The following is a 60,004-nucleotide window of genomic DNA, read 5'->3' as shown; positions in this document are numbered from 1 at the left end:
CATCAGACAGCGATACTAGAAAAAATAAATGCTAACTGGAGATTTGGGAAAACAACATTTTGGTTGTCTGCCTGTGAAGCCAATAATTCCTCAGGGCTCCCTTAAATTTTAAACAAAATGTTCTGTGAAACACACAACGGCTTTTTTAGTGTGCGTCTTTGTAGCTCGATAACTCCTTTGACAGAAACCTTATTATCAAGGGACCTGGGTGCATAAGAATCAATAAAAAATACAGGATTGAAAACTATGACATTTTAATTAAACTATATTTGCATACTTTTCAGTCTTCAGCCTGATGACAAGTATGTGACCATGTTTTCATATGGTTTAAATTTTTGTTTTGTTCAGTTAGCATTAATTTGAACAGCTAATCACTGTGGTCTAGTCTCTCATATGAATTACTCATATGAGTAAAGGAACAGAGCTTTATTTTCATACAAGAATCAAACACAGTCACTTTCATCATAATCATATCACTTGCTGATGTAGTCTTGGGTGTCTATGAATACATGTCAGCCCTGCCATGTTGATGCATGGACTTCACTAGACCTCCGAAGGTCTGTCAGTCGTCCTGAAAGTTGTGAGGTGGTGCATCCACATTCCACAGATGCTGCATTAGACTGAGATCTGAAGAATTTTAAGTCAGGATGTGTTGTTGTGATCCTTAAACCTTTTTGGCAGGGCATGTTATTCTGCTGAAAGATGGCATAGAGATCAGGGAATACCATTAGGGGTGTGCTTGCTCAGGAGCATTGAGTAGTTTGGGGGTACGCGGCAAAGTAATGAAGGGAAGGGCATTCCAGTCCGGTTGCCATGGGTTCTCAACGTAAGTTACAGTCACATGATGTAACAGAAATTGTGATTTAACAGACCAGGCAACCTTCTTCCATTGTTCAATGATCCAATTCTGGCAGCCACATGCTCATTGAAGGTGCTTTTGAAGCAGGGCACCCTGGTCAGTCTGCAGTTACGCCGCCTCATACACAACAAATCTTCATGCACTGTATGTTTCTATCAGGAAAAAACATGAACTTTGTTTTTTTATCACGCTAGCCATCAGTGAGCACTGGCTTTAATGCTTAGACTTTTAAACAAGGCTTATGTTGTGCCTGGATTCCCATTTTATTCTAAGAAGAGTTATGACTAGACTTACAATAAACTGGTAGAAACATAAGGAAGATTATTTGAAAAAGCATTATATAAGGAAGCTATTGCTCAGGAGGGATATTAGTGTGCTCTGACAGCTTTTTATATGTAGGACAGATGATATATATAGATAAAATAACCCTGAACAAAACCCACAAGAAAATATGATGGGAATAATTCATATCTCCAAAAGGTAAGCTGTGCCCAATGAAGGCCAATTCCATATCATCCAGTTCATCAAACGTGCATACTTCATTTTCAAGGTCACCCAGTGGATCATATCACTGCAACAGAGTCAAAGCAACATTAATCCTGCACGGGGGGGAAAGGAGTAAAGAATGAATATCCAGTGTGATGGAAAATAAAATTAAATCCGCTCAGGTTGACTCGTTCATGTGAATCAGCTGTTTCCTCTCCACTCCCATTCATTTTGCTCCATTTATGCTGAAGTGCCAGGGTCACATTTAGAAGTCTTGTGTAAAGTGTGCATTTTGTTGTTTTGTTCTCCTCGCACCCCCTTTTCTTGTCTGCTGAAGTGATCTTTGGGAAGGATGCTAATGATCACGAAGGACCTCATTACCATGAATATGGGTGACTCTGCACATGCTCAGTAATGCCCTGGTGAGCCAGAAATAGTCCTATCATGCGTACAGCGAGAGAGGAAAAAAAGTACTGTACTCATCTGAAATTCAAATGGCTCACTGCAAGTTATTCCAGTCCAAATTCCCAATTAATTTCATTTTCAGCATATAATGTATGTGCAGCATGCTGCTCCCATCTACGTTGGCAAAAAAACAAGGAATATTGCGAATTGCCCCTGAGCTTATGGTGGCATTAGCATTTCAAATTGAGTTATATGGTTAAACAAGCAGCGTTTCCGCTCTTGCCTCTATTTGCTGCAGTGCAATGTTATTTGTCTTGCATGCCCAAGTACATTTGCAGGGTAAAATCAGCACAGACCCTAATGGTGTTTTGCAGCACAGAAAAAAAAGCATTTTAAACAATCTGTGATAGCTAGGAATGTGCTAAAAATGTGTCACAACTCTTATGTAAGGTATAGCAATTTTATACATATGGAGCTGCAATCCATCAGCGGCTCTTTACAATTTGCGTTGTTCATCAGTGGTTATTTCCTGATTACACAAGCACTGCTGACCAAATATGATTTAGAGCAGTGGTATTGACATCCACTCTGACTGTGAGCGTTTGTGCCACCATTTCAGCGCTACCAGCCTCAATGTTTTTCACTGAAACCTTTGACAGCCCCACCCACCCCTGTCATTGCCAAATAAGCTGTAAAGAGTTGTGGAATAAAGGTATGTTGTTGACAAGGATTTTTGATTTTGACTTTTAAACACAACATAATATCTGACAGTATGAGTGGGTGTGGCACCATCTGGTTAATATAGCATGAAGAGAAGTGAAGCCCAAAACATGGCATTTGTTAGCATTTAAACAGGGCAATCAGGGGATTTAACATTCAGCATGAGAGAACGAGTATGAAAAACATCCCTTCCAAATTTGTGGAGACAAAAACATAACCAAATTAAATGAATAAATGTGGCTACATACATTTCACATTTGTCACAGTCAGGGCCAACCTCAGGGTTCATATAAGACACTCTGGTTTTCAAGATATTTCAAGATAACTTCAATCTGAATTAAACAGTGACAAGCACATTAAGAAATTGAATTAACCACTTTAATTGCAGAATGGCGGGTCCATTGGTCATAAACATTAAGCCAACAAACCCTTGCTTTTGGCAACAATTGGTCTAGAGCCTTAGACTAAAAGAAGGTAGGTGTGTCTAACAAAGTGTATATACCCACACGATCAATTCAACTATGATGCCCCCCCCCCCCCTTTATTTGGTGATAAGACTTCATGTCTTCCAAGACTAATAACAGAGGCTGAAATGGCCTCATCCTACCTCTCCTTAATCGTTCCACAGCCTGTCACAACAGAGCCTGGCATCAAAGGTAGCACATGAACACCAACCCACTCCTTACTCTCAGCCACCACTGATGCAATTATTACTGATATTAGGTTGTAATTGCATCCGAGATATATTTGGTGGAAAGCAAAAGATTTAATAGAATTCTGTTTTAATTTTGGGAGCCATTATGTTAAAGAAACTGAAATGACTATGAGAGACTGAAATTCTCCTATTAGCTTATCTGTACACAGATGTGGATCCATGAAGAAAAAACAGACAAAATGTAAAGCTACACAATTACATCTCTCAAACACTGATGTGTATTTAATTATAATGTTTTTTAGAAATTTTCCAGAAGTCTCCACGCTGATTCAGAACACTTCGCAAGTACTTGTCTCTGGTTATTTGATTGAAGTAGGCATTAGACTGGTGGCCCTGGGGTTTGTGAATAGTGGGTAGGGGTTAATAAAATATTGTTCTAAAAACTGTCATCATTCATCTTTGACTGTTAGTGAATAAGTAAAACACCAAACCTATTCTAACTCTATTCTACCCCGTAATCAGAAGGTTGCCGGTTCAAATCCCGATCCACCAAGGTGCCACTGAGCAAAGCACCGTCCCCACACACTGCTCCCCGGGCACCTGTCATGGCTGCCCACTGTGTACTCAGGGTGATGGGTTAAATGCAGAGGACAAATTTCACTGTGTGCTGTGCTGCTGTGTATGTGACAATCACTTTTAAAAAAAACATGCTCACATGCTGTACATTATCCGTATGTTAACAGCACAGTTTACAGTATTTTACGTTTGTTGTGTGTATGTCTAAATTAGGTTTGCTTTTGAGAGGGAAATATTTCTTTAGCCTGAGGGGTCCGTGGCCAGAAAAAAAGTTTAAGAATGACTGCACTCCATTAATCTTTTCAGATTAAGACAGGTTTGTCTTCAGTGACTGTGGTAACTAAAAATATGGATCCAAACTGCCAAGTACCAAATTTTAACCACCTTGCCCAGACTCAGAACATTGATGTTCAGTTCTTGACATTCTGTGTGTAAACAGCACTTGCTCTTGCTTTGCGCCAGGTTAAATCTGGGAATCGTTCTTTGACTACAGGCTCTCTTGACTGCCTGGCTGTGCTTAAAGCTACTTACTTCAAAGCACCCTGGCAACATTCTTTTTGTCCAGGGAACAGGTTTCTAGGATGATTCGCCAGCAGGAAGAGTTCTGTGATCCACAGCCAGTCGAGTAGCAGTTGCAGGCCAGCAGTTGGAAGATGCAGACAAAATATGCGATAATTAGAAGCAGTATATACTGAATACTAAACTTTCTGTTTAGTGCTCAGCTCCTCTCTATCTAGACCTTGACATTATTCAACACGCTACACATCACACCACAGCATAGCACATGGCCATGGAGTTAAATAATTTGGCATAGCATACTGTAGAATACCAGACCAGACAACGTGCTGGTGCTCTGGTACCACGGCACTCCACCCACAACGTCTTCAGTAATTCTTCCCTTATGTTTGTGTGTATTTGTTGCCTTTGCCCCCAGCCCTTGCCTGTTCTCCTGCAAGATATACATCAATGATTAATTTACTTTTCATGTTGAGCCATCGTGTCACATGTAACATGGTCAGTTCTTGTGTCATTAAAAACCCACTTGCACAGGAATGTACAAGAACATCACAACCCCACATCCCTTCAGACCACAGGCTTGTTCTTTGAGAGTGAGTGATGAAACTTGTATTGATTGTTCAGAAGTGTTTCAGAAAATAAAACACATTCATTTAATACATCTACTATGCTTATGAGCAATTTATGATTCAATAATTTTTTGTTGCTCAACAACCCTAATATATGTATCGTCTGTATTCTGTGTTTGAGAGAATAGAGAAGATGATATCTCAGGAGTATATCTAAGACATAGGTAAAAAAAAAACTTAAATAAAAAAGATTTACAATCAAGTGCAAAATAAAGAAATGAGAAATGAGAGAACGCATGGAGAACGCGTGGAGCACTGTGAGGAGGTTGTTTCTCGTTCTTGAGTCTCAGGCACCTCCGAGGAGAGGCAACAAGATCTGAGACTCCCCATCCGCAACCCCTCCCCGCTTCAAAGCACTCTCTCTTTTCTTTTTCAAGATAAGCGTGGTATCCCTGGTCTCCCACCTCCTGAATCAATTCTGAGCATAGGCAGTGAGAGAGCAAATTCGACATGAAGAGAGTTCATTCACCGGCTTTTTGCGTAGGAGTGCAAACAGGGACGAGGTGTCAGGAACGCGTCTTTGCCGCACGTAGGTTCCGCATCTCCGTTCTGACAGATACGAGAGATGAGAGTCTGGCGAGCCTGTGTGTTTACTACTGGGGTGACACCCAGTTTGCAATGGAAAAACCACTGAGCCTCTGTAAGACGTTTAATAAGAAAAGAACACCGAGCAGCAGGAACAATATAAGTGGAGGGCTTACAGGGGTGGGGGAACAACCCCATTTGACCTCTTTGCTCTGAAAGCAGTGGCATGGCAGTTCTTGGGTTGATCTAAAAGCCCTGAATTTCAGAGATTGTTCTTAAAGTGGGAGATATCAGTCTTCTGGTGTATGCGGCCAGAAAATTATGACCTTATGGTACGACGTGCATCTACTATTTGGGAGCCATGATCAAAGACAATCATGACAATTGCGATATAAACCTCAAACTCACCACTTTCCCATGCATGATCCCTGGTGTGTGTATGAAGGTGAACCCCCCCCCCACGTCTCTTTCATTCTTTTTACTGCTGATGGCACCGCGGCTCTGGAAATGCACGCCGCTATTGGAATGTGTCCTCTTGCCCTCCCCTGTCAGTAGTAATGTGCGTCAGATGGCTGCGTGCCACCAGCGGGCGTGGCAGGGGCAGTGGCTTCCTCAGAAGTCTGCGTCCACATCGAAAAGACGCTCTCATTACGATGTGCTGTATTCGAGGTGAGGGGGCTGCTGGGTTGTAGCGGTTGAGAGACCACAGGGACCTAATGATGTGACACCTTTCTGAAGCGTAGGTCACCCTCCACCTCGGTCTCATTAGAGAGACACCAGCTTTCTTCACAAACACACAAACCCACACACACACGCTCATAGTAACAGGTGGCAGAAGAATATATTTTGGTCCTACTCACGGTTGCACTCACACACATTCTTTATACCAACAGACTGTCATGTAATTCTTATTCAGAAAACCGGGGGCTCGATGACAATGACCTTAACAAGGGCCTGTGTTGGTCACCAAAGCACGGAGGACAGAGACACACACCACATCAGACACACCGTGGGCTCCGCACCTGTCGTTTACCAGCTCTGCCTTTATTAACCCCAAAGGTGGGGTTATCTCACCTCACGTCGGACCATAACTTCTGGTACTTCCAGCCTGCTGCCAAACGCTGCACTTGATCCTGATTGCTTGATATGCTGCCCGTGCTGATACTTGCCAAAATAATTCAAACTGCCATTGCTGGCTAACATATCACAACACCTAGACTGAAAGGCCGCTGGCCACTCGAAACGCCCCTGTGCAGTGTCAAGTAGTGCAGGTCAAAGGGAAAAATGATCAGATTACAAAATACAGATTTAAAAAATATCTATTACAATCAATCAGAATAGTGTCGGAGACGTGCAACACTACTTCTTATGATTTATGTTGTTGTCAGGCGGGGGGTCAAGAATGTCAATCATGGACATAAAAGTTTTATGGGCAGGGCAGAATGGACACAATTGCAGGACTGTGAAGCACGGGATTTACTAAATTCAATAGACCAAGGCACAGAAACACAGGTACGGCGCAGTGCTAAAATACCAATGACCGGACAGCAGGATGCATTTACGCACACAGACACAGGTGAAAAACAATCAGGTAATCAGGGAGACATTAGGCAAGCACAAAACTTGGACCCGGAGCACCCCACAAAGTCAAGTTTGTGACAAAAACAACTGAATTTGTGGTCTTCGACCAATGGAAATTCCATAGGGCCAATCGGCCTGTGTGCTATAAGCGCCATGCGAGTTTGCTGTTTCCACTGAAGAAGCTGTGACGACACCAGAACCAGCAGCATTGCACGGGAGAAGGTGTAATAGGGAAGCAGAGATGTGGGCACTAAACTTCCTGTATGCAGTCTTTCTATATAGAGGAGGGCATTCGAACTGAAGAAACATGATGTTGCATGACTGAACCTCCAGCGCCCCCCGGTGTCCTGGAGGTAAAAAACTACTGGGGTATCGCTCATTTCTCACTGTCATTTTGGCAGCTTGAATCATTCAGTAGCACTGTGCCATTTTTTTTGCCCTTTTATTCTGCAGGATGACTTCAAAATGCATTGTGACAGTTTAGCCCCTGGACATGTCCATATATATAACATCTACTCTAATATCCTGCTTCGTTCATTTTTTTTCTGGGAACAGGCCGCTCAGCGAGAGTGACGTTATGCATACAAACAGTTTTCCATCCACCCCCCTCAGGATCCATTCCGTTCCTGGGTTGTGTGATGCATCCCGCAGCTGATGGAGAGCTCAGCATGAGACACAGAGACCCCCTGACACTCACCGAAAGGCCCAGCAGTGACTATTACAATATATTACTTATATAGCCAGTAATTTAAATGAAGTGTTTGCCTGTATTTATCTTCTGTATGTCAAATGTGCTAATTTCTTTCTACCTGTCTGTCTGTCTGCCTGCGTGCATATTGTGCTGTTGTCAACCTGTATAACCCGTAAATGGAGCATAAGCCTCAATACAGATTTGAGACCACTCATGAGATTGCGCTCATATGGTTCTCCCACAATTGCGCTGCAAAATCCATCATGCATTGTGACCTGTTGGCTCGTCAACAACTGATATTGTATGAAAATCTGTCCATCCATACTTGTCATTGACTCTCTGTCTGTCTGTTTGTCTTTGGCCATCTGTCTGCCATTTCCACTAATCACAAGCTGTCTGCCATCCTTCCAGGTTTTATATTTCTCTGTCTGTCTGAGATGACCTCTGTCCGCATGTCTCATTTTCCTGTCTGTCCTTATATTTGTCTGTATGCCTGTCTCATTCTGTTCCAATCCTGTCCTGCAGGTCGGTTGTGCCTGCGCACTGACTCTCTCACTCATTGCCTCTATTAATATCTGTCTGACCATGCCTGCCTTTGATAGTCTACCGGTCTGTCTGCCTGTTTCCTCTCCCTCCCTAACCTTCCACCTTCCTCATCTCCTTTCTTTCACTTCTTTCTTTAATAAGGTGCACAGCCTGTGTTAATCAGCCCATCTCCTGGCCTTTTGTGTATTCTTCCATGAAATTAAAGGCGCTTTTTAAGCCACGGGTTTTTTAATCAGTCGGAGGCTGCGGTTGGAAAGTGCTGGAGTGTCAGAAGGCGGGTAGGTGACGCTGGCGTTAAAAAAAGAGGGGAAGGAGCCATCCTCTGTGAAGGAGTGCAGGATCGGGAGAACGTTCGCTGGGTGCGATAATGGGTGGATGTTTTTTGGGGTGCACCGAGGCAGAAAGCATCTGTAATTGTGCAAACGAGGTGGTTTCATCATATCTTGATTAAAAGCCACAGGTGCTGAGCGTGGGGGGTTGGAGAAGAGGGTGGCGTCACTCGTTCACCAAGTGAGAGCTTGGCTTGTTTACATTGCAAGGCTGGATAAATAGGATCATCCTAAGGTAGTTAATTAAATCCACTGACATTGCAGCAGCATAATGCTTTAGGAGCCACTGGAAGTCTTTTCAGGGTGCTTTACTGTAGGCTTCAGCCATAACTCATTACGGGATTTAAATGATAATTATAAGCAGATTAGAAAGACTGATTACCGCTGGATATTGTAAGCAGAATCTAATCGTGTAGGCTGTAATAGCCGGGCATTACCAGCACCGGTGATGAATATAAGGATGTGACGAACCCATTATGCACTGCTAGGGAAGGATCCCCACCCCCCCACCCCACCTCTTTAGGATCTTTCAGATTGTGCTGCGTGCTCAGAAGTGTAATCCCTGATTGTGGTGAGGGTAAAAATCTCCATTACGGCGTTGGACATGGTATTTCTCCCTTATCACCTGACAGCAGACCTGGAAAGGAGTGGCCCCACGTTCAGCACAGAAAAATGGTGTCTATCGGATTTGAGAAACTGAGTTGGGGGTATGAGGTTTAAAAAAAGAAAAAAAAAAGCCTGAAATAAGTCTGAGATGAAATACAAAATGCCCTCCGTTACAAGCTCTCAGAGACTGAATCGGGTGTATTTTCATTCACCTCTGAGGCTCGGCTAGAAGGATTTACCAACCCCTGCATTGTTATTTTTATGCGGTGGGCTTGTGTGAGCAGGAGAGCTGCCTTTATCTTCTCTGAGTGCTGGCTGTGTGTGCTTTCTGACCTGTAGATGGTAGTGTAATGCTGGGGTTGGAGTAAGAGAGAGGAATACATCTCTGGCTCTTTCTCCACATACATCTGTTGCCCTCTTCTCTGTGCGTCCGCCGCTGTCCCCCTCTTTTCCTTTTTCTTGCTGCGTGTTGCTCATCAGTATGCTCCTACACGCTTGTCTGTCTTACTGAGGGCTAAAGCCAAAGTTGCGGGATGGGATTGCCGATTTCATTTATTTTTATTTTCTTGTAAGGGGCTTGCGGTAGGGAAGGAGATTAAGTTCCAGGTAGGAGAGAAAGACGGACTCCGGCGATGGGCCACGGACCCTCCTAGCCACATGCCAGGGGTCAGCCGGCCCATCTGTCAGGTTTATGGGGGCTTGGTTAAAACCAGGCCACCTGCCGCTACATAAAGAGAGGGGAGGGCTCCTGCTGAAGTAATGTCTCCCTCTCTCTCTTTCTCTCTCTCCTGCTCAGCTCTGAGTAAAGGGATAGATGAAGGGCCCGGAGCGGCTCCGGAAGAATGCCTTTGCAATAGCAGATCTGAAAGTTTCGATTTTTCGCTGAATACAGATGAGACCTGGAGGTGTAGTCATGGGAGACATGGGCTTGCCTCTAGTTCTAGTTTTAGTTACAAACACACACTCATAAACAGCACCATCACAGAAACCTATAACTCTATATTTATTTTATTTAGTTTTTTACTATATCAGATTCAGAAATGGTATCTGCACAAAAAGAAGGAATGTGTACAGCAATTGATCTTTTCTTACAGCATTTTCGAGATTTTTCATATTTGTATAATTATAATATAGCCAGGACGCACAGGATGCACTCAGATGCAGTGTTTAATGAGTACTTTATTTTAATCACATTTAATATAATTTAATATCATCAATGTTATTACAAATTTAAAATAGGAACTTGTTATTATTGTTATTATTATTATTACTATTATTGCCAGCTAATTTAGTGAAAGGTCTCCTGTTCTCGCGAGTCTAAACGGGATCGCGTTTCCATAGTAACTGTAAACACACGTCTGACGGGGTTCCCGGTTCCGCGAGTTAGCAGCCAGCCAGATCAATACAGCCAGATATCAGCTGTTGAATATTGAGGCAGAAAGCTGTCGCCTCGAGGTAAGTTATGAGCTTTTACAAGTTTTTGCAGCGGTAACTTTGTGAACAATATAAAGTAATTAAAGTTAAAATCTTTTTAAACGGCCCTTTGCTATATAGTTGCTACGCGCGGTTAGTACCGTTGTAGTTTTTTTTTGCGTTATTTACCTTTTTTTGCCCCAGAATTGGACTATTCTTTAATTTAAACCATGATGATGTAGTTTAGCCATAAGGCATACATTGTGTTAATACTTATTTATTTCCCCTCTTCAGGTAAAAAGGACCTCAAGCGCAGTCATGGATTTGAACAAATTTGTTTTCATCCCTAGTAAACCAAAGTCCTTAAAGCTGAATGGCAGGTTTGTTACACGGTTTTGCTCTTTCATAGCACACTATCTGCTCTGCTAGTGCGCCTCCCTTCGCTCCATCCGCTGCGCTGTGACTGTTGCTTATAGGCTGTGCATGTAGCTGTCACTGTGAGGAGCTTGCACGGTCGCTTATCTCACTCAGCCCTCGGCCATCAACTTCCCTCTTCACACGCCTCTCGCTCCCTCTCAGGGACGGTGGCACTCACTGCGGCGTACGGCTTTTCTGACTAACGCACAGGGACAGGTGGTAGTGGCAGGCGGCGTGGGACAGCTTGACACAGTCAACGCAACACTTTGATTAATGCGGGTGTGCTGCCCCCAGGAACCTGCGTGAGCTCCGGATGGAGACGGTTCAGCTGGCCGAGGAGAACATGGAGATGGAGGGCCGTCTGAAGCAGCTCCGGGAGGACATGGGTCGCCAGAAGGAGGAGCGAGCGTGAGTAACAAATGACAAGTGAGCGAGTGAGCACAGTGGTGAAGGAGCATGTAGGCCAAAGTGAGAATGGCCTTTTTGTTTTGGCCAGTGGGCATGTCCCCGCAGATTCCTCCAAAGGTAATGTGGAGTGATCTTTTCAGAGCTCGAGGGAGAGCTGTAATCCTCAGATTACTGCCACTGCGTCGGAGGAAATTGAGTCACCGTGGCCTGCCTCTGGTCCTTGACATTGCACAGCTGCCTTGTTCATGTGCATCTGTACATAATTATATATATAATCATAATTATATATAAAAACACAAAAACACACTCTGACCTGTCAAAAGTCAAAAAGTAGATGTTGAGATAGAGCAAATTTGAAGAATCCATTACAAGAACTAGTATTTAGTATTTGTTGTAGCAGGAGAAGTATGTTTGATAAATCATTTTTACCTCCATGACTGCTTTGGTCATTTTTGTCACCATCAGAAACCACAACATGTGTATAATTTCATAGTCCAGTGTCTTTACTTTTGTTCTATAATGTGAAGAATACAAGACTCATAAATGAATAGGTGCATCCAAACTCTTGACTCTTGCTAGTGTTTGTGTGTGTGTGATTTTATGACAGGAGGTAAATCAAGTATACCACCCAGGAATTTTATTGTTGCACATTTTACAATCATGTTGTTAAGATTTGAACTGCAGAAAAGCTATAGAGGAGCCTTCATGTTCTAGGGTCATATATCAATGTATAACAGATATTTCACTTCTGATGTGGACTGATGGTGTGTTGCTGCGGCAAAGCAGAAGCACACACAAAACACACACACACACACACGCAGGCACCTACAGATCCGTGCTTGGTAAACACACTCTGTCATTATAAGCGAGTGCTGAAACGCCCACAAGAAGGGAAATGAACTTGCAGGCCGCGCTCATGTCTCTGTGTGCCACATATGTTTACCACAGATTGTATCATATATCACTGATACAGGCCACTGAACATGGATAATTGGATGAAGATGTCCGTGTGAATTCTTCGCCTAGTAGATATAATTAAAGACCAGTGCTTCTACATCGGTTTGGTTGGCCTGCGATTACAATCGCGTAAACGAAACCGCAGCTTGGCAGGATCAGTGGAAGTATATTACATCATAGACGTGAGGGATTAAATGCTATACCATACTGTCTAGCATAACAATATTCATGTTGCATAAAATGTTGTAATAATTATTGTTGAAATGTTATTTTGTGTTTTCATATATATTTTCCTATATGCATGATATGTGTCATGTCACGAGGGTGGCCATAGGACAAAGACATATGACAAGAATGTTAGGATCCAAGTCCAGGTTGCTTTATTGCAGACATGACAATATAAAGAGGGACATGAATCAAACGAACAACATTCAGGGTCAGTACTCTGGGAATGGGGAGTTTGGACACGGGGAGTGGGAAAGGCTAATACGGTAACGGGGGCAAGACACAGGGGACCAGGCTGTGACACTGGAGGCACATGCAGACAAGGATGGAAAGATGACCAACCTGGAAGGGAAACAGACAACGGTTAACTGAGACAGGGAAACACAGACGAACGTCACAGACACACAGACACCCACGTCCGCTCCACAGTGTGTCCATGCAGCAGGAATATCACAGTGGAGCAGGACTGAGGAAACCATCACTAGACCTAGACTGCGGTCAGATGTGTCCCCGCCAGCAGGGACCATTGACTTTGAACAAGTTACACAATTCACAATACCGGACCCAGAACACTGGACCCACAACACAAAGCAGGTATGAGCGGAAACAAGTGAAGGGGTGTGGCCTGCTCTCAGTGCCCCCCGGACCAGAGATCGTGACTCGGGAAGACTGACATTACAAAAGGCCCCTGTTGTGCATGAGCTTGGATTACGTAGTTTCTGGAGCAGATAGTGTCAGATCTCATTGTTATATTTACATCTACATTTACAGTATTTATCAGACGCCCTTATCCAGAGCGACTTACAACCAGTAGTTACAGGGACAGTCTCCCTGGAGCAACTTAGGGTTAAGTGTCTTGCTCAGGGACACAATGGTAGTAAGTGGGATTTGAACCCGGGTCTTCTGGTTCAAAGGTGAGTGTGTTACCCACTAGGCTACTACCACCCTACCTCCCATTGTTGATGGGAGAAATTGATAAGGAGCTCAGAGATGGCGGAATGTGGCCTTTTTTTTTGTTCAGTGTACAGAGAATGAGTTTCTCGCTGTGCAACATGCTGTTTGAGGCAAATATTTTTTGTAGTTCATGGTATTAAATGTCAAGACTGAAGTGAGATGTTTGCATTTCTCCACATTGTGAGAAGTAATTTGGAATGTATTGCAGAATCGAACCTCACCCCCCTCATATGTTTACAAGCCGAACAGAGATTTGGGCCAAGACTGTGGTATCATATGTTGGGAGTGATAGGTAGCCGTGATACGAGAAGCTGTGTGACTAGACAAACTGACCCAAGGATGTGGTGGTGTATATTACCAAGACAAATGAGCCTTAGGGCAAAGTGAGCCTTGGCACAATATAAATATATTCACATATAAATATGGTAATTTCTTCAGTCACTCTCATTAACAAAAACATATAATAATGTTATTACCTTCATCCAGGCAAATCAGTAGAAACATCTACTACCTGATGCGGCCTACTTATACTGCTGATGAAATTTGCAAGGCTGCGTTAGTAATTGTCCATCCTCAGTCCTTAATATTAAAAATATTAAGGGTCTGCAGGTGAATTTTATTTTTCTTTATTTTCACACCAAGTCAAGTCGTGAAGCCAAAGGCTTATAATGTACAGGGTGGGCCATTTATATGGATACACCTTAATAAAATGGGAATGGTTGGTGATATAACGTTTGTGGCACATTAGTATATGTGAGGGGGCAAATTTTTCAAGATAGGTGGTGACCATAGTGGCCATTTTGAAGTCGGCTATCTTGGATCCAACTTTTGTTTTTTCAATAGGAAGAGGGTCATGTGATACATCACATTTATTGGTAATTTCACAAGAAATGCTTGGTTTTAACGTAACTTTATTCTTTCATGAGTTATTTACAAGTTTCTGACAACTTATAAAATGTGTTCAATGTGCTGCCCATTGTGTTGGATTGTCAAGGTGTATCCATATAAATGGCCCACCCTGTACTTTATTAAACAGGTGATGCCACAGTTATGCTATTATTGTTCTTTCCTGCGGCCTTCTTGACTTGACATGAAGCACCAGGCCACCGATATTGCTCACTTCTCAGTACAGTACAGTTTATACCTGGCCAGGTTTAAAAACTCATTCATGACCTTGACCTGACCTGACCACTCATTAAAGACTTTTACTACCACAAAAAGAGCCTCAACCTCCCCATTCTCCACCAAAAAATCTGACTTAATGATCAAGGTGCACAGATTTGGAAATGGCCCTTTTATCCGCAAGGTCACAACTGCTCGCCTGTCACTTTAATAAAAGGCCGATATTCACTGGCGGAGACAAAGTTTTTAAAGACTCCAGTACGTGTGTATATCTGAGAGCAGCGTGATGTGGAATGACTGTTTGGAGTACCGCTGCACAGCGCTAATCCGGCTCTGGTTAGCACAACTGCCACGTCGCTCCCTCGGTGCCTGCTGTCGGAGGTGACAGGCCGGGGCCAAGCGGCCTCTAATCCCCCCGCTCTCTCCTGAAGGCGGCTGAGGCCGGCGCTGATGACGGGCCTACTGATAACCAGCTCATTATTAGAGCAGGCGTGATGGAGTGGAAGAGGCTCTCCTGGCTGCCTGCCCTCGGGGTTCATCTGCTCTGTCTGGGCTGGACGGGTGGCTGGCTGTCTCTGTCTGCTGCACTGCGTGTGTTTGTGTGTGAGCTAGATGATTAAGTTTAAAGTGTGTCTATTGAGTTCATTGTTTTAACAGTAAAAGGAGTAACTTCTAACTTCTACAGTCCAGGCCAAAAGTTTGGACACAACTTCTCATTCAATGTGTTTTCTTTATTTTCATGACCATTTACGTTGGTAGATTCTCACTGAAGGCATCAAAACTATGAATGAACACATGTGGAGTTATGTACTTAACAAAAAAAGTGGAGACCTGGCCTCCACAGTCACCGGACCTGAACCCAGTCCAGATGGTTTGGGGTGAGCTGGACCGCAGAGTGAAGGCAAAGGGACCAACAAGATCTAAACATCTCTGGGAACTCCTTCAAGACTGTTGGAAAAGCATTTCAGGTAACGACTTCTTGAAACTCATGGAGAGAATGCCAAGAGTGTGCAAAGCAGTAATCAGAGCAAAGGGTGGATATTTTGAAGAAACTAGAATATAAAACATGTTTTCAGTTATTTCACCTTTTTTTGTTAAGTACATAACTCCACATGTGTTCATTCATTGTTTTGGTGCCTTCAGTGAGAATCTACCAACGTAAATGGTCATGAAAATAAAGAAAACACATTGAATGAGAAGGTGTGTCCCAACTTTTGCCCTGTACTGTATATAATGTTTTTGAGAAGATATGTTTACTGAGTCCATGGTGGGAAAATTACCTTGTTACAAGAGCCCAAAAAGAAAAAAATATGTATAGCAAATGGAAAAACTAGAATGACTGACCTATTTCAAACATTTTGAAACATTTTGAAATCGGCACAGTTTTATTTGTATAATAATTATTGTACATATGCAATGGTAAATAGTGCACAGAACATTCAGACCGCATAATGGTACAGGGCAGAAACCTTTTAGAAGCCTGTTTTGATGCATGCTCACCTCTGGTAGGATTTAATCAGATGGTGATGTCAGAGACGGACAGATGGGATGGATAGGAAAGGTGTGCATCATACAATTGCACACTCAACTATTACAGAAATGGCAGATCTTATAATAACAATAATAACAGTAACATTGTAGGAACATTGTGTTATAATTGATTCCAGTCATATTCAATGTTCTAACAGCAAAAGAAAACATAATGTGTTTCGGTTTGATGTTGTCAATATTATTTACTTATTTAATAGTAGTTTACATTTATTTCTTTTATTTCTTTATGTTTAATAGCTTTGAATAAATGATAGTAAAGTCTAAACGAATATGACTTCTTGTTCTAGATTTAGATTTATTTGAATGTATTTTGTGGTTTGTTTTATACAACAGCTTGTATAAAATTACCTCCATATGCTTAGATTTTTTTCTGCAACTTACATGGGAAGACATAATTTTTTCAGCCCACTAGCGCTATGCTCTGGATTAAAGTGTCTGGCAAATAAACGCAAATGACAATTCTATCCAGTGACTGAATATTATAAGCAAATTATAAGACATTATTGTTTCAAGGAATTAATTGCAGACATTTTACAACAGTTCTGTGCAGACTTTGTTAATTGAACATTATAGCATTGCACCATATTTATTATTTATTCAGGCTTGCTTGCACCGACCATGCTTGCGTGTCCCTTGTTCCTTAAAACAGAATAATTTTACAGCATTTTAACAACGGAACATTATCATAAAAAATAAAATGAATTTTAAGCTAAATTGGCCAGCGCTGGTATCTGGCAAGGCGACAGCTAAAACAGGCATCTGCAAAGAGGGCATGAATAATTTCCAACAGGAGCCCGCCATGTAAACAAATGAGCTCTGTAATTGAAGCAGTCTTGCGCCTCATTTTCCCGCTGAATGTAAATAACATTTGTGGCTCCACTGATGTTTACTTGGGTGGGATTGTTTAGCGTGGGGCTCAATACGCTGCAGCGTCCAGCCTTCTTATTGACTTCATCAGAAATGCTTAATAACATACTGTGTATACGGCAGTGTACTAATATACTGCTGCTGCCCGAGACCAGCAGAAAGGCCGCAGAATAATGACGCAGCGTGACATCCATCTTAACTGCGTCTGAGCACATTTAATAGCGATCTCTGATCGTGCCGGGTGGAATTTATCATTGGAATCAGTCATTACGGCCTTGCCTTTGTGCATCATAATGCCCTGTGGTTGTCTATACGAAACAGGAGATATGGGGGCTTGTGGTGGAAGTCTGGACAGGCTGGTGCTCTGACCTCACCTCCGCAGAATGGCAAGAGGAACGGGACGGGAAAGGTGAGTCTCACCCGGAGTGGATTACCTTTTCAGCCTGACAGCGTGGTATTTCTTTTCTGGACGCCGACAGTGAGATTTGTCATTTTCAGCATGCTGGCTCTGCTCTTATGGGATCTTTGGGATCTCTGGGATGCCTGCTTCACTTGTAAACAGCGGTTTGTTTGGGAAGATGCACTGTTTAAGCCGTGTCCAGCGGGTCCTGTTGCTGCATTATGAATACCAGAGTGTCATGTACTCTGCTCAGTTATGATGGGACAACAATGTAATACAGCTATAAACTGGTGATAGTGGACAAATATTGATAATATATTCTTTAAATGGGTGTAACATTTGTGTTTGATCATATTTGAACTTACTAATTATCTAATTATGAACCAAGTTTAAGGGAAGAAATATGATTTGTAACTCTTTGCATTCATAAATCATAGAGACTCAAACTCTGAATAAAAAGAGTCAAGGTTTTCCTGCTCCTGTATGTTGTCCTTGCTGATTCAGAAGAAAGCATTGATTGATATGAACTCTCCTGCAGCTCTCAGGAGGGAAGGTGAAGATCCGAGTCCTGAAAGATGAGCCGCCTGGAGTTAGGAGTCCAGCTAGAGGTCACGGTGCAGGTGAGTTCATGATTGGCCCCTGCCACCCTCTGAGCCCGGCGCACTGTGTTGATTGGTTCGCGGCGTTGACCTTGGTGCTGGCCAGAGCTCTGTTATTGTTTGCCCTTTACTTAACCTCGCTTAGTCTTGGACTGCTGCAAAAAACACCCCTGCAAAGTAAAGCGTTGTCAGGTCGGCAGCACTCTGCCTCTCGGCTCTTGGGGTGTGGGGGCAGCGCCCGGGCTGGCGCTGGATGTAGAGTCTGTCCTCTCAGCGTGTGTGAAACATCTCGCTTACTTTAGCAATGTGTGTGACTCACAGTAGAGTTTACAATTCGACGTGCGCGTATATATCGAGAGGTTAAAAAGTCTTAACACCGGGCCCGTCTGGGCATGCTAACGCCACGTCAACTTTAACAAATAATTATTAATTAGAATGCTATTTACACTACCAGTCACCTACCTGTTTTTTTTTTTTACCTTATGGAATAAAACTAAAGACACCGGACTACGAATGTGTGGAAATCTAACAGACAAGTGAAAAAAGAAGGCAAAAAGTTGAACGTTTATGGTTTTCACAAAGTTTGCTGCTTCCGTTTTTATTACAGGCCAACACTGAAAATATTGACTCGTTGCATAAACTTGATGTGATTGTCAGTAAAAGCCTTTTAAACTTATAAAAGGCTTGTAATTATACTTCGATACACCACAGAAACAACTGACTCAAAAGATAAAAAAACTTTGAAGCAGCAAACTTTGTGAAAACCACTATTTGTGTCATTCTTAAAACCTTTGGCCAGGGTTGGTGATTAACTGCTTAGGTAATTAGAAAACCTGTAATGAGTTGCATCAAGGCTGTTAAATCAAGGCAGTATACTAAACTCTGCTGTGGAACTCCCCTAATGTACTGATGTGCAGTGTATAATGGAGAAGTGTGTGTGTGTGTGTGTGTGTAGAAACACAGAAACCAGTGGATAGTGGTCCAGGTCCGCAAGCTGGTGATCAGTCATCTAACAGAACACCCAGACCCAGACTGAAGGGCAAAGTGTGTGGGCAGTGTGAAGCAAAGACAGCTGGCTTGGTGAGCTACTTGCACCACACACACCCACACACACATACATGCACACACATACAATTGCAATCTCTAATTGAGTGAATTGAGTAAGCAGCTGATGAGATGATTTGCACCATGGAGGCATGGTAATATTTGAAGGTATGGTGCTGGAATTTTACTGACATTTTTTTCCCTCCATATTAACATTTTCGGTATCTGTGCTTTGTCATTTCTGAACCTCACCATTTGAAGTCTGTGTTCCTCTATTTTAATCCTTTCTGTTCAGTATAATTGCTTCATAATGCTGTTGTTTCTTTTTTTTTTTTGCACGATGGTACTTATTGGATTCAGCTTAACCCGCATTTAAAGGCGTGATCACAGGCAAAAAGGTGGCTTTTCATGTGCAGTGTTTCTAAAAACATCTTAAAAGGTCTTTGTTACGTGATGCGTCTTTATTTCTGATTTCACGTCAAATCCCCCCAAGTCTGTGACAGCATAAGGGACACTGAGTTTTGATCTGCCAGCGAGAAGGGAGGGGGGCCGCTGATATGTGGCCAGTGTCACTGCTTATACTTCACTGTTCTAAAAACTTCAGGGAGTGGCAGAGAGATAGCAGATGCTCTGTGAATGGGGGGTTTTTGAGAGCGAGAGAGAGCAAGAGACAGGCAGAGCCGACAAATCTCCCTCCGGCATTTGCCTTTGTCTCCCTCTGCTCCCTCCGTTGTTTCCAGCTCTCCAGCCTGCGTTGATCTCTGCTTAAAATCCGCCTCCTATCAGCGGGAATCTTGGTGCAGCAGAGATGCCGTTTGATAAACATGGCTTCAATGGCTACGATGGGGAGGGGTGCGGCGTTAGAGAAACAGTGAGAGACACAGACGGGGGGATTGCTCAGATGGATCCTAATTTGTCCCCGGTAGGGTGAGGTTTACTGAGCAACCTACCTTTTTTTTTTTCTGTGCGTGATCGTTTAAAAGCAGTTCATCTTCTTCTAGGTATGTAATGTACAGAGTCGGAACGGGGCATGTGAGGGTTGCCAAGGGGGATGTCCAGAGACCAGTGTGGCTTCTGGGACGCAGTTCAGCTGGGTGGTGGTGTCTGCTGGATGAATGCTCTGTGTGTCGAGATGGCTCTGTTCTCTTTGAGGGATAAAGAGCAGAAGGATTGGCAGGCGGACATGGACACGGCAGAGGAGAAGTGTGTGTGTGTGTGTTCGTTTATTGCAGACAACAACCATGACAGTAATGTTGCCAGGGGGTAGGAAGGAACAGCTTACAGCTCGGGATGTCCAGCAAGGGGCCACTTTCATTTGCCAATAGAGAGTAGCCAAACAGCCTGAACTTACATGAGCCAACACTCAAGCACCGTCCCACCCAGGGATAAAAGCCCTCAGCTGCCCAGGTCTGCTTTCTATGCAAACCTCTATCACCTGTCAGTCACTCTGGATACCTTAAGCCTGCAAGGTTGTGTTGGTCCGGTAACGTACCGTTCCAAAAAAAAATAAAATAAAATAATGAGCTCCCTTAAGATAGCTGCAACTCTTCAGCTTCAGAAACTGTTTTTTCTAGAAAATATGGATGCAGACATTCATTCTGCCTTATGAAGATAACATGGGAATAATTGTGTTTATTTTCCCTCCCTGTTTTCTTGGGTTTAAGGTTTGTGCAGAATGTGGAGAGGACTACTGCATAGGCTGCTTTACCAAGTTTCACCAGAAGGGGGCACTGAAGCTCCACAGAATGATTCCTGTCCAGGTGAGATGGGTTTGTCCCAATTTTTACCCCCAGGCGGTTAGTCCATCTTTCCCCACCCCTGCCTGCTTGCCCCTCTCCACAGAAGTGCTTACATTGCCTAACACACACACACACACACACACACACACACATACCCACACATACGCTGAATGATGTGGACACGGGAGCCCATCTTGCTAAGAAAGTGTCCCATCGATTGAGATTGAGGGAAGGGAGTCTGTTCCTCTGCCCTAACTCTAAATGGACGCCAGCCATTAGCAGAAGCCCGTGCCAAACCACACACCCTGTGCTGTTTACACACACCTGTGTACTTCACTGTACGGAGTGCAAATGTGTTCAAACACGCGCCGCCCCACCCCGTTCAGTCCTGTCTGGGGTTTGCTTTAGGGATTGCAGCCTCGTTCAGGTCTCATCTTTCAGGACTCGGATCTTCACCTTCCCTCCTGAGAGCTGAAGGAGAGTTCATATCAATCAATGCTTTCTACACATGGGCTGGAGCTCACGAAAATATACATTACTGGACCAACTGATGTCTAAATTAATATGTGAAAGTCCCTTGAATGCATCCCTTTCCCCGTGTTGTGTAGTCATGTATAATATCTGCCCAAGATGTGTGTCCTTGGCAACTGATTTCTGTTGTGTTTTGTGTGAAAGTATAAAGTCAAAAGTAAAACATTCCAGCAGTCCAAAGTGAAGAACCGGTCACATTTTAGAAGACATCCAAATAAATAAAGATGAGTCACGTTCATGTTGAAGCCGTAAGTCAAGGGCAGGATAAACATTGTAAAAAACCACACATGACGTCCATGTGGTGTGGAGAAGAGAATAGAGTGTGTAGAAAAACTCTTTCTCCCTCCACACAAAGCACTGTATTCAACCACTCCAATTTGATGTTACCTGGCAGAAAGAGGCATGGCACAATAGAGGTTAAAAATGAACAGTTTCTAATTTATTAACACCGGTAAATAATTATTGTAGTTACATGTGAATATTGAATGTAAAAAGGTACCAAGGTTACAGAGAAAGTAAACATGAGAAGAAAGAGTAAAGAGGGAGAAGAGAAAGAGAAGGGAAAGAGAGGGAAACCCCCCTGAGCAAGATAGCTCAGAGCTCACTTTTCCACATGTGTGCAGACATTTATACCCCTGGCCTACAGGAAGTTGTCACTGGCCTACAGGAAGTTGTCACTGGCCTACAGGAAGTTGTCACTGACCAATCAGAACCTGTTGTTTCTGATGTCACGCCCCCGGTGCCTCCCATTTGGTGAAGACAAAGAGGGTGGGCGGTCCTGACGGCTGATACTTCGCACGTTGACGTCGGACAAAAGACATGTAAAAACCGGGGTGTCGAATCTTCACCCACAACCGTCGACACAGGAATGTTACACTTCCCCCTGCAGACATCTGTTATGCAAGACAAAGCAGGCTCCCGCGATGTCCATTCTTACAACATCTATGGCACAATCACTTCTTTTTGGGAACATTTTATACAGCTAATGTATAATTTCTGTAGCTTCGATGGTAGCAACAAGCCTGAGCCTTCATTCCCAGTTGGAATATTACACTGCTTTAACAGTTCACCAAAGAGGTAAAGATAAAAAATGGGAGAATTGGACATGCACGTGAGAAGGCAGCCCTTTATCATACAGTGACTGAAGTGAGGTGACTGAACGGGCGGGAAAGATGAGGCAGTAAAACATTAAATGGTCCAGGGGCATTTTTGTAGCAGTCAAATCGTATTTTAAATTTAAATCCTTAAATGATAAATGATATAAAACTGCTTGAATAGCAACAAAAATAATAAAACATATAAATATGAAAAAAGGTATATATCATGCGATGTTTCTGGTATGCAAATGTTAAATACATGTGTCCCGGGGAGCAGTGTGCTTTGCTCAGTGGCACCTCAGTGGCACCTTGGCAGATCAGGATTACAGGGCTGCTTCCTTACTCGCTGGGGCAGTGGTGGCCTAGTGGTTAAGGAAGCGGCCCTGCCCACTGCTCAACCTGTCTGATGGGTTAAATGCAGAGGACAAATTTCACTGTGTACACCGTGTGCTGTGCTGCTGTGTATCAGAAGAGACAATCACTTCACTTCGCTAGGTCACCACTGCCCCACATGTTATTCCACACCAGTGAGGATGATTGAATTACTTCTAAACGGTCCTGTTTCCAAGCTGAATCATTTTGTTTTGCATGTGCATTTGTGCATTTGGCATTTGAGACATTATCTGGTGCAGCTGCCGCTGATGATGGCAACTGGCCTGACACATACACACACATGCATCTGCAACATGCACAGCAGTATAAAACAGGTGTGTAGGGTTTCTATTGGCTTTGTAAATTTGAGTGGAAGCTGCAAATTCTCAGCCCTCATGGTCGTGCAACACTATTTTCCAAAATAGCACGCTCTTCGTGTGCCTCCTGAGTGCACGCTGCTCATTCCTATTTTCATCTCTTTTGGGATCCATTTTGTGTGAGCCGTGGACCCTAGGCTAACCCACAGCTTGCTTAACTTTGTAGGCCACTCACCTCCAGGCCTCTTTGGAGCCGTGATGCACCTGTTGCATGGTGGGGTATGGTGTGGAGGTTACAACTCTGGCTGTGCTGGAGGATGGATGATCTTTCCTTTGACCCGGAATATAACTGTGTGTGTGTGTGTGTGTGTGTATGTGTGCATCTGGCTCATCCGGCTGTATTATGAACATTGTGTGGCCAGCATGAGACAGCCTGGCTTTGTATGTGCCACTGACCGCCAGAATGATAGAACCATCAATTCTTTTTACAGACAAACAAATGGCCAAACTGAATCAGCCTGGCCCCCTGCAACACTCAAAACAGTCGCTGCATCATTGGCAAGACACGGAAAACCAATGCAGGTTTCTACATTCATCTAAAAAAGAATATTATATATAAAAAAAGGTTTTCATGTAAATCACAGCGGTTCTCATTGATTTATCCAGAGCTTATTTCTACAATTGTCACTCTTTCGCCCGCAATGCTACTTCCTTCCTTCTCTTTTCCACACCACACACACAGATTTCTTTTTCTTACACACCTCTGGCATCAGTTCGTGAGCTCAGCTCCCAGCTCTGATCTTGGCCACGTGGAGGTGTGGATTTTATCTGGGTTGTCCGGTTTCCTCCCGCCATCCAAAGGCACATTGGCGAGTCTGAACTGAATGGTGTGCCCTACAAGACCAAGGTGTTATGGGTAGTGAGTTAGAAGGAGAGATAGATTCCTGTTCGACTTCAAACTGCACCGATGGAATGGTGCGACAGGAAGAGGCAGAAGTGGAAAGTTCATTCCTTCCTTGCTTCAGCAGCCACGTCTTACACGAATAAGCTCAGATAAGAGCATTGTTATCTGTGATGCCGGTTTATTATTGGCTGGGTGCTAATTCAGCATGACAATAAAGAAAATAATAGACCACAACTTGAATACAAACCCACACGCCCAGAAGCAATGTTCATCTCTTTCCAGAGCCTTTCCAGTGTCTCTGATGCTGGAGCCGAGTGAACCTCAGAGGATGTGTTTGTCAGGAACCCAAACAGCAGAAAGTCAGACTAGCCTTTTTCCAGATAAAAGCTTATTAAACGCATGCTGTCATTTATTTGAATTGACAAAGAAAAATCTGCATATTTTTCTTTCTTTTTTTAAAATGTCAAATATCTAGCTTGAACAGTCAAACATAACGGTGAATTAACAGCTTATTAAAAGTTCATTGTACAATGCGCAAAAATGTATTCTAGCCTTTAAGGCATATTCATTCAGCATATGCACAATGTTTATTAAATATATTGGAGAACATGGTAACCTTGATGCTGCAGAATAAAAAAAAAATTGTTCACACTGTCAGGATTGCCTGCAGCTGGCCTCCACACCTGACTTTAATCCTGACGCCCCATAAATGCCGGAAGTTTCCGCCCGTTCGGGGTCGCTGGCATTTTCGTGAACTCTATGCACGAACTTGACCTGGTTTAGTTTTATGTGTTTTGAGTTCTGGCAATCGCCACACGCCTACGGGTTTGTTTATGTTCTTTATTTAAGTTTAAATCGTTTTCGGCCACCGCGCCAGTCTTTATTTGTATTTCTTTGTTTGTTTAATAATAAAACCCCTTCCCAGTATGTCAGACCTCTGCGCTTCCTTCCCCCGTAAGTCCGTAGTCGTGACAGAATGCCAGCGACCCACCCAAAAGCGCAGAGGTAAAAAACAGAGGAGAAGAAACGCCGCGAAGGACGCAGCCCGGCGCGGCGAACGCGGACGCCAGGGGAGAGACGCGCCGCCCGTTCTGGTGGAGCGTTTTCTCCCCGAGAAGCCGTGGTACGCGGCGCCGCGTGATGACGTCACCCGCGGGAAACTCCGCGAAACCCGGAAGCGACAACGTCGGCGGGTGAGTGGGCGGAGCGAGGACGTTGGCGTCGGCAGCAGCGAGGAAGTGACGTGGGCAGCGAGCGCAGAAGATGCGACCCCCACGATCTTCGGCATGTCGAGCCAAGAACTCTGCACTCTGCTGGCAAGGCTCCCCGTGGACTGGGACGACACGGACGACGACGAGAGCACGGGAGACGAGAGTTGGGCTCCGCCCATCGCACCAGTCTGCAATCGTCGCAAGGTCCGTGGGGACCCACGTCACTTCCAGGGGGGTGAGAAGCGGCAACGGCGGCGTTCGTCCAGCGAGGAGGTGGGCAGGCTCCAGCCCGAATGGCCAGAGTTCTGTCCCTGGGAGTTGATCGCACCCTGGGTCCAGGATGTCCGCAGGGTGGACGACCCTCGGAGTCACAGGTGGGAGGACACGGATGACGAAAGCGACAATGACGTGGATTTTCGTTGGGCAGTCGGGGCCGGGATGGCTCCACCCAGCGCGCGCGTCCGAGATTGTCGCGACATCCGTGAAGATCCACGTGACTTCCGAGGGTATGAGGTCGACACGGACCAACACGAGGATGACGCCGATTGGGCAGTCGGTGCCGGGATGGCTCCGCCCATCGTGCCCGTCCATGATCGTTGCGAGGTCCGTAGAAACCCACGTCAGTCCCAGAGGTGCGACAACAGTGAGGAGGAGGACAGCGATGCGGGGGTAAGCTGGTGGAACAGGGCAACAGGAGGTCGCCAGCCAGCAACTGCACTGCCGGAACTGCCTCACAGGGAAGATGCCCTCCCAGTTCCAGTCGCCGACCCGCCTTCCCTCTGCTCGGACGTTCCCCAGCTGAACGGCAGCGCATCACCAGCGCCCCCGCATGCTGGAGAAGACGTCCACCACCCCCCACGCCACACGCCCACCACCATCTCCAGCGACGTGCCCAGCCCCGTGTGGGACAGCCAAATGGTCCCAGGACCCTTCAGTGGGGCAGCAGACACTGATAAGACCACCACCATCCTCGCGTGTCTGCTTGGGTCAGCATGGGGCTGGAGCACAGCCCTCTGGCAGCAGGGAGAGACCGACAGGAGTTTTCGGGACTTCCAGCAGAGACTGAGGGCGGAGTTTGATCGGCCTGAGCCAGGGATCGAACTCTGCCCCTCCACCACGTCCAGCGCCAGTCAGGATCCGGGGCAAGAAGACCAAGCACTGGCGGGCGACGAAAAGGTCGCACCTCCTGAGATCCTGGCTGTGCCCCCTGAGGAGGTCCCGGAGAGCCCAGAGAGGGAGCCAGACGACCCTCTCTTCTGTCTGTCTCTGTCTGTGTGTGTGTGCGTGGCATATGTGTCCGTATGTCGCCCCCACTTCCCCTCTTTGTGTCCACCAGATGGCGACCCAGCCGCAGAGCCGAACCCTAGGGAGGAGGTTCCTGACCCGAATGTGCTGGTCCAAGGCGAGGTGGACAAGCCCCAAGGTACCCCTAAGTCCAGCCGGGGGGGGTGCTCCCCCAAAGAATTTTTTGGGGGGGTGCAGTTCGGGTTGGGGACTCCTCCTGAGGGGAGGGGAGGTGGGGAAGCGATGGAGCTGGGTCCTCCGGTAGCCAGTGAGGAGGGCGGGCCAGGCATGGGCCTGCGTCTGCCTCCAGAGGGGTGGAGCGCCATAGAGCCCCCGGGTAGGCAAGAGGACCCAGCTGGGACAGGCAGGAAGAGGGCCTGCTTGTCCCAACGGACGCAGAAGGGGCTAGCCGGATGGTCTGGCAATGCCCCCCCCTTGGCACCAGGGCCGGGCAGCGAGAGGGGCTGCATAGTCCCAGAAGGCACCAGCCTGGGGTGCCTGGAACAGTCGCCGGAGGCTCTGGGACAATCTCCCTGCGCGGTGCAGGGGGTGACACAAGATGTGTCAGAGGGGACATGTGGAGACAGGGCCCACACGTACCCAGATGGATCGGCCCTGATTATTGTGTGCAGGTACGGGAGTCCGGGGCCGTCATGCGGGACCACGCCGGGGAGCCAGGCCGAGGGTCCGGGGCCGCCATGCGGGACCACGCCGGGGAGCCAGGCCGAGGGTCCGGGGCCGCCAAGCGGGACCACGCCGGAGAGCCAGGCCGAGGGTCCGGGGCCGCCAAGCGGGACCACGCCGGGGAGCCAGGCCGAGGGTCCGGGGCCGCCAAGCGGGACCACGCCGGGGAGCCAGGCCGAGGGTCCGGGGCCGCCAAGCGGGACCACGCCGGGGAGCCAGCCCGAGGGACCGGGGCCGCCACGCCTGACCACGCCGGGGAGCCAGCCCGAGGGACCGGGGCCGCCACGCCTGACCACGCCGGGGAGCCAGCCCGAGGGACCGGGTCCTCCAAGGGGAGGATACAGCAGGGCAGGAGCCCTGTGGTTGCCGCCGTCCACCCCGCCGCCTCCACTGATGGTACTGTTGGGGCTCCGAGGACGTAGCCCTTGGAGGGGGGGCTCTGTCAGGATTGCCTGCAGCTGGCCTCCACACCTGACTTTAATCCTGACGCCCCATAAATGCCGGAAGTTTCCGCCCGTTCGGGGTCGCTGGCATTTTCGTGAACTCTATGCACGAACTTGACCTGGTTTAGTTTTATGTGTTTTGAGTTCTGGCAATCGCCACACGCCTACGGGTTTGTTTATGTTCTTTATTTAAGTTTAAATCGTTTTCGGCCACCGCGCCAGTCTTTATTTGTATTTCTTTGTTTGTTTAATAATAAAAACCCCTTCCCAGTATGTCAGACCTCTGCGCTTCCTTCCCCCGTAAGTCCGTAGTCGTGACACACACAGTGCAGCCGATTATTATCAGTTTCAGTGTCTGGAATGTTACCCAAAAACGGAACACAGAAATGTTCAAATCTATTGATTTTTTCTCTTCGGCTGAGAACAGATGGAAATACAGACATCTGTTAGCACGCTGGATGTTGTGCGGCACTTCCAGAGTCAGCCAGGGCTGGAGATGAGTACCAGGCCCCAGACAAGGGGGCTGCAGACAGGACAAGCCAGCTGGACAGGTGGTCTGGACAAAGGTCATCATATGGCTCAGACCAAACGCCATGACACTCAGGTGAGCTGAGCACTCTGCACCGCTATAGGAGTCACAACACTTTCCATAAACAGGTTTTGCCATATGCTGCTCACATGCTGCGATGCTAACAATTGTAGACTAATTAACATGGCATTCTAAAATTTTACATTATGACGGTGAGTAACGTTGATTAAATTGTTACAGTGGCACCTTGCAATGGGAGAAGGTAATCTGGTCTGATGAAATCCAATCTTCTTTTACATCGCGTGAAAGGCCAGGTGCGTGCATGTTGCTAACCTGGTGACAACATGGCACCAGACTGCACTGTGGGAATATGGCAAGAGGCAGTGGTCCACTGGCAACCCTTGGGTCCTGGATTCATTTGGATAGTTAGACACCAACCACATGCCAAATGTTGTTGGTCACCACGTACACTCCTTCTTGGAAACGGTATTCCCTGATGGCATTTAACAATATGTGTCCTGAATGTTATTAAAGCTTCTTTCATATCTTGCTTTCCTATCACTGAAATACGTGGACAGCTGCTCTGCTTCAAAAGTTGTAATGGCAGCAACACTGAATGGTGACCATGGTGAAAGCTTTGACACAATGAAGTATGCACAATTGGTCTGTAAACACATGGTGGGCCACAGCATGAGGAAAAGAACATGATGTCATTAATGTCTCAGTGCCACGGATTCTCCAGACCTTGTTACTGTACTGGAAGGATGGGCGCCATTCTTCCATTAGACAGACCCTGACAAGCACTTTGGTGGCGGAGACGTCACAGTGTCTTCTTTTTCTCTTCATTTTTTCCCTCTCAGCCTCGCTCTGATCGCTGCAGTGAGTTGCCCCAGGTGCTGGTTGTCAACCACGAAGAAGAGGCTGCTGCTGCTGCTGGTGGTGAAGAGGCTGGTGAAGAGGAGTTTGAGAATTTACCAGTTGGGTGGGGGCACTCCACTGTGGCCCCACTGTTGAGGGGATGTTTTGATGAGGAGGAGTCTGCGCAAAGCTTCCAGCAGGCCCTGCAGGAGTGGAGAGGAACAGTCCGAGAGCACAGGCAGCAGCCAGGTAGCACACATACACACACACACACACACACACACACACACACACACACACATGCACATATATATATATATAATACAACTAAATGTTTGTAAAAAATGTGTAACTATCTTAAACTTAAGCAAACCCAGACAAAATGTCCACAATTTTACTAAAAAGTACATGTACACACGATGGCTTTACTTTGCAGTGGTCATGGATCATGTGTTTCTAAAGGTCAGCCATCACATGGTTGGCGAAAGGGCAGCAAGATGCCAGTTAGTTCCGTTGCTTGGAAGAACTGTTGAATATGGACTCATTTTAACCGTTACTAAATGGCCCTAAAGGCGTGTTTTTAGTTTTATATTTTTATCAGGTGCACTTTCTCATTTTCCCTCTATGCGTCTTGCAGGACTAATAAAAGTGCTTAGCATTGCAGTAGTGGCCAAATGTGAGGCTCTTGCATATTGCCATAATGACTGCAGCGTTAAAGGGAGCTCTTGCACCGCAAAGCCTGGGTGCTTCAGTGCTGTAAAAACAGCAGAAAAAGAAAAGTCCATGGCACTGCTGTTTTTCCTTTTCTTTCCTCCAAAAAAGTCCCATGTTTTTGGTCCATCTCTATTTATCTGTCGGGATGATTAATGTATGTCCCCACACCTAGAACTTTGCTTTAGTGTATGTGTGCACATGAGAGAGTTTGGCAAGAGAGAGTTTTATCCTTTATTCTATGGCCATATTTCTCGGTCAGGTATGGTGTTCAAGCAGCTTTTTCCACCCTTGCCAGAGGTGTCAATAGCATAATGAGCTCTGTCAAAACAAATAATTAACACGTTAACATCCTTTATGCCCCGGGTCTGTAATGTATATGCCGTATACGGAGACCATCTGGCTAGCATGCCACCAGGTCCCTGACCTGCAGCCTCGTGCACTGTGGCATTGCTCAGTAAGCGTGAATGAATGAAACGTTCATGAGGCTGGCCACTGGCTGAGAAGCACGGTACAAAATAATGAACTAATAGCATGTGCAATTTAGCTGAATAATGAGCTAATAGCATGTGCAGTTTAGCAGAAGTTGCACGTATGCATGCACATTGCATGTGGTACGTGTTGCATGTGGTGTTTGCTGCCGTGTAAAGGCAGTGTAGTTATTGTTCTTTAGATCCTCCGTGTAGTACAATCACCTAACTTGACTGGGTAGGAGCCAATAATAATTTATATTCATATTAGGAATAAGTATAAACTAGTTAAATAGACAGTTTTTTTTATATATAGTGGTCATAATGGCGGTACTTTTCTCTCTCTAGTGTCTGTAGAGGCTTTGGGAATCCAGGCAGACTTCGACCAGAACAAGCCTCTGCCCACTCGTATAGAGTTCAGGCAGCACAGCCTGAGCTACATGGAGAAACTGCTGATTAAGAAACACCGCAGGTGAGGAGCATCTCGTCCCAGCTGAACCAGGGAATCACAGCACAGGGCTTTCAGCATTATTCTTCGTATTTCTTCTTTCAGAATTATTCTTCGTATAATTAGCCAGTAGCTCCCTTCTCATGGATATCATGTAGTTGTTAATTACAAATATTCTGAAATATCTCCTTTTAACGGTTGATTAGAGGTTTTTTATTCAGTCTTGACCATTTAAACTTTTCACACACTGGTGTGTACATTATTGAATACAAATAATGCATAATAACACTGAATGTGATTTTGTTCAGTGTTGGATGTCTTACATATTTGAGTCAATAACACATCAGCTGTTTAAAATATTTTTAACATATCTGCCAGGATACAGAGCTCTGCATTTTTGTTGTACATTGAATAAAAATAATTCCAAAAAAACCTTCACTCCACACAGCAGCTCAGAGCCTGGGCAGATGTTGCATAACTCTTTCTGGTTGCTATGGAATTTAGGTCAGGCATTGAAAGGCTGGCTCAGTTCTAAAGCCATTAAATAACCTTCATTTCAAGTGCAAATGAGGCGGAGCGGACTGGAAAGGGCCGCACCAGGGACCGCGGGGCTGGAGTAATCCGCCCGCCACCATGTCCACCCTCCACAGACAGATGTTGGGGGAGAAGAGAGGCAGCAAATGGGGCAGAGGCAGGGGATGGCTGGAAGAACCCTAGTTATGACATTGGCGCGTGCTGGAATTCTTCCAGCTGCATACGCGATGTCTTTAAAATCACCGTCTGTCACGATTGCTGGACATGGCGAGGAAGGAGGACGCATACGCACAACGTCATGAAACTGGGTTTAATACATAGTACACAGGACAGGGGAACATCACCAGACAATGACACAACAGGGCAGCTTTATACACTCATATAATTATACACAGGTGAACATGATCAGGGAACATTGCACAGGATGAAAATTAAACTCTGGTCCGAACTCCGGAGCTGGAGTAACCCCTAAAAGTGAATCTAAAGCTTATTAAATGCCCGAGACTTTTAAAAGTATATTTTGTTCCTACTCAAAAATGTAACTGATTATAGTTTTCTGCTCACATGCTGGGCAGTGGTGGCTTAGCGGGTAAGGAAGTCGACTCGTAACCGAAGGAATGTGGGTTCAGAGACACAGTCTGATTGTTTAATTATCCCCAAAAGCACTACTGGACAATGAAACTTTATGATTTAGATTTTTTTTATTAGTAGAAGATGTCAGTATCATTTGAAACACTAATCAATACTTATTGGACATCTTGTTGATAATGTATTATTTTGGTCAATTATCCATAATTATTCTGTGGAGTTGAATTATGCTTTGTTGTTTTTTTTAAGGACGCCAGTTGAAGGATATCGACCACTTTCTTCCTCGAGCTCCACTCAAGCTCAGGATCCCCTGTCACTCTCCAACACAGAAGCTGATGAGAAGTTCTGCTTGACAGGTGTTCAGTCTTATCTAACTTATGCACTCACCCCCCACACACACACACACACATACACACACACCTCCATCAACATGCAGCCCGTAAGACCAACCTAACCACGTATACGCCATATACGTTCCACACACGTGTCCTGCATCCTGCTTGGCGTGGCTGTCGGATTCTCCAGCAGGGCTGTGCCAATCCATCAGTCCAGCCGTGAGGGGTAATCATTGGCTGCTCATGCCTGGCCAAGGACCTTCGCAGGTGGGCAGATGGAGTGACAGAAGACCTCTCTGGTGGAGGAAGAATGACTAGAGGGGGAAGGCTGTCGTGAAGCCTCATTCATCAGCTGAGTGTCTGACCTGCCGTCTACGCCTCAGCTTCCTCCCTTTCCGAACCATACTCTCACCTCTCCTTATTAGGACTTTTCCTTATTGCTGGACTGGTCTTGTCTTTTTTTTTTTGGTACTCTGTTGGTACTCTGCCAGGGTTCTGATTGGGTTGGCAGCGTGGTGGTGCTGGTCATCTTTTCAAATCTGTCATGCAAGGTTCACAGTTCACGCCTCAGCTTTCCAGTTTAGTTGACAGCTTGACCTGACCACTTCTCCTGTAATGTCGACATGTCCTGGTGCAGAGCTGTCTCATCCAATCAAATACCGAAAAAGGCTGAAAAAAGAGAGCTTTTTGTATGCAGTTAGTACTGTAGGGTTCTGTCCTGGGCTGGTCCTGTAGTCCGCGCGCATCAATAATGAATATGCTATGGGCGTGCTGCTTGGACGGCCGTGCATGTGGAAAGCTAATTTCTTTGAGCTGTCAGTTTCAGATGGCTATTTTCTGATTACCGTGGCAGCGGTTGCAGTGGAGGATTTGATTGTTTGGGCATGGTGGAACTCTGAAATGGCTTCAAATCGGAAATGAATTCATTTCTGCGTAATTCAGTCTCTGTGCCATTATTTGGGGAGGGGGCTGAGCGAAATTATCGTCCGAGACTGCATCCTAAAACTGAAAAAAATTAATTATTTGAAAAACTCTATGCCACTGTGGAATTGTTGCCATTTCAGCCAACAATTTTGCACTTTTGATTCATCGCTTTGAGGAATGCAGTGGAGACTAAAGCAAGCTAAAAGTTCATGCAGCACTTGCTGACGAGGTATCTTAATGGAGAAAAATTGCTCTATCAGCAGGACCAAGTGTCACATGCAAGGGCCTGTTTTCACTATGTGCATTTTATTCCAACTCGATAAGCATCTGGAGATGATTCTTAAGGCACTATTTCCAAAATAAGCATGTTTTTTTTTCACTAGGTAACGTCAAATGCATTCTAAGGATTTAAAAAACAGATGAGATAGAAAAGAAATTAACTACCCTTTTTGTTGGTGTGCCATTATTTTGGTCACCCAGAACATGATGAAAGTGAAAATGAAGCGATTGTCACTGTGAAACACAGCACACGGTGACACAACGAAATGTATGTGGACGGTGCCTTGCTCAGTGGCACCTCGGCTTGGGATTCGAACCAGCAACCTGCCTACTTCATTCAATCATTTGATCTCTAAGACTCTAAGACATTTAAGACTCTAAAACAATGCAATGTTATCTTGTGTTGTCCTGTATGTGTTATGTTGCTCTCATGCCTACATGAAATGTAGGCATGAGAGATAAAGTGATTGACAGCTCTCATACATGCTACATTCTCATTCCGGATGCTTTTTAATACGTCATATCAGCAAATATCCCTTAATTTATTCAAATCCTCAGGATGTTCTTGACTTTACACTAGTGCTTAGTGCGTACTTAGCACCAACAGTGCCCTTAGCGTTGTGTATGATGTTAATGCGTACACATCCACCTCTCCGTGTATTATACATGTCTAATTACCCCCACCGGGATCTAACATTATGTGTGTTACAGCCGAGGAGCAAGAACTGCACCGGTACTGCGTCTCCCTCTTTGCTGTTCCTGTCCATAAGGCCAGCGATGAGCTGGGTTATCCAAGTGAATCGAGCTTTTGCATTGCTGATCTGGGCAAGGTAATCGAATGTTTGTGTCTGATCATGGCAGCGCTCAGGACTGTACATTCTTAAAACGATGAATGGAATGAAGCTGAAATGTATTTGATATATTTGTTATATTTGTATAACTTGATGATGAACAAGCATCACTGAAAGCATAACAAACTGCATTTATCCACGTGCTATGAATAATATACAGTTTGTTGGTGATTTCCACTTGGTAATGTAAAATTGTTCATTGCATATTCCATAAATATACTATCTATTTTCCTAAAACTACCTTCACGTTTTCATATGCACCTATTGTACCATAATTCTTTCCACACTGACAAATTTGAGCACATTTGCTATACATTTCAGTTTAAAGTCAAAGTTGCTTTTGACATTGTTTTGAAATGCAGTCAATAATAATTAAATGATTTTTTGTTACCTTGTCTCTGACAGCTTGACTTCCCTCATCTTCATCAGTTCTACAATCTATGTAGACAGATGGGCCTCATACATTTTTCATCTTTCTCATTTTTTCAGACAGCTGGAGATATGGGGAGCACAGCTACCGCAGGAGCGACAGAGGAGGAAAATAAAAAGTAAGGAATAACAGATGAGAGATGAGCTGAAGGCTTTGAAACCACAACAATGTTTTCACAGTATGTGAAGTATTTGCAGTGTTTATTGATGCAAGAGAAGTTTAAGACTCTAAAACAGTGCAACGTTATCTTGTGTTGTCCTTTATGTGTTATGTTGCTCTCATGCCTACATGAAATGTTTTTGAAGGTTAAATGAAGATAAAGAAAACCATCATGACACTAAGACAAGAAGATCCATATCTGCTCACTCTCTGTGTCTTCCACTCGGAATCAAAGAGGGGTCAGCCTCTCTTGATGCTTCATCATCATTCCCATCGGACCAGCACACTCCAACACGGTCACAGACTGCAGGCCGTAACCTTGTGCCATCAACCAGAGCTACCTCGCTCACATTACAGCCGCTAAGATTGGGATTTTCTTCAGTGGGGTCAGTGCAGTCACCATCACCACCACCACAAAGCCAAAAGCCTACACTGTCCCCAAGGCTCACAGCAGCTATCGGATTCAAGACACTCAAAGCAAAGGCAGTTGCTCCCCTGGCACCAGAACTGTCATCAGCAGCTAGATTGAAAGGGTCGCCTGTGCTCTTTCCCCCCTCAGGATTTACGCCGGCACCCCCGGAGCACCAGTCATCTAATTCCATTCAAGCTCCCCGACTGCCGATGCCCTCTTCACCTAGGCCAATACAGACCTCTTCTTCCTCAAATTACCAGTCAAACAAGCTTAGAAATCAGCACCACATCTCAAACCCTTTGGGACATTTGAATAGAAGAAGACCTTCCCGACCTGAATCTGCTGACTCACCAAATTCAGTTCAGCCTCAAGCGCCATCATTAACAGAATTGTTCCAGTCTTTCAACTGTAATATCTCAAGGTCAGAGGTCACACCAAGTTCTACTTCATCTTCAGATATGCTGATGTCAGGTAAGAACTGACATTCACTTTGCATGCTCAGAAAGATACTGGTGATGCATAATAATGGAAGTGAAAGCATTCTAGTGACCAGTCCACCAGTGTTACTGAAGTTATCTAAATATAAAAAACAGTTTTGCCATGCCTATAGACTCCTTCACAAGAAGACTGAATTCTGTAATAGTATTAGTTTAAGGGTGTGCACACTTATGCAATTAGCTTATTATAAATAAAGAAATAATAATAATAATGTGGAGTTATATACTTAACATAAAAAAGGTGAAATAACTGAAAACACGTTTTATATTATAGTTTCTTTGCTCTGATTACTGCTTTGCACACTCTTTTTTTGTTACATACATAACTCCACGTGTCATTCATAGTTTTGATGCCTTCAGTGAGAATCTACCAATGTAAAAATGGTCATGAAAATAAAGAAAACACATTGAATGTACTGTACTGTAAAAGTACAATGCACAATAGACTAATGTTCCTATACGTTTATTGTCCTTAAATCAACATAGATCACCTTTTTTTGCCTGATTAATTATTATAGTGGTGTCCAGTGGTGCTAGTGAAAGTCCACTGCACGGTTTCTCTCAGCCCCTCAGTGTTCAAGCAACATGTCATGTCAATGCTACCACTGAGCAAAAGTGTACTCTGCAACTGTGAAACTGATTAATTATTCACAGCATGAACCGTGTTCGTTAATGGTTATCACTGAATCAATTTTTTCCTTATTCTATAGACATATTCACTCTTTTTTTTTTTTGCTATTCTATCCAGAATGATGGAACTATTACATTGTTTGTTTACTTTTTTCCCTTTTTTCTTGGAGCAATGGGAATAGATTCTGAGGGTGAAGGTCTGAGTGACAGCATCAGCCCACTCCCAAATCAGGGCAACTCCTCAGACGAAGAGATGAGAGGATCTCCAGTCTCCTCCACTGGCCCTTCTGGACTCGATATCTCTGCTGAGGAGGTCCGGAATCCCCGGAGCAGTTCATGCTCTGATCTGAAGCCTTTAGATACAGGCCTGTTCACACAACCCTCCCCGGTAAGCAGTGCAAAGCACATTGCTTTGGTTGAATGCAGTATGTGAGTGCACACACACACACACTGAAAACCGTGGTGAATGGATTAGTTTTGCCTGAGTTGCCTGTATTGATGTGTTTGAGGATGGCTTTCTGATCAAATGAAGTTTATCATGAACTAATTAATTCTTGAACAAGTTTTCTGACTCGATATTTTGAAGCACAGCAAGTAAAGTGAAGCTAGATAACTCTGGATTAAGTGGGCATCAAGATCACGATCATACCTCCCAAAATGGAGCTCTTAACAGAACCACACATTTCACAAAAGACTTTTCTATTACTTGCAGATTTGATGAATCTTTAATTCATCTCTTGCTGCTGAGTAACATCATTGTCTTTACAAGGGCAACACAGTGCTGTGCAAAGCTGCCTTTTTATCCCTTAATACTGCTTTTTGGAACAGAATCGGATTAAAAAAAAAAATAAATATAAAAATTTTTAAAAACCGATGTTTTACAATATCAGTGAACTGGGAATTGCATTTTTATGTTGGTAAAGATGCATGTTTGCATCATCACAGGTTTTTTCATTCATGCATAAAATGTATCTGTTATCCATACATGGAGACCAGGCTCCGACTCAATGCGTGTTTGAAACCCTTTCTTGCAAAATGTTTTGATAGGTATCACAAATTAGGTATCATTTAATTAAGTTCCACATCTTTTTATCATGTCTTTACCAGGGACTAGCCCAAATGGCAGAATTCTCTTCTCAGATCTGTGTTGAACAAAAAGACGACAAAAAAAATAAAAAAATAATAAAAATAATAAAAAAAGCAGAACGGTGGCGAATAGCCTATCAAGGTGTAATTGTAGAGAAGCGCCCAGAAACACTGGCAGATAATAAAAGCTGGGGGCTTATGAAATACCTGAAATTAAATGTCTGATCAGAGACAGCTGTTATCTCTACTTTTGGTGTATCCATCAGAGGAACACACACACACACACACACACGCACACACACACACACACTTGACAATAAAGCTACAGGACTTGCAGCAATCAAAAAAAGAATATTGCTAATTTCCTTTCAATTCAAAATACTGTACGCAGACATTATTTCTTTCCTTTGTATTATTCGCATTTTCACCTCATGAACCTTATGATTGTTTTTTCTTCTTTAAAAAAAACAAAAACTCTGCACCCTGTCTTGTCCTTCATTACCTCCCTCCATCTCTTGATCCCTCCATCTCTAGAAGGGTTTGGTCCAGCATGCTAATGCCCTAAGCCTGAATAAAGGTTGTTTCAATCAATCTTGTCCCAGGGGTGCATGCCGTGCATGCGAGCGACTGTCTTTAGAACACAGAGAGCCCCCGAAGCAGACCAGCTAGGTACAATAACAGTCCTCTCGCTCTCTCATGTCCACCTTGTCCTCCTCCCGTCCCTCTTGCCCTCCATCCGTTGTCCCCCTACAGGCACTCCAGGCGGTGGCCCGAAGACAGCCTGATCCGGCTGGATGTTACCTGGGTCTCGATGGGTTCCTCACTCTGGGGCTCAACCCTGTGTTTGTGCAACATACCCCTGGTCCCACCGGTGAAGCCCAGAAAGTGGAAATACACCCACGGGCACTGAGCAGAGGTCAGTACACCTCAGAGTAATGAATAATCTCAGCACTCAGAATTATACAACTGTCCTGACTGTCCGTAGTTAGTTGACTCAGTAGTTGACTCTGTGCTAATCTAATGGCTCTGATAAAAGGCTTTCACTTTGTGTGTCTCATCAGTACCTCAGTGTGTACGTGGATATGTGTGTGCCACTTGTAATAATACTGGAAGCCTCTTGCCTTGATGCAGACCTCCATCCTGACAGTCAGAGTCTGCAGGATGAGGCCATTACCATCCGCACTCGAGATGGCAGTGGTCCTTTTCAGAATGGATTTTGTTGCTTTCGTCCCGTTCCACTGTGGCTCAAAGTGCAAAGAAATACAACAAGGTCTGGCAGGGATTCATTGATAACAAGTTGTGTGACTTCCAATGTGAAAAAATTCACATTGGAAGTGTCATGCCATTTTGGGTTAAGGTGAGACATGCAGGGATCATCAACCTTAATAATAACCACGGCAATGAGACACAGGTTCACTCGTAAAGGGCCCTGGTGTCACCTGGCCTCGCCCAGCGGCATCATTTTTAATATTTCTGGTTTTATTCATTTTGACAGTCATCATTATCTCAGACAAGTTCACCAATGAGGACAATGAGGTATGTTTTATTAATTAGCAGCTCAGTGTATTGATTATGTGGGCAGATTGAATATGGATCATTGCTTTTCCTTTGAAAATGTACTAAGAAGATAGCATCCCTCTGCAAACTCCTGTTTCACACTTGCATCATATGACATGATAATAGAAAACTAAATTCTGTACAGAATCCTTTAGGATGACTGTTTCACTCATATATTATATATCATATATACATATATTAACTGAATATTAACTTAATTTACACATTCAGTTTAAGACCTTGTTTGGAAAGGAAAATTAGAAGCAACTTGGTAAAACAGTAGTATATTTAAGTGTTTTCAGAATTACAGAACTAACTAGTTAGTATTAATTAGTTGGTTAAATAATTTCAGAAAGCGATTCATTTGTTCCTTCTTAACAATATACAGCAGAACCAAGACACAAGGTTAAGGCATATAGAGCAAACATAATCTGCATGTCCAGGAGGAATATTATACATATGAAATAATTTCTCAAATGTAGCATTCTGATGCCTCATGGAGAAAGTGACTCTTTACGTTATATAATACTTTTGATATCCAGATAGACCTTGGGAGAGACCCCAGACTTTTCTATTACACTGTACCTCATATCTCTCCATAAACAGTGTGTATTCTTTATGTTAACTTTCCCCATATATATCAGGCCTAGGAGCAGAAAGGGGCTGAATATAAACAGTGTGGTAATGATCTCTCTCTGTTAGAGGACACCAGGCTCATTAAGAACAAGTGCACTCTGTCTGTAATGATTATCTAAAGACCTAAAGTTAATGAAAGCCAAAAAGAATCTCTCCTTGACATTTTTTTTTTTAAGCCACTCATTTCCAATTTTTGAGCGTGCATATACTCTTCCCCTTCCTTTGCTCTCTTTCACTCGTTCTCTCTCTAGGCATCACGATCCAACAGGTCTTATTTGACTTTCCAGCATCTGCAGTCCTCACTGCGACAAGGGCAGAGCCCAGCCGGTTGGAAAATCACTTAATTACAGGCGACATTTAAATAGAGGGGAGCAGTCGCAGACCTTAACCTCAGAATCACTCAACGCACGGCTGCTGGTCGGCTTGCTTATCTGTTTTTTTTTTTTTTTTTAACTCTGCACCCTGTTGGTCTCAGGACGCAGCTCTTCACTTGATGTTTTTGCCTGTGTGAGGGCCTTACTGTTTCGCTGTTTTAGTAAGAACAGGCAGGCCCGCTCTTCTGGAATCCCATCAATCCATCCCTTTCTTTCCATTGCAGTCCAGCTCAGTTGGAGACCCAACAACAGTCTAGCGGACTGCGAGGACAAGCAGCGCAACGCTGGGGTGATGGACTGCTTGTCCCCACAGGCTGAGCCCTTCAGGCGTACAGTGTCAGCTACACTGAGGCGCCCATTATCTGGTAAGAACATTCTATACCTTGGCCCTGACTGTACAGTCATACCTCCAAATAACTGGCAAGAGGAGATTGAACTGTGAAACAGGGAACGTGGATCTCAAGATGATCGATACCCTTATATTTTTGTTTGTGGAATGCCCATAAACCAGTAGTTTTGAGTCTAGGCAAATTAAAAAATACAGATATTTGTTGTGGTGATTCAGTCTATTTGAAAAACATCAGTAGTTGCTGCAGGTTTGGAAATATTCTTCTAGTGTAATTTGATGTGTTGCAGTAACCCCAAATACCTCCAAATCTTGCTGGGCACAAAGGTACACCAAAACAGAATTTTTGATTATACATGTTGTTGCAGAAACTGAATTCAGGTGCTGCTGAGAGCTTGAGATGCGCTCCGAAGGGGCTTCTTTTCTATAGTTTGCCCAAAGAGTATAAGGTCATGCAGATAAGGTCATGAAACCTATTGTAGAAGTTGAAGGATCCGAACAAAAACAGAAGTTGGTGAATTTCTGTAGACTACAACAGACAGCCAAATTAACTTGCAATGCTAACCATATACCATCAATAAACATTCAGGCCCTCACCAATTTTACCAAAACTTATTCTCTCATATTTGCAAAATGACTAACTCATCAAAGTAAGATTTATTACACCGTTCATTTTTGTGTGTGTCTAACATAGATTAAATATAGATTAAAACAGTACCATGTTGGCCTATTATAAGACGACCCAACTTTTTCAAGAATAACTGAAGCCCTCATTCCAAAAACTCTTGTACATGTACATTTACATTTACAGCATTTATCAGACGCCTTTATCCAGAGCGACTTACAATCAGTATTTACAGGGACAGTCTCCCTGGAGCAACTTAAGGTTAAGTGTCTTGCTCAGGGACACAATGGTAGTAAGTGGGATTTGAACCCGGGTCTTCTGGTTCACAGGCGAGTGTCTTACCCACTAGGCTACTACCACCTTGTAAAAAGTCTTGGTAATGTATTTTATTTTAAAGGCATAATGTCTTTTCTAGAGCATATACTGTCACTGGTTTCCATAGACATTCAGGAAGATATCATATCTCTTCAAGCCTCTGCTAACAAGCTCCTCTCTCCCGGTCCTGGTTCGACATTCTCTGGGCGTTTGTGCTTATCTACAGCCCTCATCAATCCTGCTCCCATTCCCCCGAGGACACCACAAACACTCAGCGAGACTTAATCAAGATTTATAGGAGGGCCAAAGTGTGCTTAATATTTTAATATGCATCCTGCCTCATGATTCCTCATTGTGCTGAAAGAAATGCGTCGGCTCGACTCGTGCCTCTCTGGACCCAGCGCTTTTCTTCTCGTACCACGAAAGGACGTCCATAGTGCTGCAGCCAGTCCACGCGCAACAACTAGCGGTATGCGCGGATGCGAGCAAAGCCAAAAATGTTGGCCGTGGCGTGATTTAGTGGAGTGTGGACACGGAACTCAATTTAACCCATAATTAAAGCCAAAGGGATTCCTGCGCGTGGCCCAGCACTGCTGGCACGCAACACGGGCTTCCATAAAGAGATTATAGCTCATTGCACCTCCCCACTCTTCACTTGCCATGAAGAGAGAGAGAGGTAAAAAAAAAAAATTCTCGTTTTCCACTGTGACGGGTCTAATTTCTCCGGGTGCAAATTAAATACCCAGCCCGCCTCCTCCTCTTTTTCTGCTGCATCCCTCCATTCATCCGTCTCTCCTGTTGGGGGAGAGGGTGGAGGATGTGGCTCAACGTGGCTTCTGGGTTTAGTTCCGCAAGGCTCTGCAGGTAGCAGGAGATGCTCAAAACCCTGACCGAACGGCTGCTCCTGCCCACCCTCCCGAATCCACGTTCATTGCGGATTCCAGTGCACGCTCCTAGCACGCTGCTTGTTTGTCTAATGGGCTGAGTGAATTATATATAACTAGGCTATGTGGCGCTCCTCTTCCCCGGTTCAGCAAATGGCCACCTTGTTCAAAGTGGTACTGTACACTGAACCGTTATCTGGCATGTAACTAAAAACATTTTATGCTCAAAGTCATGTGTTTTGTCCTCAACGTATTATCTGCACACAGGCTAACATTAAATTCACTGGTAGGTGAAGTCAATTGCAGTGAAACCTGTAAAGGAGGCGGGATAACAATCATTTCTTAATGTTAGATGAACACATGTAAAGATCTGTGCAACTGTGGTGAGATCTAAACCCTGATGATTTAGGATTATGGGTTGTCCATTGTACTTTATTTAATCTGATTTACTGCATCTGTATTGATGTATTGAGCTGGAGCTGTCACCATCATCTTTAGATTGATTTAAAAGTAGATTTTGAAGTAGATCAGTCATGCAGGAGTAGCTTAGCGGCTAAAGAAAGGGAACCTGTAACCAAAAGGTTGGGGGGTCATATCCTGGACTGGCAAGTTATCTGGAGGTTCCATTGAGGTCTGGTTGAGATTGTGTGGTGTTTTGCATGTAATAAATGTAAATGTAAATGTTTTAATAAAATGTTAATTTTATGTCAATTTCTTGGCCACCATTATAATCAAACTTTTTAGGCCTGATTACGCACTGCTCCACTGCTCCCTCAGGGGATGCGTTAAAAGCAAAGGCCACATTGGGTGCTGTGCTGCGGTGTGTCATGTGTGACAATGAATCACTTTCACTCTCATATGCTGAAAATTTGTATCCCTTTCTCTACATACTCACCCCCCCCCCAAACACACACAAAATTCCTCTCTCCAAAAAAAAAAAAAAAATATATATATATACACACACACACACACACACACACACACACATAGTATATCTAGGAAATAGACAAGTAATATCTGACCCAGCCTTCTCTGCAGTCTCAGAAATGCAGACAAGAAAAAAGGTGCTTGCTTGTGACAGATCGCGAGTGTGGTTTGTAAGCTGTGAAGCCTTGTCTCTAAGGCAGTGTGGAGGGCCGGAGGCCCCGGCCAGTGCCACGGCCTGCGTTTTAACAGGGGCAGGTGGGGGACCCACTGACATTCAGTTTGATGTGGCCTGCCCAAGACTGCGACAGTCCTGCACCACTGCTGCGTTCCAGCCCATCACTGTCTTTTCGTTTTTCCCCAGTTTCCCGTTCATGCCACTCTCTCTCTCTCCATCTGTCATACATTCTTCAGCAAGTCTCCTCTTTACGACAGCTCCCCATCTCCCCATCGCCTTGTGTTCCCTTGTCCTATGCCTATATTTTCTCTAGCCAGTGTTTTTTTGTCTTACTGCTTACGATTTCCCCAAATCCAGAGATATTCTGCAGGACCCTCTCATTTTCCTTCTCTCTCCTTCTTTCAGGGGCCTCTGCACGTCCCACATCCTGCCCAGTGATCCGTCCGTTATCCCGCGCAGTGCAGGAGATCACGGACATTCAGAGCGCGGAGCGGTCGGCTCTGGATGACTCGGCACGTGAGGAAGAAGAGAGCGAGGACAGCCGGGCTCTGGCCAGCCTGGAGGAAGAGCTGAGAGGGCTGAGCGCAGAGCCAGGTACCTCACGATGCCTCATCTACATTAATGGCGCACCATCCTACATGTCAGAGGGCTGTTACCTCATCCTTAGGAAAAACGGTCGTATGCAAATCCGCCTCACATCCATGCTCATCATAGGTCAGGTCACCTGAGCCGCACAGCAACATTTGGCCTTTATTACGCACTCTATATTAGACTGTTAGCACACCTCACTATACTATACGATCATCAACACAACAGCTTAGGTCACATGAGCTGTCCCTACGTTGACGTTTGACCGTAATTACACGGTGTTAATGGCAACATTGTGTTTGCCTAATGGTCTGTTCTTTTATCGGTAGACCGGCAGGAGCTCCACAGTGGCATGGGCGGCACAGCGATGCCTCTTTCCGAGGTCGGGCCGCCGGGGCATGGGCCTGGCAGGGGCGCAGGATCAGCGCGGTAGGTACCCACTGCCATGGAAACACACTCTGCTCGTTAATGGCGTCTCGTTAGCGCACTGCCTGCGCTCTAATTAAAATGAGCCTTCGCTCCTGAACCATTAGCTACCCCCCCACCACCCCCCTCACACACATTTTCTTATCTCTCATCGAGGGAAAGAACATCCTTTTGTACGCCGTGGTATGGAAATCGTATCTGTTGCGCAGACTATCATTCTGGGAAGGTTACGGAATGCACCAGGGAGTTTTCCTGCAGCTTTTCAACCATTCATGCAGCAAAGTTCCACTCTGTCTGTCTCCTTTTTTTGGCTTTTCTTATTTTTCTACAAACCAGGCATGTGCACATTTTTACACCCACCCTTGAGTTTTTTTTTTTTTTTTTTTCTGTTTAGGATTACAACCTTTTACCATGACAGGTTAAATGGAATTACACTGTGTGGTGGTGGTGGTGTGTGTGTGTGTGTGTGTGTGTGTGTGTGTATGCATGCATTTCTTTCATTGTTCGTGTGCCAGACTGTGCAGATGGGCATTTTTCTTTCATTTTCAAGGCATTACATGTGCAACGTTATGTTACCATGCATAAACGCTTTGGCATTCTTTAGTGGTGCCTTTCTTCCTTCATAAATGTCTCTGGCCGGAGAATCGAAGATGTGTGTGTGTGTGTGTGTGTGTGTCGGCGTGTGTATTTTGTATGTGTGTGAGAAGGACAGATCTCTGCTCCAGGCGTCTTGACTGATGTGTACGCGCTTGCCGAGCACCATGTTGGAGATGTACAATAGCGGGATTAGAAGGCTTCTCGGGCTTCTATCTATCACTGTGTACATCCCTACCCAAGCTGGCCAGGACGCATGCCCTGCGCCGGGTACAGACTCTCCATCCTGTTCTGCCACCACCCTTCACTTGTCCTTTCTAGCGCTCCCTCCCCACTTCGTAAATAAGCTTTCTACAATTTATATAGACCGTTTTTTTTTTTTTTTTTTTTAAACCTGTTAGGATTTAACTTTGCTTGTTTTACATTGGGCTTATCTCTCTCTCTCTATCTCTCCCTTTCTCTGTCTCTCAGATGTTGTTTGATCTGTGTGCATATTAATAAATGCTAACGTAGGGCCCGCGCTCATGCATCATTCATGTCAGGCTGCTAGCTGCTAGCAGTGCGCAGCGCCGAGCGCGGGGCCGTTTTAAGTGCTTCCAGGAATGCGGTTAAGTGTGATTGGTGTCTTTGATGTGGCAGGCGCCGGGCCAGCACTGGTCAACCAGATGAGGAGGAGGAGTATCTCAGAGACAAGCAGAACGTTCTGTCACTTCCCTGACCTGCATACGCGCACTTCCTAAACCTACATCAGGGACAAGAACTGAGAAGCACCACTGACATACACGTCCTGTCCGTGCACACCCAATCCACATGAGAGAGAGAGAGAGAGCGCAAGAGCGCTATAATGATTGCTCTCTATTAAACATTAAACTCAAGCATTAATTATACAGCAATAAATTATTTCATCCCACAAGCTAATTGTGTCCGTCTCTGTTTACATGCATAATATTTCAAAATATTAGCTGCAGTTCCCCTGTTTTCAGCTCCACTTGTGCTACGGTAGACTAAGGTGACACATTCAGGTCACCGTATGGTGAAAAAGAAAAGAAAACCCAGGGGGAGGGGGCAGAAGAATATGAATCAGCAGACCTGCAAAGGCAGCATGATGGTGAAACAAAAATGGGCAAAGAGATCGATGAGTTTGGAGCCCCTCAAGAGGAAAGCTGAGAGAATGAGAGCTCCAAGAGTCAAGGGTCTCTCAGGTGGGACCACTGAATGGAGCGGCCTTTACGCCACGTGGAAGCAGAGCTCATATGGACAGTACTGGAAAAGGTAACAGAGCGGAGGAGAAGTAAAAGTGCTGAAAAATCTTGAGAGACACACAAAATGTAAACTGGGTGTGTAATGGAAGTTTGAAAATCCGATGTGCAGGGGTTCACATCTTCCCCAAACTCACTAGACCGTCCATGTTGTTGATACACTCTACCTGAGCCTGCGCAAATAATCATATTCTAAAAACCACACCCGGGTATTAACACTTGCATGACTCAATAATTCTTATAACAAATTGGACGGACTGGGGCAAGACTCAGAATTTCCAATTGGTTAGAATTCATATTTTCTCTTTTAACACAGAACACACAGCAAATGTCTAGAAGAGCAATGTAAGCCTCACGGCATGATTTGCATTAAACATATCAAAACCAAACCCTAATCATATGTTTTGCAATTCTTTTTTTTTTATTTTAAATGGATGCTTATTTCTCTAGCAAGGATTGTAGTTTGGGCAGAATTTATTAAAAAGCAGAACTCATATGCATATTCTGGGAATCTGACTAGTATCTGTGGTGTCCAATCAGAACAAGTTTTCTGTGCTGTATAAGGCAGAATGAAGAAACTCAAATTCAATAACCCTAGCATTTTTTTTTTACATAATTTTTTTTTGCCTGATTTGTATACTTTGTGTGTGTGTGTGTGTGTTTGTATATGGATTATACATAAAACCTGAACCAGAGGCAGGTGGGGGTGACAAGGTCAGCATATTTTGGAAATGCGTGCATGGCACCAAGCATATTAATCAAGTCAAGTCAACTATATTTATATGGCACATTAACAACAACCTTTTGCTGAGCAAAGTGGTTTAGAAAGATCATTAAATCACAACATGACATTAGCGCATAAAATCACAATCTGCTCAAGTGGTAAGGAAAGCAAAATTTTAAGTGGAAAAAACTGTGTAAACATTTGCATAATGTATAAATGACCAAAAGACTGAACGCTATGTTAAATGGATAAAAAAAAAAAAACTTGTTTCAAACAGAAACAGTGTCATCGCTCTCACCAACACACATTGTCACTCTAAAGTATCTGACTACATTTACATTTAAGTAATTTAGCAAACTTGCAGTCAGTAGTTACAGGGACAGACCCCTTGGAGACACTCAGTTAAGTGTCTTGCTCGGAGACACAGTGGTACTTAGTGGGGCTTGAACCTGTGACTTTGTGGTCTTCTGGTTAACAAGTGTGTTACCCACTAGGCTGCTACCACCCCCTCAATACACGGTGGCACGGTGGCGTAAACACAGGTGGAACGCTGGCAAGGGTGATCCCAGCAGGTTACGTTTTCTGTCATCGGTTGCTTTGCGGCTCGCGGTTCTAAGCAGGTGATAAATTAGGTTTATCTACGCTGGAAAGAAGACCCTGTTCTGGTGCCACGAGGGGTTGATGGAAATAGAAACTTTTTGTTTGCTGCATCTGCTGTGTTGCTCGCGTGTGCGCCTGCCTGTTTGTGAGCTCCGAGCTCTGGCTTTGTGCGTTTTTTTTTTTTTTTTTTTTTGCCTCTCCGTTCCATCTGTGGCTCTTTTGCATTGCACCTACCAACCGAATGTAATCTATCATTCCAGCAGCACCAGAGTCCACAAGCCAGGCCCAGATAACTCGGGTCAGGCCGCTTTCTAAATGGGACACTGCAGTGAGGAGTGCCAGGAGGCATTGCTCTATGTGTGTGTCTGTGTGTGTGTGTGTGTGTGTGTAGGTGTGCCTGTCTGAATATGCTCGAGTCGCCGCAACTGCGTGCGTTTTTTATCGAGTTTACACGTTTCGAATGGACGGATATGAGAGTGTTTTATTTGAGAACACGCTAATCTCACAGAGCTGCCGGTGGAAGCCGAGAAATCACAGAGCAATCAAAGGATGTCTGATTGGAAAGGGAGCAAAAGACAAAGGGGAGACGGAAAATAAAAGATGTGTCCTTCAAAAAGAATATCATCTCGTCCGACATGCAGTGGGAAAAGAGCGAAGGGGGACCAAAACACTTTTAGATGGGATCTTTTTTCGAAATGTGATGGTTTTGAGCAAAAAAAAAAAAAAGTGAGATGATCACATTGCATGCCCAGAATATTAATGTGGTGACCCTTTACACACATGCATAATGCTGCTTGTTTATAACTAAATTACACAGAAAGCCTTGCTCAAATTCTGCTGTTATTTACTATTTAGTGCAAACCGTGACATGGTCGCTGTAGCTCCTCCACATTCCTGCTGATAGATAAGCCTGCTCTAGAATTCTTGCTAGTTATCTTTTTGAGTGATTATTTCTGTTACTTGTTGTTTTAATAATTACTTTTATTTAACTAAAAAGCTCTCCAACATCCTGCTCTGCATGATTTAACCTCCTTCCCTCAATACATCACGCAAGCCATGTTGCCAAATGGATTCAAATTGATTTTTTTTCATCTTTTATGTGCCAAAAAGTGTTTAAATATTGTATTTAAACACTTTTTTATGTTTTTTATTTTTATTTTGCGCACTTAAATGAGCCTTGGGATCATCAATAACTATTCTCAACCAGCATTGTGTCCCTGATTAACACAGGGGTACTGGAACTCTGAATAAGAGTGTAGGAGATGAATGACATAGGTGGAGTGTGTCGCTTGAGCCTGATGTGTCCGTAAATAAGCTTTCTACAATTTATATTTGTGATCTTTGTGATCTACTGTTTTTTTACAGCAATTATGGATATATATTTAAATATAATTCAGTAGCATGTATGAATTCAGCCTGCTCATTAATGCACTTATTTCAAATAGTTTCAGTGACAGCTTTGGAAAGCACTTTGACATGTGAAATTAGGTTAATGTTTTGATTTTACTACGTGAGGAGATTAGATTTTCTTGTCAAGTGGAGAGCATGTCTCTGTCAGAAAGTTAGAATCACATTAATGAGGCATACTGCCCATTTCCTGACATTTTAAGCTATGCTGCCTATGAATAATCATAGATTGACTTCATCTTCTACATTTGTAAATTATTTTTTTTAAAGAAGTGGCATTCTGTGCATGGGAATAATCCAAATTTTAAGATAGATAAGTGCTTTAATGCTATTAATGTAGATATCTGATAATTGAAGAACACTGTCATGAGACACACAAGTCTTGTGTTTGTCCCTTTGTGGGCTCTAGGCCGAATAGTCTTTATGAAGCAGTGTATGTAGATGACACAGGGTGTCACATTAAGAAAATCTGTATCCACACTTTAAAACACTGAGCACTGCTCAGGACAGAATGAACTTCAGTGTATTTTGAGTGTAAAAAAAATCTATGTAGCCTAAAGCCAACAACAACAACAATGTTAAATGCATCCACAAAGCCTCGGGGATTAACATCCCCAAAAGTCATGGAGGAAAGTCTGTCTAAATAAATGGTTCAATTCTGTGGGTAAAAGACTGAAGCATAATCATCTGATTATAAAAAAAAAAAAAAAACTAAAAAAAGGTCCAGACAGCATATTGCTCTAGACTATTGCCTTTGTCACGTTTTAGAATTGACTTTAGTTGGCAGGAAATGGGAGAAACAACCTCAATTTAGTGAATAAATGTATTTATTTTTTACCATGTAAACACACATGTAATCCATTAGCAAATTGACTATTTGCTGTGTATTTAAGAGAAGGAACCCATTACAGGAGCGGCAGATGAATGCTGTTTACTCGTCGTCACACTGGTTTCCCGTAAGACGGCCCGTGTCCCATTGTCCTCCAATCATCCCCATTTGGGAAGGGAGCTAATGAAGCTAAATTCCCATTTCGCGGGAGCAGAACGGCAGCGTGGAGGAGAGATTGTGGTGAGGGAGAGCAGATTGTGGTGAGGTGCTTCTCATTAAACATGCCGGAGAAGAACAGACATAGAAAGACAGATATAGAAAAATCCAAAACTGTGTTCTTCAGCTCTCGTGTATTAACAATAAATCTGTGCCAATGTCATTTACATTTACTGTCAGGGGGGGGCTGAGGGGCACATGTGCAGACATGGCGGCTCTCGCGGAATTGGACGGGGAATGAGTGTTTTCGTGGCGCCGGTGAGGGGAACAGCAGGGGGAGAAGGAGAGGCAGCGTCCCGTTTGGGATCATGTAAAGCAAACATGGACTTTGGAGGGGATGCTTTTACCGTGGATGCTTGGTGGCGGGCTTAATGGGTACATTTTGTTTGTTCCCAGCCGGTATCACAGTGTGATGAGTCTGGTGAAGTCTGTTGTTTTCAAGAGAGTAGAGTTGAAAATAAGGCAACGTTAAGCCAAGGCGAAGGTACAGACAGGGGCAATCCAAAGGGGCTGGTCGATATGGGTTCTTTCATTTGGGGTCTTTCGGCAATCAGAAAAAGCCAGGCGTCCGCACTGTGAGAAAACCACTAATGATGAGCGACTGGGGATCCAAGATGGCGGACGGCTATTATAGACTAAGCTCACACCAACCTCAGGGTCACTGTCCTCAGGACCGCCTGCGGTACATAAATGATGTTTAGCAGATGCCCTCATCCAGAATGACTTGCAATCGGTAGTTACAGGGACAGTCCGCCTGGAGACAATCAGTGTTAATTGTCTTGCTCAGGGACACAACAGTAGCAACAGTGGTCTTCTGGTTACACACTACACTACTACTTGGTTTTCTCAATAGTTCAGTAGTATTGCAACTTTATATTTTTTAAAATTTCTGCCTGGGCGGATTCAGATGATGAACCACATCACAAGGCACTGTACACCATATACACCAGCACATACGTCCTCTCCTCTGCCTTTGCTTTCTTCCATACTTTGAGGAATACTGGGAGAAGTGGTCTCTTACTATCCTGAAATTGATCTTTCACATCATTGCCTCTCTTGCAATTTAATATTTCTTCCTTTGAGTTCCATGCAGTTTCTGTTTCTTCTTCAGTGAAGATCCTTCTCATTGTCATATATTGCCCTCCCAGGTCACTTGGAACCTTTACTGATGAATTGGACAGACCATATTTACATTTACATTTAGAGCATTTATCAGACGCCCTTATCCAGAGTGACTTACAATCAGTAGTTACAGTGTCTTGCTCAGGGACACAATGGTAGTAAGTGGAATTTGAACCTGGGTCTTCTGGTTCATAGGCGAGTGTGTTACCCACTAGGCTAATACCACCATTCTCAGCAATGTTTTGATAGACAGACCTCTAACTGTCCTTGGTGCCTTTAACCATTCATTGGACAAACTCCAATTCTCTTTCTTTTCTCCACACTTTCTCTTTGGGCAACAAAAAGCAGCTCTCCCACACCTAGTGCAAGGAATGGACCTGGACTTCACTTTACCCTCACCTTACCTACCGGGTCGAAGACTGACCACTATCCCTCCTTCAATCAGCATAACGTCTCACTTTCAATGGTATCTTCCACCACCCCTTCATATCTTGCAACCTGATTCTGCTTCTTACCACTAAAGGTTGCCACTAACTCTATCCTCTCCTCACTTTCTCTTTCTATGGTGTAAAAAGTGGACAGGTAAAACTGGGTAGTCATCAGAGACTCCATTATTTATTAGCAATGAACTTATCTGATGTTACCTAGACATAGGTATGAATGTTCATTAACAAAGGTAGATTACTATTGCAGTTACATAGAAAAATTGTATATAAAATGGTACCAATGTAACAGAAAAACATAAATTAAACAAAAGGAGAAGCGATAGAGGAACAGAGAGAGAAAGCAGGGAGCCAAGCTCCAGAGAGGGAGCCTGGACCTGGAAAAGCAGGGGGTAGAGAGATATAAAGGCCCCGAAGCTGGGAGAACCCTCAGCATCTGAGGTGGGATGAGTCCCAACGGAGTAGAAAAAGAAGTAGCTGTGAAGAGAACCTCTTTTATACTCTGCATTTCACTTGCAAAAAGTTTGTCACAGACTAATCAGGTTGTCCTTTTATGTTTCTGCCTTGTCCAAACAGAACTGCTGATATAAGAGCCTTTCCAGTCATGGCACCTCAGGCCATTTTTTGGCCTTTTGGCACCCCTTGAGCGGAAGGCCACAGCTTGGAGATCAGTTGGGGGTCTTCATTAAAGTCATGGATTTGGAATTTCCCATCTTACAATGGAAAGAGTCTATTGATCTTCCCTGTACTCTATCTTCCTTGCTATCTGATACATTGCACAGCAATTGAGGAGATCATACTATAGCAATCTACTATGCAAATGCTCCACTAACCTCACCTCTACTAAGACAGCCTTCTATGAAGCAAAATTGAAAGTTCACAACGCTTAAAATGTTCTCATCTCTACTCAACTCTCTGACTACCCCATCTTCCCTAACAACTGAAGATTTTGCCAACTTCTTCACAGAGAAGGTTAAAGGTCCCCTGACATGAAATTTATATTTTGCTTTTATATAGTGTTAGATATTAGTGTTGTAGTTATCGAGATCAGCCTGGAGACGATTTTTTTTTGTGGTCTCGGTCTTACCTCGGTCTCTTTGCTATTTCGACATAGCAGTCTCGAAGGGATCGGGAAAAATGGTAAAACAGCACATTCCTGGAGAACAATACCATTATTACATATTACACCTAAATTCAAATGCAACCAGTCAGAAGCAGCTATTTCTTGAGTGGCACCTGATAACCCTGGGGGCCATTTAGGAAAACCTCCTCAATCTGACAATGAATGTATTGTATGAGTACATAGTACAGTCAGTTGTTCAGGAGGAGATATTTTACTTTTTGCAAGCAGCTAGATCACTACTATGGAGCCCCTTAAGTACTATGAAATGGAAAAAAATGATCCTATGCACACAAGCAATTATCTTGTGTGCACAAGTTATTGTTTACCACTGTCTGTGGGCTTAAGTTTAGGACATTTATGGTTTTTTTTTTTCTATAAAATATTATTCTAATTACTTTTTTGCTTTAAGGCCATTTTCTCTGCACTTTGTGAACATCCATCTATAACCATGCATTTTCCCCGGTCAGTGTAATCGTTCTTGGATGAAGTCAATGACACGACCTAAGCCTGTGTAGGCCTTCCAAATGTCCATTACCTTCAACTTAAAGCAAAGCTCTCTCCCTGGTATAAGATACTTCTTTCTGGTACATCCCATCTCTTTCCCTTGCTAGGATTATTATTTTCCATCAGGCCACGTAACTATGACGAATCTGGGTGGAATTCCAGATCTGACCATTTGAGCTGCGTCTCTCTTTACACCAATCGCCATTTCTAGCCACTGCTCCATACACAGTCTAGGGGAACTCGTATTAATGTTAAAAATATAATCTCACAACTGATAGAAGATGTTTAAGCAAATTTGCCAGATATTCTCAACCACTACAACTCCTTTTCTTCTCTCTGAAGACCCTCCAACTGCTCCTGAACAATTTTCAAAACTTACATCAGATGAAATTTACATTTACATTTCTAACATTTGTTACATGTGGAGTTATGTACTTAACAAGAAATGGAGACCTGGCCTGCACAGTCACCGGACCTGAACCCAATCGAGATGGTTTGGGGTGAGCTGGACCGCAGAGTGAAGGCAAAGGGGCCAACAAGTACTAAACACCTTTGGGAACTCCTTCAAGACTGTTGGAAAAGCATTTCAGGTGACGACCTCTTGAAGCTCATCGAGAGAATGCCAAGAGTGTACAAAGCAGTAATCAGAGCAAAGGGCGGCTGTTTTGAAGAAACTAGAATATAAAACATGTTTTCAGTTATTTCACCTTTTTTTACATAACTCCACATGTTCATTCATAGTTTTGATGCCTTCAGTGAGAATCTACCAATGTAAATGGTCATGAAAATAAAGAAAACACATTGAATGAGAAGGTTTGTCCAAACTTTTGGCCTGTACTGTATATTGTAAAATATGATGGTATACAGCTGTAAAATGTCATGACCTTTCAAATTGCACTTGTGAAATGTTTATTCCTTCTGCTTTGGTGCACCAACCCTTGTTTTCATCTTGCTTCTTTGCCATATGGATATGTTTTGCTTCATTTTACTAAGATGAGTCTCTTTTCCATGCAGTCGGCAAAAATGCTAAAATCCTGCCGTACATATAGACTGTGTCTGAGCTTGAAGGACTTTAACTCTGTCATGATCTCATTCATCATGGAGCCAGTGTAAGTGAGTTATAATGACACAAACTGCTGAATCAATATTCTCCATTCTTGGTGGCGGGCAGAAAGAGAGAGGCACCAGAGTCACGTCAAGATTCGGAGCCACTCTAACTCTCATTTAAACTAAAACCACATCAGCTAAAGGCTTGTCACATGTGATCAATCCCTTCTTTTGCCGCGCCTCTCCCTCAGCGCCGGTGTTCCTGGAGTCGAAGCCGTGCTAATGGCACATGAACACAGACTCACTGTCTGCTCGCGACATGCGATCATTAAACGATTTTATTTTACCTTCCCTGCCACTTCTCCCATGCAGAGGGAAGCTGTCACCTGGTGTCGGGCTTCAGCGGAGCGGCACTCGATAAATCTTTCTCACCTATTCATTCACCAGGGGCCTGAATGCCACAGCAACTGAGAATGACAGGATAAGGCTCCTTTTTATGTATACAGAAACATGTTCCCGGGATTTATATAATGTTCTCTGTGGATTAATTAAGTATTTTCCTCAATGTTATCTGTACAGAGGAACCTTGCTTTGCTCCTCAGATCATGAGAATGCTGCATGCTGTAATTGGGAATTTACTTGAAAATGCTATTTAGTTTTTATGTTCAATGGTCTTTCCAGCATAGCACTACCCGATCCATCTTCAATCTCTGATTACACAAAAAGTACAAAAATTAATGACAATAAAAATATATTTAATATTAATTCTGATGCGCTAAAAAAATAAGAAACGAATTATAGCAAAAGAAAAATGACGTAATAATAATCTGATATTTTATACAGTGCAACACTTTTTCACTGCTCCTGCATCTCCCAATGAAAAAAAAGAAGGATCATTGGTTTCACCACAGTTCTCAATTATTAGTCAAGTTATAAATGTAACATCCATGACTTTCAGGACAGGGTAGGTTAAACAATGGAATCTGGGAGGTAACTGCACAGGCTGCCTGGTGTCACTGTAAAGGAAATGAGTTTGCACATTTCATTATCTCTATTATTACAGCATGATCATTATTATAGCATATCAGATGCTACGGCAGGGCAATGGGCTATTTCAACTCTCAAGGGTCAGAAGCCTTGAGTCTCAACACTGCCATCCAATTAACTTCTGATTAACACTTGGAATGGTTTTTGTCACTGCTGTTTTGGATTGGATTCACAAATCCCGCTATTGACCCAGGCCTGGCAGATGAGCCACCAGACTAATAAGAATAATTAGCAAGTTATCATGTAGCATCAGCTACAGGTGGGTATGTTGTGCCTGTTTTGTATATTGTGTCTATTTCCTGTGAGTGTGTTGTGTGTATCGTATGTTGCCTGTATTTCATTTTGTATGTAGTGCCTGGAGGTGCTGTGAATATGTGGAGCAGAAACAGAGACATTTTGGCAACTAGATGCCTAAATGCCCCCACTATCTTATATATGGACTAAATAGCACCATTGGTTAAAAAATATAGATGAATAGTATATTCTCTGTTTGAAAATATCAGATTAACTGGTTTTTCCTTCTTTCCCCTGCTGAGGGTCATATGGTGACCCTTTCTACGTTTCCCACAAGAACACATATGCAATGATGTGAAAGTCACTATTCCGGATAAAGGAATGATGATGAAAGCTACCCGGCGGTACAGATGAACTTCTCGTGAACTATCCCTCTTGCATTCAAAACACCAAAAACCGCTTTGATTTCAGCTCCCATTTTTGTTCAGCCTTCTGCAAGCCCCCCCCTCTGCCCATCATAGAGCAAAGTCACGTTCGTAAGATTGTATCTGGGTGGGAAAATGCCACTCCTGAAGTGATGCAGTCCCATTTTCCAAGTCACATGGGGGAAAAAAAAAAACATAAAAAACTGCCACACACCACCGCCAAGGCTGTTCCTCTCCTTCACCCTGCTAATTAGTGCTGCTGCCGAGTCCCGCGGTCCTTTTTATCGCGCCGACCACGCACTTTTATCCACTTCCCTCCATCTCATGCACCTCTAAACCCACTCTCAAAAACACATCCTCTGGCCCAGGACCAAAGTTGCCAACTCTTCTCACTACCCCTTGCTGTGATCAAACCATGGAACGAATCTCCACCAGAAAAGAACAAAGCACTCTGCTTATGAAGAGTGTCATTTGGTCTGCCGTTCGGGGTCTCAACACTGAAGCTATTTTCAACCCTTGGTTGCTGTCAAAGGACTGTCACTAGCCATGTCCATTTAAAAAACGTTAACCAAAATCTTTATTTTCTCAGAGAACCTAATATTTTAATCAAGAGAATGCTGACTTCATTTAGTTCCCGAGTGCTTGTCAAGGTAATATCAGAGACAGTGGGAGATGCTCACGTGCTCCAGGACTACGGAAACGAGTGACGTGATCGTATATAATCAGTGGTGGTAGTAGCCTCGTGGGTAGCACACTCGCCTGTGAACCGGAAGACCCAGGTTCGAATCCCGCTAACTACCATTGTGTCCCTGAGCAAGACACTTAACCCTGAGTTGCTCCAGGGGGGGACTGTCCCTGTAACTACTGATTGTAAGTCGTTCTGGATAAGGGCGTCTGATAAATGCTGTAAATGTAAATAATCAGCCTGTGGTCGGTGCTCTGTCATTTTCCGGAATCGGCATTCCTGTAACCAGCTTTCGACTCATGTCTGTTTTTGTGAATGCCAACATCTGTGGGTGTTGCAGCTATGGCTGACTCGCGTTCACAGATCAAACCATTGGAGATTCGCTCGCTTGTTTGCGGTACTCTGCATTGGGTTCTGTCATCTCCTCCAACTATGGTGTAAAAACAATGAAGACCATGTGAAGACCAAAAGGCTCAGAAGCCTTCCGGCTTCCAATGGAAAACCCCCTGAGCAAGAAAGCTCAGAGGTCCTTTTTCCACATGTGAGCAGACTTTTATACCCCTGGCCAACAGGAAGTTGTCACTGGCCTACAGGAAGTTGTCACTGACCAATCAGAACCTGTTGTTTCTGATGTCACACCCCCGGTGCCTCCCATTTGGGGAAGACAAAGAGGGTGGGCGGTCCTGACGGCTGATACTTCACACGTAACCGTCAGACAAAAGACATGTAAAACAGAGGTGTCGAATCTTCACACACAACCATCGACACAGGAATGTCACACTTCCCCCTGCAGACATCTGTTATGCAAGGAAAAAGCAGGCTCCCGTGATGTCCATCCTTACAATGGCATATTTTTGACCCACATTGTATGTTTGTGAGTCTTTTGCAGCCTGCGCAGAGTGTGACCCTTTGTACAGTTACAGTCTGAACTTTTTGTGCCCTTTTAATGAGATACGCTCACACGCACACCTGCAGAAAACTCCCTAGAGGTCGAAGGCCAACCAAGGTTTGGAAGGTATGGGAAGAACCGAGATAAGACTTGCAAGGCCAAATAAATTATGGGGAGGTTCGGAATGCCGCGAGGAAGGCCCGACTGTCACAGCTGGGTGTACAATCTTCTTCTAAAGATACTGGCTGGGCATCAGCAGCCAGGAAATGAAAACAGATGTGCGATTACAGTCACTGAACTTAGACACTTAAACTTAGTTTTTACTATGGGTCTAACTTGTGTGAAGGAGCACAGATAAATAAGATATTTGTTGGCATATATGTATAGTGCTACATATAACACTGTAGCACTACACATATATGCATGATATATTTGGAACACTTATTCGTAATCTGAAGTTATAGAAAGGTATTATGAATTGATTATTGTTGCATGCCAAAGCACACAGGGGAGACAAGGTCTGTCCTTGAGGCCTCCCTTAGCTGGTGCCTCCCTGAGCTTACTCCACCCGGATTGGCAAGGTAGGTGATCTGGAATGATGACAAGACATTACGAGGAAGAAGGACGCATACGCACGACGTCATGAAACGGGTTTAATCTGTGATTAACAGGACAGGGGAGACATCCAGTAACAGTGAACATGTACCATGTAACAATGACCCGATGGTGAACAGACACTAACAGGGCAGCTTTATACGATCAGACACAGGTGGACACGATCAGGAAACATTACACAGGATGAACATGAAACTCCGGCCCAGGGATCCGGACCCCTTCCGGACCGGACCGGACCGGACACTGGGAGTGAACACAAATCTTTCAACAAGCCCCTGACACATTTTAACTCACCCAAGTTGCAGAAAAACATAGATAACACAAAAAATCCAACACATTATTGAGACAGAAAAATGGTTAAGCACACACACATTTACCTCAGTCTTTTGGGTCTTCCTGATGTTTTTTTATGACGTGACCAAAGATAAGCAAAATGTATAAGAACAAAAGCCCTGATGTGCTGCGCTGCAGATCTGTCGACTGGCTGGCTGTTGTCTTGTTGCGTATTGCAATAAACAATTTGTCTACAGTATTTTTCTGTTGCTTGAATTTATTGAATTATTAGGCAAATCTTACAGCACACAACACACACTCTTCATCTCTGTTTCCTCATCTTGCATGTGCGTGACAGAAATGAATTTTACCAGCAGCAAGATCATGGTCCACAAATATTGGTACACATCTAGCATAGGCTTAATGGCACTAGTGGTATAATTCTTCTTTCTGTGGCCCACCAGGTGGCACCAGCTCACGGTCTTTATACCCTAATTACCCACGTGTCCTGCATTTCTTTGTAATTAGGACCTGTATATATGTTTTGCTTTCCTTCACTCCATTGTTGCTCCCGATTGTACGTCTGTCGTGTTTCCACATAGTGTCGACCTCGGCTAGAGTTATACGCCTTTGCCCCCCATTGTCATCTCCCTATTAAAGTTACTATGTTTTGCACTTGTGTATGCGGTGTGACAGATGAATCCCATCCATGAAATGTGATCCAGGTAGAGGCTGTAGTGTTTATTTTGTAAAAATGAACATTTCTGAGTTCTTCTTTAATGAGTAGGAGAAGGTTATCTCAGAAGTGTTGGCCTAACCCAAGATTCCTTTGCATGAGCAATAAGGAACAACTTCCACCCATGGAGTGCCACATAGCTTTTTACTATAGCTGAGAATATTAGTTTCATCTGCTGTGAAATGGCACTTGGAACAAATTTCATCCTTTTTTGACGACGTTCAGAATCAGAATTTGATTCCGGAGGCTTTTGTCTCTACAACCAAAAAACTACAACAATAAGTAAGGATGTATGTAAGTGTTATTTGTACGTATTGCATACTATGTTGATACTCTTTTAAAAAATATACAATAAATATAAGTAATAAATGTTATATTGTTAAATATAAGTAAAGTAGAGAAGGAGGCACTAAAATGAAAGCCTTTGCATGTCACCTCATCTCTCATGTCTCAGTCTCTGTTTACTCTTTTTGGGGTTAAGATGGGAATTTAGGAAATAATTGAGCCTTCGGCCTCTTTTGATATGTGTGCTTTCAGCTTTCGCGTCGTGCCTTCTCTGTGGACGAGGGAAGGGAACTTGTTTCTATTTTCCATTTTTCTCTCCTAAGCCATGATTAATGTGAGGTGCTTCGCCACGCCAAACAAAGAGAAAGGTCTGCCCTTGCCAATTTCATTCAGTTTTTTTTTTTTTTTTCGGCCGCCACCAAGCAATTCCACTGAAACACCAGTGCCGGTGTCCTCACAATGAACCGCAGATGTAGAAATCCCAATGCAATGAAACACTAATCATCTGGATTTTGTTGCTCAAAGCATGCTACACGGGCATACATCTGGCCACAATCACAAAACAACACCTTCTCCAGCACCCAACCCCAGACAGATCAGGCCAGTATGTAATATGTACCAAATTCACGATCAATACGCCCAATATGCCTCAGGTTTATGCCCTGACCTGATCTACGGCGGCTAGGTGGT

General features: G+C 44.0%; 1 protein-coding gene across 4 annotated transcripts; it reads left to right on the top strand.

The window, feature by feature from the left end:
- Window positions 1–7,654: 7,654 nt before the first annotated feature.
- On the top strand, window positions 7,655–45,755 carry zbbx (zinc finger, B-box domain containing). Of its 4 annotated transcripts, none has more exons than XM_028962124.1 (20): window positions 7,655–7,663; window positions 10,832–10,917; window positions 11,249–11,362; window positions 17,360–17,447; window positions 17,977–18,058; window positions 18,993–19,117; window positions 20,746–20,841; window positions 28,091–28,267; window positions 29,053–29,299; window positions 30,580–30,703; window positions 32,051–32,157; window positions 34,051–34,169; window positions 34,680–34,738; window positions 34,926–35,662; window positions 36,489–36,706; window positions 38,158–38,320; window positions 40,196–40,336; window positions 43,649–43,837; window positions 44,161–44,260; window positions 45,491–45,755. In XM_028962124.1, exons 2-20 carry the CDS (start codon window positions 10,856–10,858, stop codon window positions 45,567–45,569), a joined length of 3,027 nt encoding a protein of 1,008 aa, XP_028817957.1. In that variant the 5' UTR covers window positions 7,655–7,663; window positions 10,832–10,855; the 3' UTR covers window positions 45,570–45,755. The 4 variants fall into 4 exon arrangements, with proteins under 4 accessions (XP_028817957.1, XP_028817956.1, XP_028817958.1 ...); XM_028962123.1 differs by lacking the exon at window positions 7,655–7,663 and adding an exon at window positions 10,466–10,579; XM_028962125.1 differs by lacking the exons at window positions 7,655–7,663; window positions 38,158–38,320; window positions 40,196–40,336; ... (1 more) ...; window positions 44,161–44,260; window positions 45,491–45,755 and adding exons at window positions 10,466–10,579; window positions 37,939–38,145.
- Window positions 45,756–60,004: the final 14,249 nt, after the last annotated feature.

Source organism: Denticeps clupeoides, chromosome 19 (assembly GCF_900700375.1).
Source record: "Denticeps clupeoides chromosome 19, fDenClu1.1, whole genome shotgun sequence".
NCBI lineage: Eukaryota > Metazoa > Chordata > Actinopteri > Clupeiformes > Denticipitidae > Denticeps > Denticeps clupeoides.
Note: the sequence above shows the minus strand (reverse complement) of the source record. Positions and strands in the feature narration are given on the sequence as shown.

Bases quoted from the DNA above. Each gene is read 5' to 3' on its own strand.
- zbbx (XM_028962124.1), top strand. From the start codon at position 10,856: ATGGATTTGAACAAATTTGTTTTCATCCCTAGTAAACCAAAGTCCTTA. The intron at 36,707-38,157 runs GTAAGCAGTGCA...GTCCCCCTACAG, and splicing joins TGTTCACACAACCCTCCCCG to GCACTCCAGGCGGTGGCCCG. The intron at 40,337-43,648 runs GTAAGAACATTC...TCCTTCTTTCAG, and splicing joins ACTGAGGCGCCCATTATCTG to GGGCCTCTGCACGTCCCACA.